This window comes from Miscanthus floridulus, chromosome 6 (genome assembly GCF_019320115.1).
Source record: "Miscanthus floridulus cultivar M001 chromosome 6, ASM1932011v1, whole genome shotgun sequence".
NCBI classification, from domain to species: Eukaryota; Viridiplantae; Streptophyta; class Magnoliopsida; order Poales; family Poaceae; genus Miscanthus; species Miscanthus floridulus.
The window spans coordinates 131637475-131708731 of record NC_089585.1 but is presented as its reverse complement, the minus strand read 5'-3'; the positions used below and the strand labels follow the sequence as shown (position 1 = coordinate 131708731).

Here is a 71257-nt window from a genome sequence, read left to right as displayed (position 1 = left end):
TCCCACCATGGCCAGGCCTTCTGGTCGGGGCTCCGACCAGGTCTCCTCAGGCTGAGGGTGCCGGTCGGGGACCGAATCATGGTCTCGGCCTATCATTATGTACCTAGGCTAGCCTAGACGCGCGCTATCGCTGCGCCGCTGGCTAGGCCAAGTATTGTAGGGAAGCGGGTCCATTGGGGACCCTGGGTTTATGAACCCAACTGGAGCCCCTGAGCCCCTTTTAGGGCTTCTGTGAAGCCTGAAGGGGCTATTGAGTTGCTGCTTTTGAGGGCGCACAGGAGTACGATGCTATAAGATCTCTCATAAGGAGAGAGCATCATACGTCTCAAACGGGCCCCTGTCCCTGGATTCTGGATCAGAGGACGGAGAGAGGGAGAGCATTGTAGCGGGAGAACAAGGATCTTGGCTCCCTTGTTCCGCTTCATGCTCCAAGGTGCGGAGCAGTCCCAGGGCTATTCACACACGCTTTGCGTGTTATTGTAAAAGCCTGGGGCTTGTGTTTTTAGCTTAATGAATGCTTGTATTTGCTTTGTAATTCTTGTGCCCATTGCGCCATGGATGTAGGTTGTTTATTGGAACTTCATTGTTTTCCCCCTTGGTTTGTTGTACCGCGTAGGGTAACCAAGTAGGATTTAGGCACCTAGCCTCCATGGGGAGGACTGGCGAACGCCGTAGAGGCACGCTGGGGGGGTGTTGGCACCTAGCCCCTAATGAGGGGACTAGCAAAGGCCACGAAGGCATGCCGAGTAGACATAGGTGCCCAGCCCCCAAAGGGGGGAACCCATTGGTAGTCTATCTTCTGTGAGCGCACCCGGTGGGTGTAGCCCCCGAGCCTGTAGCCGACTAGTGAGTCGGTCCGAGGCTGAGCACCTTAGTAGTCGTTCCTAGGGCCATAGACTCCTATGTTCCTATCGGTCGGGGTGTTCACCCGTGTTCGTCCCGCCCACGACCCAAGCCCCGTTAGGCTCGATAGGGGTCAGTCGAGTTTCATGCGTCACCCCATTCATAGTATCCACAACCAGAGGGGTTGAGCTAACATTGCTTGCCTCGATGGCTCAAGTGACGCGCTCGGTGAGCTCACTAACGGGCATGTCCGAGTGGAATCTAGGTCCTTCGTTCGTAATGGGGTCGGCATAGCCCTCATGTGGCATTCCACTGCTCCTTAACTCGCCTCCCAGCAGATGCCCGAGCTATTCCAGAGATCAGACTCAGTGGCCCACTGGCCTCCCTTCGATGAAGATTCTGTATGCATGGCTCGAGGTCAGGATCGAATGAGAAGGACGAGATGACCCTGTCCTGCTTCTGAGCGGATCAAACGAGGGCTGCTAAGGCTCATATGCGTTTTCTCCCCTGGCTCTGTTTGACGTGAGGTGGCCTCGAGCCCTTTGCTGGCTGACCTTTGAACCCCGATCGGTCGCCGCTCATATCGAATGAGACGACTACCGCTTCGTGACGTGACGCAAAGCGTTGTGATGCAACAATTGCATATGCAATGCTTGGATGTATGGGATGAATGTATGGATGAATATATGACTGAATGTATGAATGCATGCATGAGAATGGATGAATGAATGCTCATGCACTGGAAAAGTAAAACAGGGGTTGGTAAAGTTACCTCGATGGCTAGAGTGACGGGTTCAGGGAGCTCCTATCGGATATGTCCGAGTGGAATCTGGGTCCGTCGTTCATGACGGAGTCAGGACAACCCGCATAGGGGCATCCCACCGCTCCGTACCCGTTTCTCGGCAAGCCGCCCAAGTCGTCCGATCAGCTAGGGTGACTGGCTGGATTCTCCACGATGGAGATTCCATTGGTGGGCCCCTCCAAACCTTTCCTGGGAAGGTGGAGGGTCGTTTGCCTGTGGCTATGCCTCATTTCCCGTGCCTAGGTTGCGACAGTGGTGGGCCCCGCCTAGGCCACATCCCGCTAGCCAGGACGACATTTCATCAGGCAGGCGCGTCCCGTCAGCCAGGCCACGTCCCGCCACACGTCCTTTCGCATTAAATAGGGGGGAGGAGAGGGTTTTTTCTCCCATCTCTTCGTCTTTACTTCACCACCGCTGCTTCCTCTTCCTTCTTTTTGCTAAGCACCTTTGTGCACTGTGGGGGTTTCTAGGATAAAGGAGAGTAGAGTGAGGGAGAGGAAAAACTTATAGATCCGTTTGTAGATCCATGGCACGATGTCGAACTAGAGACCTTCCAACGTGGATGAGAAGGTGCTAGCCGCCTTCGCCGAGAAGGGGCTGCTCCCATCGAAGAAGTGGCATATTGGAAGGGCTCCTGCACCCAGGGGAGGTTGTTCCGCAACCCCTAGGCCGACGAGGTCATCTCCTTCCTTGCCTTCCACGAGCGTGAGATTGGGTACCCCACGCACTGGTTCCTACGTGGGCTCCTCAATGAGTGGGGCCTAGGAGTTCCAACACCTCAACCTGAATGGGGTGCTACACATCACCGGCTTCGTCACCGTCTGTGAGGCCTTCCTCGAAGATGGAGCCGCATGTGGACCTCTTCTAGCGGATCTTCAGCGGGCAGGCCCTGTCCGACAGGGAAACCGCCCAGAATCACTCCGATCGGTGGGTTCGCCCTGTAGAAGTGGCCTAAGCCGTCGGTCCCCTGCCCGGCATACTCCCCCAGTGACTCCAACCAGGGATGGCACGGCGAGTGGTTCTACATTAGGAACCAGCGGAGGCGCCATTCCCGACGTTCATCGGGGAGAGGGCGGAGAGGAGGGAAAGCTGGTCGTGGGGTTCTGATCTTGCTCTTACCAGGGCGAAGCTCAAGGAGGCTTTAGAGAGGGTTGAGCTCGTCCATCAGGCCATGACCATCGACCTGCCCCAGTGTTGTGGAGGTAAGTTTTCTATGTTTATGGTGTTGTCTTTTGATTTCATCCATCAGGCCGTGACTGGTCGTCTCAAAACGCCTGCTTCTTGTCGCACAGGACTTGGAGACGATGTCGATCTGCAACTCTTGGTTTCTCTAGGAGGAGCATGGTCGGATGGAGCAGGAAGTGGTGGCATTATGGAGGGTCGATGAGCTTAGGCGCAAGCTAGGAATCCGCTCGTCGTGAGTCCCAAGATCGATCGACAGAGGCGACGGGAGCCCGAGAAAGCGGAGCGGGGCATGGTCGAGCGAGTGACTGCAGCCGAGCAAAAGCTTCACGCGGCGTAGGCCCACTTGGCGAGGACCTGAGGCGGCGCTTTGGAGTCCTTGGAGGCTCTGGAGGTGGAGCGGAAGGCCTGGTCAGACGCTAAGCAAGGGGTGGTCGTGCTTCGGGGGACAGATGCTCAGGGCAAAGGAGTCGAATGCTCGACTACTGGAGAGGGTGACCAAGCAAGAGGAAGGGCTTACCATTGTCGAAAGCACCCGCCTCGGTACGTAGTTGTCCTGCCATCGGTTGATGTCTTGAATTTTTCTTTTCCTTGCTCCTAAATCTGTCGTCCCTTTCCAGAACTGGGTGGAAAGGTCAGCTCTCTAGAGTAGGAGCTGGAGGCGGCCAGAGTGACGGCAGGTCGGAGCGTGGAGGTGCTGGCCCGGTCCCTAGAGGAGCGAAGCGTTCTCAACGGAGAGCTCGACCAACTCCGCAACATCGCGCAGGAGGTGGTCGGCAAGGTGTTTGGGTCAGGCCCTAGCGCTGGCACGCCCGCCGTCTAGCTGGCGGAGGTCCCGAATGAGGTTCGGGCGCTCATCTCCGATGACATGTTCTACGAGACCTTAGGGGTGCTGATGTCAGTGGCGACCCACTACCCTGACCTGGACTTCACGACTACCTGCAGAGGATATGCCAGCGGGTGGAGCACGGACGAGATCTAGGAGCTGGGGGAAAGCTTGGCGCCACACGCATAGGTGGTCGCCGAGCAGGTCACCACGCGGTGGGTGATGGAGGCTCGTCACTCGACGATGGCCGTAGGTGCACGCCAGGAAGACATCGTCCAGCCTATCGTGGCGGAGGTCGGGTCGGAGGCGAGCGTCGTCCTACTTGCAACCTAACCGAATGTCGTTCCGACTGTAGCCGAAGCCGAGCGTCGTCGTCCCGACCACAGCCGAGCTGCCTTCATCTTCGCTAGCCAGCACCAGTCCACCAATATGACCGGATGTCGATAGAATATCATCGGCAGTTCTCCGAGGGGTATCCCATGAAGGTAGATTGATCAGCAGAGAAGCAGTGAGATCAAGAACAAGAAGGCAACAGAAACACACGAGTTATATAGGTTTATGCCTGTCAGTATGACGTAATACCCTACTCCTATGGTCCGTTGTTTTGTATTAGCTATCGTATGATATTGCGTGAGTTTGGAGGGGGTCCCTGCCCACCTTATATAGTCCGGGGAGTAGGGTTACAAGTCGGTTAGATCTGAGAGATAACCAAAAAGTAATAACTGATTACAGGAATCTTGGGATCATACATATCCTAATAGATCTCGTAGTATCTTCAGGATATCTTTCAGATGTCTTAGTGAGAGGCGCCAAGCAGAGTCATGTCCCGCAAGGCTTCATCTTGTGGGCTGGGCCGCCCCGGAGGGTGCAACCCATGTGGTATGTCATGGGTATCTGGGGTCGTACCGCCCAAACCGGAGGACCATAATAGAATTGTAAAAAGTAGTCAGTCTTTGTAAAAAGATAACTTCATGGGGGGAGCCCTCGTGTGAACAATTTATGTTCTTGTGTGATGAAATCAATCAGTGAGGGGAAGCTTGTCCCGCCCGCCCTTGTTTTCATCCTTGCGTAACTTTGCTTTTTTGTCCTTTGCTTTTCACACCTACCCATTGACCATGGGCTGCAACCATTAAGAACTCAGGCATGGCCCACGAGGCTCAGCTGCTCATAACCTTAGGTCATGGCGGGGTCTGATCAGGTCGGGAGGCTTAAGTGTAAGTTACATAGGGTAGTCAAAGGAACGAGATGACCTTTCATTTGAACGAAAAGTGTTGCTGAACGACAGTAAAGAGGAAGTGGTATTGCACCCCCATGGAGCCCTCGAGCGACCCAAGCCGAGGGTGCTTGGGCTGGGGTGCTATAGGAGCAAGTTTTAAATAGAAATGAGCGGTAAAGACCGAGCTTAGGAAAGAAATGATGTAACTGTTTGATATTCCATGTGTTGGTGAGAACGTTACCATTGTCATCCTTCAGCCGATAGGCGCCCGGTCGGATCACCTCAGCCACCGTGTACGGTCCTTCCCATGGTGGAGAGAGCTTGTGCTTGTCCTTGGTTGACTGGGTCCTCCGGAGTACGAGATCACCGACCTCGAGGGTCCTTCCCCTATTTTTTCTCTCATGGTACCTGTGGAGAGTTTGTAGGTAACGAGCGGAGTGGACGATGGCCATCTCATGAGCCTCCTTGAGAAGGTCGACTACGTCCTGCTGAGTCTCCATGGCTCAGTCTTGGTCGAAGGGCCTCACTCTAGGGGCGCCATGATCGAGGTCAGATGGCAACACGGCTTTAGCTCCATACACCAGGAAGAAAGGGGTGAACACCGTGGATCGGTTTGGAGTCATTCTTAGGCTCCAAAGGTCTGTCTGGACCTCTACAACCCATCACCTAGCATACGTTTTGAGTCTATAAAAATGCAGGGCTTGAGTCCATGGAGGACCATGCCATTGGCCCGTTCAACCTGATCGTTAGTACAGTAGGTGTCTGACAGAGGCCCAATCGATCCTAATGTTGTATCCATCACAAAAGTCTAGGAACTTCTTGTCGGTGAAGTTGGTTCCATGGTCGGTGATGATATAGTTAGGAACACCAAACCGATAGATGATGTCAAGGAAGAACTTGACCTCCTCTTTCGAGCGGATGTTGATGATCGCCTCGATCCACTTAGTGAACTTGTCCACCGCCACGAGTCATTGAGTGAAGCCACCTGGGGCCTTTTTGAGGGGCCCAACCATATCGAGGCCCCAAACCATGAATGGCCAGGTGGTAAGGATGGTTTGTAGCTCCTACGCTGGCAAGTTAGTTTGCCAAGCATAGAACTGGCATCCTTCACACCTACGGACAACCTCCTCTACGTCTCGAAGTGCAACGAGCTAGTAGAAACCTTGGCGAAAGGCTTTCCTGACCAATGACCTTGGGGCCACGTGATATCCACAGATTCTAGCAGTGGACTTCGAGGAGGAGCTATTTCTCCTGGTCGGTTGGGATGCACTTCATGAGTACTCTCGACAGGACTTTGTTTGTAAAGTTCATCACCGATGGCGACGAATGTCTTGGCGCGTTGAGCGACTCATCGTGCTTCAGTCTTTTCGGGTGGGAGGACTTCTTCAAGGATGTAGGCGAGCAGCGGCACTCTCCAGTCGACCGGGTTGAGCGTCATCACAGTGGTGTCGCTTGTCAACATTGCGATAGGACTGTCAGGGCCCGAGCCCCTAAGCACCTGGTCGAGGTCAGATCACTGTTGGAACGCCGGAGCACCCAAGCGCTTGGTCGAGGTTGAGCCGCAACGAAGTTGGATCCTCCAGAACGCGGGAAGATGGCTCATGGAGGTCGTTGATGAAGACTCCATCTGGAGATGGAACCCGCCTGACAGCCAATTTCACGAGGAAGTTGGCGACATTGTTGTCCTTTCAAGGGACATGATGCAACTCGATCCCTCAGAACTTGCCCTTGTGCTTGCACACCTCTTGGCAATATGCCACCATGAGAGGGCTCTTGCAGGAGGAATCCTTCATGACTTGGTCGACGACCAACTCCGAGTCACCGCGGACATATAGCCACGTTGCACTGAGCTCAATGGCGATGCGCAGCACATTGATGAGGGCCTCGTACCCTGCGGCATAGATCGAGGCTGAAAATGGAGATGGATTGTGTAGCAGAGCCTGCTCCCATCCAGGGAGATCAGAACCACTCTAGTCCCCGAGTCAGGTGCCATGACTGACCCATCGAAGTACATCGTCCAGTACTCGTGGGTGACATCTGGGGTCAAGAGCTAGACTTCTGTCCATTCGGCGATGAAGTCGACAAGAGCCTGAGACTTAATAGAGGTGTGGGGGACATACCTGATGTCATGGCCCACGAGCTCGAGTGCCCATTTGGAGATTTGTCCCATAGCGTCGCGGTTGCGGACAATGTCTCCTAGTGGGTATGAAGTAATGACAATGACCTTGTGATCGGTGAAGTAGTGCAAGAGCTTCCGAGTCACCATCAACACGGCATATAGAAGCTTCTGGACCTAGGGGTAGCGAACCTTGGTGTCGGTGAGTACCTCACCAACGAAGAACTCCGGTCGTTGGACCTTCAGGGGGTCTCCTGGCTCCTCTCTCTCATCGATAAGGACGGCGTTTACCACGTGGTTGCTTGCCGCGATGTAGAGGAGAGGTTCTCCCCATTTAGGAATGACGAGGATTGGGGCCGACATTAGTGACGCTTTGTGGCTTTCCAAAGCCTATTGTGCCTCCTTTGTCTAGATGAATGCGTCTGTCGTCTTGAGAAGTTTGTAGAGAGGCATCCCTCATTCGCCTAGTTGGGAGATAAACCGACCCAGGGTGGCCAAGCAGCAGGTGAGCCTCTGCACACCCTTGACGTTGCGTATAGAGCCCATGTTGGAGATGGCCATGATTTTTTTAGGATTGGCTACGATGCCGCGCTCGAACACGATGTATCCGAGCAGCTTCCCCTTCGGAACCCTAAAAACACATTTTTTAGGATTCAATTTGACGCTGAACCTTCGAAGGTTCGTGAATGTGGAGGCCAAGTTTGCGATCAGGTCGCTAGCTTGAGCCGTTTTCACCACTATGCCATTTACATAGACGGTGATTGTCAGTTTTGGCCGCTCAACTTGGTTAGGTTGGTCGGGTGGGTCAATTTGGTTGGCGACACATCGCTTGCATGCACCGTTGGAAGGTGACGCCCATGTTCTTCTGACCGAAAGGCATGGTTACGTAATAGTACGAACCATACGGGGTGATGAATGAGATCGTGACCTGGTCAGGACTCTTTCATCACGATCTGATGGTAGCCTGAGTAGGCATCCAGAAAGGAGAGGATTTCATATCCTAAGGTGGAGTCGACTATCTAATCTATACGTGGCAAAGGAAAATGGTCCTTTGGGCACGCCTTGTTTAGGCCAGTATAATCAAGACACATTCTTCATTTCCCATTCTTCTTTTTCACAAGAACAGGGTTGGCTAGCCAGTCGGAGTGGTATACCTCTTTGATGAATCCGACTGCCAGAAGTTTGGCGATCTCTTCGCCTATGGCGTAGTGCCTCTCATCATAAAAGCGACGTAGGCGTTGCTTGGCGGGCTTTGAGGCCGGGATGATGCATAATGCGTGCTCAGCGACCTCCCTCGGAATGCCCGGTATTTTAGAAGGCTTCCATGCAAAGACATCCCGATTTGCGCATAGGAATTCAGTGAGCACGTTTTCCTATTTGGCTGGGAGCTTGGTCCCGATCCTGCACCTGTCTTGGTCGGGTCAGTGGGGTCGATCTCCAGCGCCTTGGTCACCTCAGTCGGATGGAAGGCACTCGAGGAGGTTGGCCCATTGTAGTCAGGGACTGCTGGAGTCACCGAATTCTCGAGCTCTGGGAGCTCGGTGGAGTTGATGACGGTAGTGGCGAGCTCTTAATGCTCGTTGTCGCACATGTAGGCGTGAGAGAAGGTGCCACCCACAGTGATGACGTCGTTCGGTTCTAGAAAATTTAGCTTGAGGTAGCTATAATTGGGGATCGCCATGAACTTGGCATAGCATGGCCGTCCCTAGATGGCATGGTAGGACCCCGGAAAGTCTAGCACCTCGAAGGTCAGGACCTCCGAGCAGAAGTTGGCTCGGTCGCCAAACAGTGACGGGCAGGTCGATCTGCCCGAGTGGGTACGCCTGCGTCCCTGGGATCACACTGTGGAAGGGAAAGCTCACAAGACGGAGCTCCGACCGGGGGATGCGCATGGCGTCGAGCATGTCGACTGTACAGAATGTTGAGGCCGCTACCTACGTCCATCAGCACCTTGGTGAGGCGCTTCTTGCGGATGATGGGGTCAACGACGAGCGGGTAGCGACCCAGTCAGGCGACGTGGGAAGGATGGTCTCTCTGATCAAAAGTGATCGGAGAGTCCAACCAGCTAAGGAAAGAGGGGATGGCCGATTCGGCGGTGCATGCCTCTCGGTAGCATACCTTGTGCTGGCACTTGGAGTGGACGGCGTCGGATCCCTCAAAGATCATGAGGCATTCCTCGGGGTCGGGGAAGCTGTCTCCATCCTTACCCATTGCGCCCCCCCCTTCTTGGTCGCGTCCTCTTTGCCTTTCCCTTCCTTTGGCTTACCGGCTTGCCGCAGGAAGCGCTTAAGGAGCTCGTAGTCCTTGTAAAGGTGCTTAACAGGGTAAGCGTGGTTGGTGCACAGGTTCTCCATGAGCTTGTCGAAGTGGTCGGACTGGCCCCGCTGTGGCTGTTTGCCCACATGATCGGCAGCGGCGACCAAAGCTAGGTTGGCCGATCGACGCGATCCTTCTTGTTCTTCTTGCCCTAGTTGTGTGGAGGGGCCCTCGCCTTGGTCCTCATGCTTGGCCTTGCCCTTGTCCTGACCGCTACCGAAGACCGCCCCAACTGCCTGCCTCGCCAGAGGCGTGGTTCGTGGCAATGTCAAGCAGGTCACGGGTGGTACTGGGGCTTCACACAGCCGAGCTTGTGGACCAGGGACTGGCAAGGTTGTCCCGGAGAGGAACGCGCTGACGATGTCCGTGTCGACGACATCAGGAAGGGAGTTGCACTATTTTAAGAACTCGTAGATGTAATCCCATATAGACTCGTTGGGCTCCTATTGGCAACTCTTAAGATCCTAGGCATTCCCAGGACTGAACATATGTCCCCTGGAAGTTCCCGACGAAGACCCTCTTGAGGTCCGCCCAGTTGCGGATGCTGTTGGGCGAAAGGAATTCGAGCCATTCCTGAACATGCTCCCCCACGCAGATGGAGAGGTACTAGATGCTGAAGTAGTCATCATCCACTCCACCGGTTCGGCATGCGATCTGAAAGTCCTCGAGCCATACACCAGGGTTCGTCTCCCTAGTGTACTTGGCGATGTTGGTGGGTGGTCGAAAACTGCTGTGAGAACAGAGCTTTCTAGATACGGCGACCAAAGGCCCGTGGCCCCGAACCATCAGGGCTAGGGCTCTGGTCGTTCGGTCGGCCGCCATGCCTAGAGTGCGTGTCCTCGTACTCCTCGATGGTTTGGCCAGGGGCCGCGCCGCCCGCTCTTGCCGCCATTCGATGGACGTCATCATCATGCTGACTATGGCGCCGATTGTTGATGACGCTGTGAGCGTCACGGTTTGGCCCGAGCCGCTCGCGCATAGGTGGTCGGTGTGGAGTAGGCGCCGGGTCGGGCTACAGTGTAACCGAGGCTTCCTGCTCCACGCCCGACAACTGCTGCGATGAATGAACTGGAGCGATTCGACTGGTGCGGCCCTAGTGCCCTGGTTAGGCAAGAGGCCGCGAGCTGGTGTCGCGGCGCGGAGCTCTCCGCCTGCTGAACGACAGCGGTCTCCACCAGCGCCCGGAGGTTCTAGTGGATCGCCTGCTCCTAGGGGTTGGTAGGCTTGAGGAGGCCACGCAGAAGCATTGCCACAGCAGCGATGTTCTGGCCAGCCCGAGCAATCTGAGGGGGTCGTCGCCTCTGTCTAGTATGTTACGCTGGACCTGACGGACATGACCATGAGCGCCGCTCGCCGGGTTATGCACATATGGCGCAGCGTGATGCGCCGGGCACGTCAGCGCTAGGTGGCGGTTAGGCTCTGTCGTCTTTGTCGTAACTCCTCGCTGTGCTCCTACGCACGTGCCAGGGCTTGCGCACGAGGGTCCGGAGGGGTGTGAGTCTGCAAAGACTCCACTACCTTCGGTACCTATCCTAGGGCAGTCCGCCATAGCACACTCCTGGGACAGAGGGTGGCCAGGTGCCATGACGTCGCCGATGCTAGAGTCGTCACTTTTGACCTCGTCATCGATGAGGTCGTGGAAGGAGGCGGGGGCGTAGCCCGCCATCCCCACGAACTCGGACATGAGAGAGAGCGACGTCAGCATCCTTCGGAGCCCACGTGCGCACGCGTCCATAGGGGACGCGAAAGCCGTAGGGGAACCGGTTGCATGGCGATCGCGGTGGGGACAATAGGGTCCCTCTAGAGAGCTAGCGAAAGGTGTTCATAGTGAGTAAAGAACAATATGTACATCACTCACCATGGGGTTTGAAACCAGCATGGGCTCGAGGCGAAGCGCAGGGTGTCTCGACGTTGAGGTCGTCAAGTGGCCTAGGGCCGGTTGTGGTAGAACCACCCGAAATAACACACCTTCGGAGGCGCTTGTCTTCCACTAAATACTAAGCACCCCGAAAGTAAGCTACACCAGGCCGTTCTATCGAGCACACCCCAAGGGAGAACTCGAACAATCCATGTTTTTCATCCAGAATCTAATAATGAGAATGAGTTTACAATACTTAGTCCATTTCATACAACAAGAGTTCTCGGAAATACATTATTATAATACCAAGTTCAGAGTGCGAAATTTAAACAGCGGAATTTAAATAAACATCTAACGATAAGATACAAGGATCTATCTATGCCCACCAGAAGAATCCTCCACACAACAGTCATTCCTCAAGCTGCACCCACAACATGGGTAAATAAACCCTGAGTACACAATGTACTCGCAAGACTTACCCGGCTAGTGGGAATAATTTCCCGACTCCAAACGATATGATAAACTTTATGGTTTACTGGGTATCTTTTGCGAAAAGCATTACTAGTAGTGAATCCTTATGTATGTGTTTTATTAGCAGTCATGATTAGTTCATTAGCTAACCATTCTATGTAAGCACATGTTCTACTTTCAAGCAAGAGTTAAGCAATCAGATCCACTCATCCCCTTTCATCTTCAGTTCTTACTACGGTGCTAGACCATAGCCAAGTAGTACCGTATCACATGGTGATTCACGAACCAATGTATCCCAGTTGGGTACCCTCAAAACACACGCCCCGCTTGTACCCCAGGCATAAGCAAGACCAACCCACCACTCTCCTACCAAGAGGTCTAGGTCCTCGTCCAAACTTGGACTCCAAGCACCCACTCCTGAGTCCCGGACTTAGTGTGGTGCTCAGACCTCCACCATCCCCGCCTCCAATCAGTCGGTCCGGAAAAGACCGGAACCCACGACAAGAGAGCAATGAGCCTTTCCTGCTCCCATAAGCAAGTATGTGCTCAAGATAATAAGTCTGTGACCTGACTACCATCCACAGCAACGGACGGTCCTTAACCGACATGGACAGAGAAAACAGTGTAACCAAGCTATGCTCCGTTGGCCGTGGGACAACCTATTACACCCACCAATACCCGTACCATATCCCTGCCCGGTCTCCTTTTCCTTTCACCATTTTATCATGAGAGTAATAATAATAATCACCTATTGTGAGTAACGGCAGGTTACTCACGCTACCGATAGCCTAAGTATAGCAGCTACTCGACCTATGCTAGTAGGACTCATAGGTAGGTTTATCTATGCATGTAGTTTTAATATAAATCATGTAACGTAAATGCACATCACATATATATCCAGTGATTATTCAAAATAAGAGTTATGCACCAGGGCTTGCCTTGGGCAGACGGATTGTTAGTTATGTCAGTCGTCGGTGGCTCCGAGGCTTCCTCCTGAACGAGAACCTCCTCCTACTCCTTGATCACCTCCTCGTACTCCTGCTCTCCGATGGTCACAAACTTCACCAACTCGTTCTCTACATTCATGCAATGACGATGCAACCCTTAATACTAAGGCAACAGCAATTCTCAAAATAAGATTACATCTACTAAGCCACTAAGCTAGCTCTAATGGCTAAGAAACTAACTACCCATCATTTCCACCAAAACAGGTATGGATTCATCTAACAGGTATTAACTTAGCGACTAAAATAGAATCTTACTCTTATTAGCGACTTAACTTATATTACAACAAGGAGCACCTAACTATCCTAGTGCTTAGCCTATTCTAGGGCTACAAAAATTACAGGGAGCACATAATAATACAACGAAGCTCCTATAAAATTTTCAAAGCTAAAGCTATCACCATTTTGCCACAAAAATTCCCACAATATTTAAACTAACAATATTAAGCATCCTTAATTAATTTAATGGCTCCTAAAGTCAACATATATTTGCACAAAATAAATACACCAAAAGATAGAGAATAATTTTAGGGGTCTAACAAAATTTATTTCATAATTTTTAGACATCTACATGATTTTAGATTAATTACACAAAACTGGTTCTTAAATAAAAATACAAAACCATTTCTAATTCTTTACTAAAAAGATGAACCAAACTAGCCCAACACGGCCCACGCGCGAAGGCGGCCCACGGCGGAGAGCCCCCGCGCGCGCTGGCGTTTTAGCGAAAACACCCCCGAGCTACCTACTATTCTTGCAGTCGCTATTTGTCCTATTTACTCAGTCATCACTTATGAACGAAATACCCCGAGAGAAGTTGTCTTCGCATCGGGGAGGTCCCCGCGACCCCCTGCGCTCACCGACGTGGGGTGGACCGGTATGGCCCTATTACGCCAACCAACCGGGACCCTTACAGACCCAGCTATGGGACCGATGCTCACCTATGGGCTGACGCGTGACGATGGGCGGTGGTTGCACGAACGGAGGTGAAGCAGAGTGGGCTCTCCCCGGCGACGGCAATCGCATTCCGGTGAGCCACAGCATGCAATAGAGAATAGAAGTGATGGATAAGCATCAGTGATGCACCACGATCCCACCCGTGGCGGTGGCCTGGCTGGAGACGCCCCGAGCAAGTCTGGCCGCGTGCGCGCGACAAGCTCGATGGCGAACCACAGCAACACGACCGTGTCAGCGATGTGGACGTGGCTATTGGGCTACGACTTGGGTACGCAAGACGAAGAGGGGTTCTAAGCGGGGCTAGTGGTGCGGTCAATTTGACGTGAGATGGCGAGGTTGGAGCTAGCCACGGTGTGGTGGGCTAGTCCTTAATGGCGCGGTGGCGGGAGCAAAGCTCTAAAATTGGAGCTCGGCCTGACAGTAATCAAGGCGGGGTGGGCGGTTGATGAGAGGCTGTGAGGACGGAGCTGTGGGGGCATGGAATTGATGAGAAACGACCCATCATAGGCAGGCGTGTTGGCGCGGCTCGACAGCGATAGCAGAGAGAAGCAAAAAGAGAGAAAGACGGGGTGCGGCCGATGACTCAACGAGGCGAGCCTTGGCAGGACGCGGTTGACGCGACCAACACGGCCCGTGGCCAAACGCTAACCGATAGGCGCGCATGCTCGCGACCGGCGTGGCCTGCGCGCCGCAATGCCATAAATGGCATGACGACGATGGTCCAGCCTCGTGCGCGCGGCATCAAAGCGGGCCAGCGACGCAGCACAATGTTGCGGCAGGCGACGCAGTGCGATGCAACGGGCAGGCGTGAGTACGACGTGATGCGACAGCAGCGGCAGCGACTACGTCATGGCGTGAGGTGGGTCGGCGGCGCGGCAGCGCGCGGGGTAGGGGCAGCGCCGCTCAACTGGGCAAGCCACAGCAACGGCAGATCCTCGCGAACGGGTCATGGCGACCAGGCTGGCCAAGCGCGACGGCTTGCCCCCGCGGCCTGGTGATCGCGCCCAGCCTAGAGGGCTAGCCTGAGAACATGTTGTGCATGGATTTTAAAGCAACGACTACCACTAAGCCATTGCCTCTAAAGTGAAACCGACTTCACCACGATCAAACTGATACATGAGGATGCTCAGCCGAGCTAAAACACCGCATCACCCTCTAACCCAATTTCTCTAAATAAATTGCTAAACTTAGCAATGCCCAACTGTACACAAGCTTGAAATTTTTAAGTTTTTTGAGTTGAACTCTATTTCAAATTGCATTTCGAAGCTATTGAAAATATTACTAAGCAATATTATTTTTCAACCGCCAGCATTTCATTGTCATCTATAAAGTTTGCACTTCCAACTTTATTTAAGTATCACACACATGTTCTATAGTATTTTTGCTTAATAAAAATTAGTTTTAAACCCTACTTGATATGCATGAACTATAGAATCAACTTCTGTTTAGTATTTTTATTGATCATTTTGAGTTACAGAAATTGATCTACACACTTTATCACATGCATTAACACGTAAACATGATGCTCATGACATGTTTTAATAATTGATTTAGGGTGGGTGTTACATCGGTGGAGGGCGCTCCTCCTCAAGTGGGCGTCGGGACAAGCGCCTCCTCGTGGAGGCAGAGTACGCCGAGCTGGTCGGCGATGAAGTCTAGACTCCCAAAGAGGAAGGTCTAGAGTGGCACGAAGACAAGAGGAACCCACATCCTAGCAAGTGGGAGCGTGGAAAAACTCCAGCAAGCCGAAACGAATCGTATCGCTCAAGCCCGCCATGCCAAAGATGGTGGAAAGGTGGGCCATCCGATGACTAAAAGCAGTGAACGGACGGTGCCAACTATCGGTGCAAAATGTGGCCGACAAGTAAATATTTGTAGTTTTGCACTGCGCTGTGATCGGATGTGGCCTAGCACACGATGACACAGGATTTATACTGGTTCAGGCAATGTACCATACATCCAGTTTTAGTCGGTCGATGACTTTATTCCTGAGCCTAGGTGCATAAAGTTTACTGTGGGGTTACAAACGAGCAAGGAATGAGGAGGGGTATTAGAGGCCCTGGTCGGACTCTGATCCGAGTGGAAGAGAATGATGAATGCTTAAACGTGCGCTAAGTATTGGAGCGTATGCTCTGTGTGTCCAAGCTTATCCGCTGTTGAGAGCGAGTAGACTGTGTCCTTTTAGCAGAGAGCGTATCCCTTTTTATAGATTAAGGGGATGGCCTTACAAGTTAAAGATGGAAAGGGAGAGTGTGTACGGCTGTTACCTAGTCTTGTCGTCCATGCTGTCGGGTACGGCATGCCATCGCTCGCCATACTATTTACGCCACCAACGCCCACCTTACTGTTCATGACATGTTGTACTTAGCAGGTTGCATCGCATGGGACAGCAAACGACGATGCCCACAATACTGTTTGTGATCTGACGCATCTGGCAGGTTGTATAGTGTCCGTCTAACATGGCCTAACAGCACCTGTCCTGCAGGTGTGCGGGCCATGGCAGGGTACGGTCTCGGTATTACGGTTGACTTGAGCGCCTTACCTTATCTGCTCTCCCTGCTCCTCGGGCCCACACCGAGCAGGCGTCCTGGTCGGATCGTTCCCTAGTCGGCCCGACCGTGTCGGTCAGGGAAAGAGAGACAAGCAAAGGTCCTGGCATATCCTCGGTCGGAGGAACGAGGTCGGAGTCGGACTACGGTCCCACCACGGCTAGGCCTTCAGATCGGGCTTCGACCAGGTCCCCTGGCCGAAGGTGCCGGTCAGGGACCAGATTGTGGTCTCAGCCTGTCATTGTGTATCTGGACCGGCCCAGACGCGCGCTATCGCTGCGCTGCCTACTAGGCCAAGTATTGCAGGGAAGCGGGTCTATTAGGGACCCCGTGTTTATGAACCCGACACTTTGTTTACATGACGTAATCATGTGAATGAAGTAAGTTATAAGTGTCTCCTCGTTCACAGTTTTTCTGAATAGTTATCGAAAATATGTCAGTAAAGTTTATGCCATATTTCAAGGGAGAGGAATAGTAAGATCAATTAAGAAAGATATTCTTCATTAAGAGTGAGATCAAGATTAATTAAGATGAATGTGACCATCGGAGGAGTACAACGGTCACAATAACGATACCCCTAAGCAGAGAAACAGCTAAATTTTTGGATTTTTTAAAGTTCCGAGAAAAAGATAGCGTAGTCACCATCAAAGATATTAAAGCGGTGCTTAAAGCGTCATATAAGGTTTTAACAGATTGAACCCAAATAAGAAATTAGAAGATACACTATCTTTATAAAAGATGGGACGATTTGGGGGAGCATGGTATGTAGAGACCTGACTTGAAGAGAAGCGGGACTGAGTGCCCACTTTAGTGATTCAAAACAATAAATTTCTCAATACCAGTTGATATTGTATGACTTATACAACACCTATTGTTGGCTCTTCAAAGAAGATGAATAATGTAAACAAGAATCTTATGATACAGGAGCCTGTAGAATCAATTGTCTCTTGGCAATGAAGAGCAACAACAGACCCACATGAAAGTACCAGTAGCTGAGGCCCCAGAAGGTCTCAAAGAATTAGTAAATCAGTTTTCTGATGACTATGAAGTTTATATTAGTGAAAAATTCAAATGAAGGGTGATCCCACCTCATTTGAAGAAGCCATGAGAAGCGTTTACTCGTTTGAATGGCAAGAAGCTATGGAAGTTGAAATGAATTCGATGAATACCAACGATGTTTGGGACTTAGAAGAAATTCCTAATGGAGCTAAAACAGTAGGCTGTGAAGGGGTCTACAAGACAAAATGTGACTCCAAAGAGAACGTGGAAATATATAAAGCTTGACTTGTAGCAAAAGGCTTTACGCAAAGAGAATGAATAGATTACGATGAGAGTTTTCTCTCTAGTCTCATGCAAAAATTCTTTTAGAATCATAATGATATTATCAACACATTACGATTTAGAGTTACATCAGATGGATGTAAAGACGGCATTCCTCAACAAGGATTTGTATGAAAATGTTTACATGACACAACCTAAAGGTTTTGTCGTGAAAGAAAAAGAACGTATGGAATGCCGCCTGTAGAAATCCATTTATGGGTTAAAATAAGTCTATAGACAGTAGTATTTGAAGTTGATTGAAACGATAAGAAAATTTGGGTTTAAAGAAAATAAGAAGAACAATAGCATTTATGCGAAGTTCAAGAATGAAAATTTCTTTTTCCACATCATGTGTATAGATGACATCCTACTCACTAGTAGTAATGTTAATCTTCCATTGAAGAAGAAGTCTTTGTCCTCAAGCTTCAATGTGAATGATCTTGGTGAAGCCTCATTGGTTCTAGAATTGAAATTCACCGAGATAGATGAAAATGGATATTAGGAACTATTGCAAAGGCATACTTAGAAAAGATTCTAAAAAAATAAAGTATGCATGCGAGTAAACCTACGTCTGCTTCTATAGTCAAGGGTAATAGATTTGGGAACTATCAGTGTTCCAGGAACCGATATGAGATCGATCAAATGAACATGGTTCCATATGCTTCAGCTGTTGGAAGCTTGATAAATGTACAAGTAAGAACTTACCCTGACGTAGCTTACGTATCTGGAATATTTTGGCAAAAGTCCAATCCAGACATAGATCACTGGAATGGAGTTAAGAATGTCTTGCAATTTTTGCAAAGTATCATAGGCCTCATGCTGAGTAAGAAAGAACAAGTACTCTCAAATAGTTGTGGGTACAAATGTTAAGTTTTAGCGAGATGTATAATGAAATCCACAATAGTTGCTAACACTCGCAGTTGGAGTATTATTGTGGAAAAGCTCCAATGAAACTGTTGTGGTATCATCAATGATGCATACCATAGTATAGCTTGTCATGAGGCCTCAAGAACAGGCAAAAGAGGTTAAGGGAATATGTACCCAGATTTAACAATGGTAGTCAACAACAATAACCATTTAAAGTAGTTAACTCCTAAGACAACAAGTCAAGTGTGCTACCAAACACATTGACATTAAGTTATATATTGTAAAGGAGAAAATCCAGAATCATTTTGAAAGCATTGAGCATATAAGTACCAAGTAAGTACTTGCGGGTCCACTTACCAAAGGCTAGCCACCTAGTGCGTTCAAAGAACACACAGTCGACATGGGTTTACGTGAAAGCCTATGATTTCTGGATACTAAGGGCCTAGTTAAGAATATGTTTCAAAACAAAGAAGTGCATTATAGTTGTTTAATCTAATGACAACTGACCGTGACAATGAGGCACGCTCTATGCATTGATCTGTGATGGAATGGGAAAAAGATAAAGTAAATTAAGTTTAAGTCATAAGGTAAGATGAAGGAGAAGAATGTTAGGTTGATCTCCATCAAGTTGGCCCAACGGCCAATTGGACCCTTGATCCGTGCCCTGATCGGGGGCGCCCAGCCGTTCTCCTGGCTGATGGGCCCCCATCGCGCAGCACTATAAAGAGGAAGTTGGAGGCCGGGGCGCAAGGTACGAGGTTGACCACAGCCGCCAGCACCCCACCGACGACCTAACCCTAGACCGATCCCAAGGGTGTGTTGTGAGCGACAGGAAGCGCCATCGCAGTCGTCGCCGCCACTGACCGCGCCTCTACGTCATTGCTTCCTCTACTCCGAGCATCGCTGCGGCACCATGGCCACGACAACGGTCCGGCGAGGTACATCACCAAGTCTCCCATCTAAGTCGAGTTTTACCCAGTGATCTACGCCTAGATGATCCTAGAAATCTATCAAAGTTGAGTCCATGCCGTCGCTGGAAGGAGGCCAACCACCAGCAGGGGCGAATCTAGCGGTGGGGCGGGGGGGCTCAAGCCCCCCCTACCTAAACCGAATCAGTGCAAATTACTGTAGAGTCCCTATGAATTTTTAGGCAAAGTTCTATAGTATAGGGGGGGCTGAGACTTAAGATCGAGCAGCAGTGTTATTCAGTCCCCCCTAAAATATTTTCTGGATCCGCCGCTGACCACCAACACAGTGACCATCCGCAAGGACGCACCCGGCGGGCAGTGGGGCTAGGGCTACCAATCCAGAAATCCCGTAGTGTCGCTGAGTGCTTGATCCTCCTCTGTCAAGGCCCACGAGCAAACAGCATTTCTGTAAAGTATGGCATAACAGTAAAAATGTGGAACAAGTGTGAAGTGACACATCTATTCAGTGTAGAAAGGGATTTCCAATCGATGGTAATTATTTCCAAACACTGGTTGATGACAAATATTATGATAACATCAAGGATATCATCATCTCTAGACAAACCACTGGATATGCCTTAAGAGACTGACACAAAAACACATGAACGTCAATACAAGTTGACATGATATACCTTGTTAAAATTCATATATGAAGATAAAGATGACCATTGTCGAGTGGAGACAAGGAAATAAGATCTGTGGGCAAATGGTTGCTAATAAAATTTGTATGACAGAATTTTCTTGCAACATTAATCCCATTGAATTCTCAACTTTAAATAGACAAAAAACACCAACCTTAGACAGATCAATCCAAGAGATCTCTCAATCTAAACGGAAGCATTGCATTGCCTCCTGCAAACCTTGAGAAGTTTCTCTTCCAATGTTCACTGCATGCCAATAAATAATTTTCTTGTAGAACATTTTTCAAATATTTCACATCCTAGATCATTTCATAGTGACGGCTGCAAGACTACATTGGAAGCAGTCCCACTCCCACCGTAGCAATTCCTCTTTCTGCAATTTGGGGCAATCATATTAGCTTCATATCTACTGTCCAAATATCATAACAGTATAAGACTCCAACTCACACATTAGGTGGACTTAATATGTTCAGAGGCTGCACATAAGAAAACAATAGGAAGACAGTATCCTAACGAGGTCATCGATCTTCCACCTTACTATTACTTTTCTTGATCTAATGCATTGAAATATCCTAATATAGGGAGATCAGGCAGGCATGATATTTGGGGGGCACCGGGCATAAGAAAGATGCCGGTTAGGTACATAGTTCGGTAAAACGATGTCATTCAAGTCCTAGTGCCCTACCTTAGTTGCTATCTAGTTAGGCGAATAGAATTTGGAACACAAACAAAGTTGATTAGTTCTTAGTAGCTCCCTGAAAACATACACAGATCACTGATGGAATAAGACATTTTCTATCCATACACTTACTTCAAAAAAAAAATCTATCCATACAGACCTTGCACTGAATGGTTTGGCAAGATGACAGAAAAATGCGACACAAAAATCTGATAAATAGACCTTGCTTCCAAACAGATAGGCCTTCAAAATTCATCCATGGCAATTAAACATTTTTTTTTTCATAAATTAGTCTCAAGAACTAATGGAAATGCCATGTTGGAAGCTTGGAAATTTCCATGATAAATTGTTGTAGATATGGTGGAGCCAACACGACCAAAAGAATGAACAGGAATGCAATAAAGTAATGTTATGTGCAATAGAAGCACATAATCAAAACAATACCCCATTTCAAACTTCCATCTTTCATCCATGCAGCTATGTACACCAGTGGCTCATCAGGCATCGCCATCCAGAGAAATACTTCCAGTCTGGTGCTCTCACATGCCCATAGAAGCGCTCATGTAACCACAAAGATCTTCACTTATGCAAGCCACCAAGAAGCCTATTATAAGAGGCAATGTTTGGTATAAATCCTAAATCAAGCATTTCGTCCAACACAGCCTTCCCTTCCTTTCTTTTCCCCTGCCTCCCAAATCCCTGCACCAGCACATGATAAGTTTCACCATCAGCCTCAAAACCCTTCTCCTTAGCAAACACCCTTAGCTGGTTGGCATCAGCTGTCCTCCCAGCTTCGCAAAGCGCCTCAAAGATGCTGTTACAAGAAATTGCATCCGGAACAATCCCCTGATCAATCATTATCCACATCAACCGGCAAACCTCATCCAGCTTCCCTGCCTTCATCAGACACTCCAAAACCGTAACGCCAGCAGGCACACTGAGACAGCATTTCATATTCCTCTCTAATACCATGTCCACAGCTTCCACTGCTCTGTCCACCTTCCCACCACGGCACAGAGCGTCAACAAGTTCAAAGCAATCAAACCCTTCTGGCACCACCCCATCCCCCCAAAACTCAGCAAACACCTCAGCTGCCTTTAGAGCCTCGCTACCACGGCACAATCCACCAATCAAAATCTCCATGGACGCAACGGACAGCCCGACCCCAAGCTCAAGCATCTCACGTGCCACCTTTATTCCCTCCTTATACCTGCCTTCTCTGATGAACCCACGCATAAGTGTGTTGAAACTAACGCCGGTCGGTGCACAGCTCCGGCGCTGCATCTCACCAAACCATCGCATGGCGGCGTCTACACCTTCCGCCCGGCAGGAGCTGTTGATGAGTATGTTGAATGTGTAGGCATCCGGGTTGACGCGGTGGACGGAGGTCATTTCGCCGTAGAAGCGGATGGCATCGTCGTGGCGGCGGAGGCGGGAGAGAGCGTGGAGGATGATGTTGTAGAACTCGGCGGGGAGCGGGGAATCAGCGACGCGCCGGAGAGAGGCAAGTGCTTGGGATGCGGCGGGGATGTCGCCGGAGGCGGCGAAGGCGACGATAGCCTTTCGGAAGGTGGGGAGGAGCTCGGGGCATGCGAAGATGGAGTCGTCGGCGCAGGGGCAGGGGCGGGTGAGGACGAGCTCCAGGAGGCGCTGGAGCGAAGGGAGGCGGCGGGAAGCCGCGAGGCGGGCGGCAAGGAGGGACGTGAGGCCGTGGTCGGGTCGGAAAGCGGAGGACGCGTCGGCCGCGGCCAGGAGGATGTGGAGGTCGAGCGCAGCGAGTCGCGGGTGGTGGCGCGCTCGGCGGAGGAGACGAAAGAGAGAGGCGGGGGAGGAGGCGTGAGCGGAGGGGAGCACCGGGAGCGGGTTAGGCGGCGAGAGATGGGAGACGGCGAGCGGAAGGACGGGCAGTGAGGGGTCGAGCGGGATGGATGCGGAGGTGGTGGGGGCTTCGGTGAGTTCAGGTGCGTCAGTCTCCGGGGAGATGAGGCGCTGATGCCGGGAGATCAGCGACGGCAGCTTCCGCGCGAGGCGGCGAGAGGCGGCCATCGGCCGGCGGTGGAAGGGGAAAGGTTGGGATCGACCATTCGAAGGAGACGCCTCAAGCTTCCAGGTCAGGCGGTCCAGGAGCTGGCCCAACAAGCAGATTCCATGAGCCCAGAACTCAATAGTCAGAACCAACATGCTTCACAAAGGAATTCCCTCTTTTTTTACAGCTAGGAAATATGCGTTACAACAGGAGAAAAAAACTACTAAACATTTATGCAAAATGATAACTTGAATGGTACATATCGACTTATATTTTTTGTATTTTTAATTTATTTCGTAATGACCGTCACATCCATAATATAAATTAATGTTGACAATAAATAACAATATCCTATTAAACCTGTATCGAATTAAAATACACCTCAATATATTTTTCCTTCCGTTGCAAAGCGCATAATTATTTAGATATAAATATATCATAACTTTGTAGCTTTTTCATACTACCCATGTGTTTCTATGACTCAATATCGATCTTTATAGCTTTTTTGACGTATCATATCAACCTCCATAACTTTTTTGTCGATGTGTCAGGATTTGTCTATTCGCCAATGATTATGACGGGAGATCTCTTGATTTTTTACATGGCAGCCCTCGTCAGGAATGACATAAATACATTTATTTATAGTTCATTAGTCAATAATTTGCTCAAGATTTTGGTTCAAGAAATAATTAGTTGTACCATTGACTAATCCATATTTTAATAAAAAAAGTTTTGTTTCTTATCAAAACTACATCAGATGGTGTAAATCTTTCTCCTCAAAACATAATGTGCAAACAAACATAATAAGTGTTGAATAGGGGTTATGCACCGGGGCTTGCCTTAAGCAGGAACCAAACAATGGAAAGTTAGTGAAGGCTTTGGGAACACCGACAATGAGGACATCCTCCTCGTACTCCTCGGCCACCTCCGCGTATTCCAGGTCTGTCTCTGGCACGTTCTCGATCATTGCCGAACCTATATACATGCAACATATGCAAGGATGATTTAATACACCTAAAGACAAAGCATAATCTAACAAGATTCATAACATCTATGGATAGATCATATTTTTTATGAAGCTAACAAAACTGGTTTAGAATTTTTTTATTTTTCTATGATTTTTGGTGAATTTCACAAGATCTCTGTTTTTTATAGAAAAAGAGAAAAATAAAAGAAAGGGAAAAAAGGCTTCCATGGGCTTGGTCCAGCCCACAACAAAGCCAGCCTAACTAACTGTAAGGATTCAGCCCAAGTCAAAAAAAAAAGGAGCCCACTCGAATTTAGACATTTTGCATCATGAACCCCGATCTATTTCAAAAACTATTAAAAACCTCCACCTTTTCTTTCTCTCTTTACATCTGTGACCTATATTTCTTTCTATTCTCTTCCCTACTCCTAATCCCTCCTAATCTACATTTGATATCTTTACATTTGGAACCCTGTATTTTTTTCTATTCTCTTCCCTACTCCTAATCTCTCCTAATCTTCGTTTGCAAACCGATGCAGAAACAGATACGGGTGGACAGGGCTGGACGAAAAAAAATTGATGGCAGAAATTTTACCTCTTTAGTATTACTAGCAAATATGCCCGTGTATTGCAACGGGATGTATGTTACGTGCTGACTTCGCTAATTTGTAACTTAGATTTATCAATAATCGTATCATGTGTTTCAGTTCATCGGGGATCTAGACTCCATACCATGCCTCGACGTACGGTAATTTGCATGAGCACGAGAGGATTAGATGTCTATCTAATGATGATGTTACACGTTCATATTTGTTTTGGGATCGTACTCTGCACCGCATCATGGCTAGCTAGATACATTGCTCTAACTTATATAGACTTGGCACTCGCAAAAAAAAAACTTATAGACTTGGGAGAGAGAATGACATACTGATAAAATGATCTATGCTTTATAGATATATACATATAAATATAGATTAATTTACTTTGATCGAAAAGTTTAAAACATGGTAAGTGTTCCAAATGGATTCTAGTCAGATGAACAGGTACACCAATTGACTTGTAACTATTGATGTCGAGTTTGTTTCGAAAACATGTACACCAATTGACTTGTAACTATTGTTCACGACAGCTATATGGACTGTGTATGTCAGCACATGGCTAGGCGGAACTGTAACACTTCTGGTATTACGAGCTTGCTTAGCACCTAGGTTAAGGTCTTAAGAAAATTAGCAAAATAAGTTCTCGAGTTGAAAATTTTAAAATTACGCATGAAATGATAAACAAACCCTGTGCGACCTACCTTTAGAGGTTGAGAGAAATTAAATAAATATAAAAGTTAATCTACTTAGCGCATAAAAATGCTAATGAAAATCCTAACAATAAAAATAGGATAAGTAGTTTTAATTGTTTGGCACGAAAAACAATTTCTATAAAAAAAATATATAACTTGTATTTCATACTTAAATAAAAATTAAAGTATAAGTTTAGTAGATGGAAATGCAATTTTAACTTTTGAAAAATAAATATTGTTAACTAGTGTTCTTGGGAGCTCAAAAAAAATCAAATCTGAAATTAAAATCGAACCTTTTTGTTGAATCGGCGAGAAGTTGAACTTGTGATTAAAGTGCCATTTTTATGAATTATATTGAGCAAAATAATTAAATAGTGCTTAAATATTTTGTTCCTATGGTTTAGTATAAAGTATGAAATATTGCATGAAGTATTTGTTGGTTAAAGTTAACAAGGTTTAGACCTATTAAAAATTGCGACAAAAGAGTTAATGGCTACTTAGCCTCAACTGAAACCCTAAACTTTTCTATGTATGGAAGGGTAGTAGACAATGCAATTTTGGTATTTAAATTCTAACTAAAATGTTTAAACATTAGATCCATATTTTTGTACCGTTGGTTGCTTCTAAGCACTTGAGCATGGTGTAGGTCGAAGTTATGTTGGATGTCACGTTGCCCGCTCTAAATTTGTCCAAACCTCCTTAGAACATGTTGTGAACCATGATTTTGTGCTCGGTTCGTGAACCGACATTCAGCGTGATGAACTCATGTTGGCACCTCCCTATCTCCCTCTCTGGTTGCTCTCTGGACGTGAGGTTTGCTTCGCCAGTTGGGTGTTAGTATCGGCTTTAGGTTAGTGGAATTGATTGAACTCTAGTTGTGTTGATCAGCAGTCTTTGCTTCGCTTTAAAACGCGTAAACGTCATCGATTGATGTCGCTCGGCCTGAGTCCGCGGTCACCGTGCGCACGCGAGCGCTGCTGGCGTCGAGCTCAAGCTGTGGTCGAGCCGATAGGTTTGGAGGTAAGGCCCGTAGGGTTGATAGCAGTTCAACTGCTCATAACCCCAAACTTGCCTTCACTCCCTCTATCCAGTGCTTGTGCTATTTTGGCTAGGGCACACATCGGTGGTGTGGTGATGTGTCGGTGTCCACCTCGGGATGTCGCCGTCGTGTCTGGGCGCACGTGGCTAGACCACCTCGGCCCTCCCCTGCTTTGACCATCGCCATAGCGTGCACCACTGTGAGCTACTGATGCTTCTCCGCTATCTTTGCCCATACGTGGGGGGCGTAGGCTCGCTGAAACGCTCGCGCCACCATGGTAGTTGGTTCATCGATGCGAGTAGTGCATTAGCAGTCATTGTCTAACTTCTAATCGCTGCCTAGGGTTTTGTCTTGGCTTCGTGATGCTCGTCGACCTGCTCGTTTGACCGGTGCCTCGCTCCATTATCCGGCGTAGGTGTGCAGTGTCGGCCGGAGCCACATCATCACGCGCAGGGCATCGGGGACCGACTCAGTGAGAGGGTAAGGTTATTAAGGGTGCTTGATGCAAAACTTGTTTCTAGTGCAATAGTGCACGGAGTCGCCGCATAGTAATCTGATAAGTCGGGGACCCTTTTGCTAAATGCGCGAGTACGCTCGCGTAGCGGGCCAGTTGGGCTGGCCTGCTGGCGCGTGGCCATGCCCCGCGCAGGCCACAGCGGGCGGTTGGGCCGAATTGGTGGCCAGTCTTTCCCTTTTTCCTAAAGCATTTTCTAATTTAGTTTCTAAGGCAAACTTGTAAATTCAATATAAAATTATGTAGTGGTCCAAAAATTGTGAAACTAATTTTGTTAGGTTCTTAAAATCATGATCTATCTACTACTATATCTTGTTTGTATAGTTTTATAGTATTTTCAGGAGTTATCTAATTAAATTAATATGCTTAATATTGTTAAGATATAAATCGGTAGGAATTTTTATGATTAATCAGTGCTAGTGTTAATTCTAGAAATTTCACAGTAACTTCCTAATATTATGAGGTGCTCACTGTAATTTTTATATCTCCATAATAATTAGTCTGCTAAGATAGCTAATGAGTCCTAGTTCGAATATATATTAAATCAATGAAATTAAGTAAAAGGAACACCTTGGGATTGTAGAACCAAAACATTTTTCTAGGAAACGATGCCTTATTTGACAACGTGGATACATAGCCTAGTATGTTAGTCGTAGAGCTAGCTCGTTAGCTTGAGAGGTGTAACGTATTTTAAGAGTTGCGGTTGTCGTTGGTTAATTATGTTTCTGCGTTGCATCCATGTGTATAATAGGAACAACGATGGCTTCCGAAGTCATCTAGAGTAGCAGAAAGGATGGTGCCTTGATGATCAGGTCACCATGATGGAATGCTAATTTTTGGTTATATCTTACTCAGGCAAGCCCCGGTGCACAACCACTACTATTCTACACTTTATTTTATGCTTGTGCATTAAGTTTTAAGGAGTTGAATGAAAACCACTTGCATATATATATATATATATATCCTTATCATATGAGTCCTACTAGTATATCAGGATCATGTAGATTGCTATGCTATAGGATACGGTAGAAGTTGAGTGATTATCTGTTACTCGCGAGAGATAGGAAATATATTATTGTTGTTATTATATTACTATCACATGGAATATATATGGAGTATAATTGGAGACTGGATGGAATGGTACTTTGGATCTGGACTTGGTTAGGTAGTTGAACGAGGCTCAAATTGTACATGTTCCGCCTGTGTCGATTGAGGACCGTTCGTTGCTGTGGATGTTAGTCAGGCCACAGACTTATTATCCTGAGCACATACTTGCATATGAGAGCGAGAAGACTTGTTGCTCTCTTGTCATGTATTCCAGCTCTTTTCGGACTAACTTTTAGGGATGGGTAATAGGTGAAGGTCTAAGCACTATACTGAGATTGGGTCTTAGGTGTTGGGGGTTTGGAGTCCAAGTTTGGACGGGAACCTAGATCCCTTCATAGGAATGAAATGGGTTGGTCTTGTTTATGCCTGGAGTACAAGCGAGGCGTGTGTTTCAGGGTACCCAGCTAGGATACATTGATTCATGAATCATCATTTCTTTTGAGACAGTACAACTTGGCTATGATCTAGCACTGTAAGGTGATAAAATGGTTCTAATTACTTACCACATGCTTGAAAGTAGTATAGGTGCTTACCTAGAATGATTAGCTAATTAATTAAAAATAACTGCTAAAAACTCTGAATATAAGGATACACTATTAGTAATTCTTTCTACAAATGCAATTAACCAGCAAGCCAAAATTATCCTTGCATATTCTTGGAGTCTTTTTTGGGCTTGGTGCATTGATGTGCTAGATGACCAAGTTCACCATAATTGAAGCAATCCATTTCGGAGATTGGCTTTCTTCTAGAGCTTGTGAAGAACTTCTTCTTCTTGCCGTCGAACTTGATGCCACTCTTGTTTAGCTTCTTTAGCATTTTGGTGGCTTTCTTCACCATGAGAGCAAGATCTTCATCTTCATCTTCTTCATCACTTGAGCTCTCATACTCAAGTCTTGCTTTGCCCTTATCTTGGCTAGCTTTGAATGCTAAGTCCTTCTCTTTCTTCTTGGTAGAGGATGAGCCATCTTGTGGCATGATGTGTATGTACATCTTATGAGCATTGATCTTTCCTAAGATTTGTGTCGGTATAGCGGTGGAAAGATCACCTTAGTGTAGCACAGTCACAATATGCCTATATTTGTCAATGGGGAGGATACTCAAGATCTTTCTCACAACGTCGGATGGTGACATTTAAGTAAGTCTAAGCCCATTGACTTCCTCTACAAGAACATTCAAACGTGAATACATCTCATTAGCATATTCTTTGGGAAGCATCTCAAATGAATTTAGCTTTTTAATCACAAGATGATAGCGTTCTTCACTCTCACTCTTAGTTTCCTCATGGAGCGCACAAACGTTCGACCATAGTGCATGGGTGTCTTTATGGTTCCTTACACGGTTGAACATATCTTTGCAAAGGCCTCTAAAGATGGTGTTTCGAGCCTTTGCATTCCACTTTTCATAATTAACCTCATCGTCTTGTAAGTGTGTAGCATCCCAAGGTTTTGGGAAGCCTTGTGAGGCGGCTCTAAGTATACCAACGTCTAGAGCTTCTAAGTATGCCTCTATGTGGATTTTCTAATATGGAAAGCCATCTTCCACAAAGATAGGAGGAGGTCCATCCCCGTGAGACATCTTGCTCTAAGCGATTAAGCTTAAAAATGTAAGCATGAGGCTCCGATACCAATTGAAAGGATCAAGATACCCAAGAGCGGGGTGAATTAGGCTAATTCTAAATTTTCTTACAATAATTAAATCATACGGTTAGCCTAATTAACCCCTTATGCCTAGAAAAGTGTTTCTATTGATCTAACGCACAAAAAACTTGCAACCTATGTTCCAAACTTACTCTAGCATGGCAATTCTATGAATGAAACAACAAGTATTGAATTGCTCAAAGTAAATGCTCAAAGTAAATAGAGAGAGAGGAACGCGGCGATGTTTTGCCGAGGTATAAAAGAGTCGCCACTCCCTACTAGTCCTCGTTGGAGCACCCGCGCAAGGGTGTAGCTCCCCCTTAATCCGTACAAGGATCAAGTGCTCTCTATGGGTTGATTCTTCAACACTCCGTTGTGGTGAATCACCCACAACCGCTCACAACTTGAGTTGGGTCACCCACAAGCTCTACTAGGTGATCACCAAGCTCCTAATCACCACCAAGCCATCTAGGTGATGGCGATCACCAAGAGTAACAAGCATGAACTCTCACTTGAGCACGTGAAGCCTAATGAGAATAATGGATGCACACTTTGCTACTCTTGATTCACTAATGAGGTTACTCTTTTGGATTCTTAAATCTCAATCACCTCACTAGGACCTTGCTCTTCTTGGCACTCACAAACATGTTTCTCAGCTATTGGAATGAGCAAAAGTAACTCCACACACGAGTGGAGCTTCTATTTATAACGTGGGCTGAAAAACGAACCGTTATGTGCCTCTATGGGGTGCCCGGACGCTCTGGTCATGTTGACCGGATGCTCCGGTCACTTCAACCCGCACACCAGTGTTTTAGTGTTGACCGGATGCTGGCAGGGTCCGATCACCACTGACCGGATGCGTCCAGTCGCATTTAACCCTCACTAGAACCTTACTGTACTCGACCGGACGCTGAACCCCCAGGGTCCGGTCGATACTGACCGAATGTATCCGATCGCAGATATTCTCTTCTAGAACCTTACTAGAGTCGACCGGACGCTGGCCCTCAGCGTCTGGTCACTCGACCACTCAGCGTCCGGTCACGCTAGATGTAATCTCCTTGATCAAATGAACTAACTGGACCCTGCAGCCAGCGTCTGGTCCGACCAGAGTCAGCATCCGATCAGCATTTGACCCTCCATTCACTTCCAACTCTCGAACATATGTGAATGAAGCTCGCTCCAAAGGATCTTAGGCATATGTAGGAGCTACCTAGCGCTAGTTTTGACAAGTGTGTACCACACCTAACTCACTAGACTCATCTAGGTCAAGCTACTAGTCCATACCCCCCTTAATAGTACGGTTAAAGGAAAAACAAAGTCCTAAACTACTCTAAGTGTCTCTCCAACTCCAATCGACACTTAAAACTAGTCATCCTTAACCTTATCGTCCATCCTTTGAAAACCGAAACGATTTCCATCGTAGGGGCATGACCACCTTGATTGCCCAATTGATCTCCATTACCATGACCTAACTTAATTGCTTCTGCAAAACACACATTAGTTATAGTAATCTTGTATTGTCATTAATCACCAAAACCCAACAAGGGGCCTAGATGCTTTCAATCCTGACAAAAATGTGGATTTTTGAGTTCTCCCTTTGGGTGTGCTCAATGGAACAGCGTTGTTTACTGCACTTTATTGGGTACTTAGGGTCTAATAGAAGACAAGTACTCTATAGAGGGTATTAGACCAGGCAGTTCTACCACAGGTGGTATCAGAGCATAAATGAGGAAATAAAGCTTCAAAACCATTTCCTAAATTAAAATGTGATAACATATTTTTGCAAAACATTAGGGTGTTCTCATACGAAGTATATAAGTAGCCCTGTTGCTATGGTTAAGAATTTGGAATAGGTTTAACCAGGCTTTCTCTGATGGACTAACTCTTGCACAGTATATGATCCTTAAGTCAGATGCGCTGGTACTACCTTAGTCGTCATGCCAGTATTGCTATTAGGTGTGCCTATTCATAGGCGCCACGCATTTTGTAAAGTGCACAGACTGACCAGTCCTTGTTCGTGAGTTACTTCTATAATGTGGCTTCGTGCATCATGTTCGCCTATGGTTCACACCTGTTGTGGCTCACGTTTTCCATACTCCCTTTCTACGCTCTTGTCGAACCTCTACCCAGTAGCTGTACTAGTCCTTTATGGCCTCAGACACCGCTTGTCTCATGTGTGTAAAAATCCTGCTGCTTTCCTTTTATTGGTCTTCGCGCAAGACTCGATGGTGGATTGTGCCAGGACCAACGACTGCTCTGCCATTACAAAAAGGCCTAGCCTAGCCACTTGATACTACCACTCGGTGCATCCTAGCTCCTTAGCCTTTTAGTTTGAGCAAGCTTCTCACTCGATCCTTCCTTGTAACCACCACCCACAAAGGATGGTAGGAACCTAGGTTAGTAGCTACTGCCTGAACATTGAGGGTTTCCCAAAATTTAGTATGCCACCCTACAAAAACTCAGAGTCAAGGATCGCCCCGAGTATGAGGGTCGTGAGTATGAGAAATATGGCACTAAGCGATGTGAGGTCACCATCTACATTGGAAAGAGTGAAGAGTTCCTCGATATCACTAAAGCTTAGAATGTGACCATAACCGAGTTTTGCTTCGTCGACACCTACCAAGTTGTGGCCTGCAAAGCCTTTCAACATCTTTGCTAGATCTATGAAGAACCCATTGCTCATACCCCCATGAGATTCTTTCCACCTTTGGAAAAGAATCGACGGATATAGAGGGCTCGCATGGAGGCTTTGCAAGGGTAGGACACGTAAGAAGATAGCCCAACCATGGTACACCTAACCACGTACTTGATTGGTTTGGATGAGTAGTATGACCGATAGGCCTCAAAGCTAAGGATGTGCCTCCACCGAGCCGAGGCAGCCAAGATCTTCTCTAGGATGCTCAGTGTAGCTCATTGAAGTGCACGCCAATGTGGCAGCTGTAGAAAGTCATGAGACTGCCATGGCAGAAGCCCTAAAGGAGGCCAAAGATCGGCACACCTAGCAGCTGGAGGATGCCTATCTTGTCACAAGGCCCTAGCATAGGATGCTTGCCACAGAAAGGCAGGACCCCTTGGTCTTGGAGGGAATCCCTATCCACCCGCCAGAAAGGAGAACCGATGTTACAGTACTGCTAGCACCTCCACCCTCAGAGGTATCAGAAGTAGAGACCTTGCTTCCCCTCACTCAACCACCACCAAGAAAGGAGGCAGATCCATAGCTAGGGTAGTAGAAGGATCCACCAAGCCTAGGAATGAAGCTGTGTGGTTTGGTGAAGTAGATTAATTGTCATAGGGGAGATATACCCATTGTTAGTAGTGCTTTTCATCATTGTCCTCTAGTATTATAATCATTCCATTGTATTTCATCTGTAGTTGTTAAAAATCATCTGGTCGTAGGGCGGCAAATGATGTGTCAAGAATGGGAGAGGGCAAGTGTCTATATACCTATATTGGGCGTTTGGAACATGCATTTGCTTATTCCGTTGTGTTTGTTACATCGATTTACCCTTAGATCTCGTTAGAGTTCGTTAGGATTCTTGAGACAACATGAAGCAGGATACAAGAGAAGTAGCCATTTAGATGCAAGTAGACCAGCCTTAATTGGATAACAGAGGACACTGTATCAACTAATTATAGATGTCCTAGCAGAATGTTTGCATTTATTTAAATTAAATCCATTATGGGATTTAATTTCCTTATCCCTTGTTGTGAAAGAAACCCTTACTATCTGAATCTTCCTTTGCAATACTCCTTTGGTTCTGTGGTCTATGACCCCACTACTTTCACCACATGTAAGTTGGTAAAGTTGTTGGGTTAAATGCTTATGGTGCCATGAAGAAACCGAGGGCACCTATGGAACAGCTACCACAGGGTGATGCTGCTCGGCACACACTAGTATCGAGGTTGTTGATCAGCACCTTTGTCGAGTTACACCACCATACCGCTCTTGCAACAAAATATTCTCCTTTGGAAAAATATCCTTGTGTTCTAATGGAAATCCACAACGGGTTGATGAAGTAGTGCTCCTTTAAAGTGACCGAGAAGACGTCATTTTGGAGGAAGTACGTATGTCATGATCTCAGTCCATGTGAAAGACTGGCTCATACTGTAGTCCAGGAAGGGAAGGAAAAAGAAGAGCAACAAGGAAAAGTTAGTACTCGAGTAATCTGGAGTCAATGAAGCACCTAAGTTGATGTCATGTCCCAATCTCTATGTTTGGTTTGACCATGCTACACACATCGAGTTACTGTCGCTACGTGCCCTACAGACGCTATCGATACCAGGACCCACTTGTGTTCCGCTCTCGTTTGGTTGTGCAACACTCGCGCAGTGCACTTTCTCCCTCTTTTCTGCACCCTATTGGCTCTCGATCCTCGCCCTCATCCCCGTACTAGACCCCCTCCTTTTTCTTCTTTTGGGGACATTGCCGCTTGCACTCCTCCCCATCGAGCGAATCCCCTCCCCTCCTCCTTTTTCCTCTCTTCACTCAAGCTCGCGCAGGGAGCGCACCATGGCCGACGCTTCCCCCACCTCATGAACCACTAGTGTTTCCTTTCCACGTTGCCCCACTTCCTAGTGCGCTGCACCACCACCTCCATTCACCACAATAAGATGCTCTTGCTCTCCTCCTTCATCCCTATCCCCTCGAATCTGAAGCGGAGCTACGAAATCCAGTCATTGTTCATGGAACTAGGGTCGTCAGTCAGAGGTGATTGTGTAATCTAAGAAGAAGAAGGGATCTGGTTTTTGTCAAAGAAGTTCAAGTCCACCTCTGGTTAGTTTAAGTCTTAGCGTTCACGATGATCGATTTCTCACCCTCGTGTTTCTGGATCTATTGGACATATGCCATGTTTTGGTTGATCATTATCTTGTTGTTTCTCCATTGTCCTCATCTAGCTCAACTTCTAGATTAAGCCTTGGTTGTACTAGGTTGTTCTTAACCGTGTATCTCTAAATCCCTGTGTGGTTTAGTATCCAAAGTCGTGTAATCTTCCGTGTAATTTCAGATATGCGAAGTGTAATCGCACTTTCTCTTTTGGATTCTTGTTCGAATCTCGAGATGAGATTCTTTTAAGGGGGGAAGGTTGTAACACCTCTGGTGTTACGAGCTTGCTTAGCACCTAGGTTAAGGTCTTAGGGAAATTTGCAAAACAAGTTCTCGAGTTGAAAATTTTAAAATCACGCATGAAATGATAAACAAACCCTGTGCGACCTACCTTTAGTGGTTGAGAGAAATCAAATAAATATCTAAGTTAATTTACTTAGTGCGTAAAAATGCTAATGAAAATCCTAACAAAAAATAGGATAAATAATTTTAATTGTTTGGCACAAAAAACAATTTCTATAAAAAAATATATAACTTGTATTTCATACTTAAATAAAAATTGAAGTACAAGTTTAGTAGATAGAAATGTCTTTAACTTTTGGAAAATAAATGTTGTTAACTAGTGTTCTTGGGAGCTCAAAAAAATCAAATCTGAAATTAAAATCAGACCTTTTCATTGAATCGGCAAGAAGTTGAACTTGTGATTAAAGTGCCATTTTTGACAAATTATATTGAGCAAAATAATTAAATAGTGCTTAAATATTTTGTTCCTATGGTTGAGGATAAAGTATGGACTATTGCATGAAGTATTTGTTGGTTGAAGTTAACAAGGTTTAGACCTATTAAAAATTGCGACAAAAGAGTTAATGACTACTTAGCCCCAACTGAAACCCTTAACTTTTCTAAGTATGGAAGGGTAGTAGACAATGTTATTTTGGCATTTAAATTCTAACTAAAATGTTTAAACACTAGATCCATATTTTTGTACCGTTGGTTGCTTCTAAGTAAGCACTTGAGCATGGTGTTGGTCGAAGTTGTGTTAGATGTCACGTTGCCTGCTCTAAATTTGCCCAAACCTCCTTAGAACGTGCTATGAACCATGATTTGGTGCTCGATTCATGAACCGATGTTCAGCATAACGAGCTCATGTTGGCACCTCCTTATCTCCCTCTCTGGTTGCTCTCTGGACGTGAGGTTTGCTTCTCTAGTTGGGTGTTAGTATCGGCTTTAGGTTAGTGGAATTGGTTGAACTCCGGTCGTGTTGATCAGCGGCCTTTGCTTCGCTTTAAACACATGCATGTCATCAGTTGTTGTCACTCGGCCTAAGTCCATGGTCACCGTGCGCACGCGAGCGCTGCTGGCGCTGAGCTCAAGCCATGGCCGGGCTGTTGCCGCTGGATAGCTCACGTGCCCGGTCGGTGCCGCGCGGCGTCCCTAGCCGGTCTCAGCTGGATATGGCCTGGCTTCCACTGCTGCTTCGTGAGCACACCACGCTCGAGTGGCTGGCCACCGTGCCACGTGCAGGGTTGAACTAAGGTTGTGACTGTCGTCGCTCGACCAACATGGTGCTCGCCCCACCGCCTGATTCAACTACCGCGTTGAGCCTCTAGGCATGTGCCACTGCTGTCGCGTCTAGGTCGACTGACCCCGGTCATAGTGGCGATGGTGATGCCTCTCTGCCTCACTTTGCCTCCGCCAGCCGACGCTGGTGAGCGCCGATTGGGTCCTGCCACTACATTTCAAGCGCTTTGCGCCAAGCCTCCATGTCTCGTCATCTGGGTGCACGTGCTGGTGCTACCACCATCGATCGGAACTGCCCCGTCTTAACCTGCTCAGGCTCACTTGTGTGCCCTCTCCACGACCGCACCATGTGCAGGGCCACCGCTCCTTCTTCCCTCCTAGCGTCAGCGGGCTTCACCACATAAATCCTCACTCCAGTGGGTAGCTTAGGAAGTTAGCTAGCCATCTCTTTCCCCTTAAGCCTGGTCGAGCACTACTGACTGACAATTTGGCATTTTGCTCATCGCCGATCATGTGCGCCATTAAGCCGGTAGGCTTGGGGGTAAGGCCCATAGGGTTGATAGCAGTTCAATTGCTCATAACCTCGAACTCACCTTGACTACCTCTATCCGGTGCTCGTGCTATTTTGGCCAGGGCACTCATCTGTGGTATGGTGACACGTCGGTGTCCACCTCAGGACGTTGCTGTCGTGCCTAGGCGCACATGGCCAGACCACCTCGGCCCTCCCCTGCTTCGACCATCGCCATAGCGTGCACCACGGTGAGCTACTAATGCTTCTCCGCTATCTCTGCCCGTCTGAGGGGGCGTAGGCTCGCTGGAACGCTTGTGCCGCCATGGTAGTTGGTCCACTAATGTGAGCAATGCATTAGCAGTCACCGTCTAACTTCTAATCGCCGCCCTGGGTTTCGTCTTGGCTTCAAGATGCTCGTTGGCCTGCTTGTTTGACCAGTGCCTCGCTCCATTATCCGGCGTAGGTGTGCAGTATCGGTCGGAGCCGTGCTGTCGTACGCAGGGTGTCGAGGACTGACTCAGTGAGCTGGTAAGGTTATTGAGAGTGCTCGATGCAAAACTTGTCTCTAGTGCAATAGTGCGCGGAGTCACCGTATAGTAATCTGATAAGCCGGGGATGTTTTTGCTAAATGCGCGAGTACGCTCGCATAGCGGGCCAGTTGGGCTAGCCTGCTGGCCACGCCCCGCGCGGGCCATAGCGGGTGGCTAGGCTGAATTGGTGGCCAGTCTTTCCCTTTTTCCTAAAGCATTTTCTAATTTAGTTTCTAAGGCAAACTTGTAAATTCAATATAAATTTGTGTAGTGGTCCAAAAATTGTAAAACTAATTTTGTTAGGTTCCTAAAATCATGATCTATCTGCTACTATATCTTGTTCACATAGTTTTATAGTATTTTTAGGAGTTATCTAATTAAATTGAGATGCTTAATATTATTAAAATATAAACTTATAGGAATTTTTATGATTAATCAGTGCTAGTGCTAATTCTAGAAATTTCACATTAACTTCCTAATATTTATGAGGTGCTCACTGTAATTTTTGTATCTCCATAATAATTAGTTTGCTAAGATAGCTAATGAGTCCTAGTTCGAATATATATTAAATCAATGAAATGAAGTAAAAGAAACACCTTGAGGTTGTAGAACTAAAACATTTTTCCAGGAAACGACACCTTATTCGACAACGTGGATATGTAGCCTAGTACGTTAGTCATAAAGCTAGCTTGTTAGCTTGAGAGGCGTTAACGTATTTTAAGAGTTGTGGTTGCCATTGGTTAATTACGTTTCTGCGTTGCATCCACATGTATAATAGGAACAATGACGGCTTTCGGAGTCATCTGGAGTAGTAGAAAGGATGGTGCCTTAATGATCGGGTCACCACGATGGAATGCTATTTTTTTGTTATATCGTACCTAGGCAAGCCTCGGTGCATAACCCCTATTGTTCTGCACTTTATTTTTATGCTTGTGCATTAAGTTTTAAGGAGTTGAATGAAAACCACTTGCATATATATCCTTATCCTATGAGTCCTACTAGTATGTCAGGATCGTATAGATTACTATGTTATAGGATCCGATAGAAGTCGAGTGATTAACTATCACTCGCGAGAGATGGGAAATATATTATTGTTGTTATTATATTACTCTCACATGGAACATACATGGAGTATAATTGAAGACCGATGAAAGGTCCTAATGGCTAGAGGGGGGGTGAATAGCCTAATAAAATTTCTACAACAACACTTAATAAAGTGGTTAGACAATTATGAGGCGAAGCGAGTGTTGCGCTAGCCTACTTAAAATGCAAGCCACCTACCACAATTCTAGTTTAGATAGTGTCAATTCACACAATAGCAAAGACACTATTCTATGTTAGTGTGCTCTCAAAGACTAACTAAAGAGCCACACCAACCAACCAAGCAAGCTCACACAACTAGCTACACTAAAGAGCTTGTCAACTAGTTTGCGATAAAGTAAAGAGAGTAATTAGGATAGTTATACCGCCGTGTAGATGAAGTACCAATCAATTACAAAGATGAATAACAATGATGACCAATCACCTCGGAATCAATGATGAACACAATGATTTTTACCGAGGTTCACTTGCTTACCGGCAAGCTAGTCCTCGTTGTGGCGATTCACTCACTTGGAGGTTCACGCGCTAATTGGCTTCACACGCCAAACCCTCAATAGGGTGCCGCACAACCAACACAAGATGAGGATCACACAAGCCACGAGCAATCCACTAGAGTACCTTTTGGTGCTTCGCCGGGGAAAGGTCAAGAACCCCTCACAATCACCACGATCAGAGCCGGAGACAATCACCACCTCCGCTCGACGATCCTCGCTGCTTCAAGCCGTCTAGGTGGCGGCAACTACCAAGAGTAACAAGCGAAACCCACAGCGAAACACGATCACTAAGTGCCTCTAGATGCAATCACTCAAGCAATGCACTTGGATCACTCCCAATCTCACTATGATGATGAATCAATGATGTAGATGAGTGGAAGGGCTTTGGCTTAGCTCACAAGGTTGCTATGTCAATGAAAATGGCCAAAGATGTGTGAGCCACAGCCGGCCATGGGGCTATAAATAGAGCCCCAATCAAATAGAGCCGTTATACCCCTTCACTGGGCAAAACACGCTCTGACCGGACGCTCCGGTCATACTGACCGGACGCTGGCCCTCAGTGTCCAGTCGCCCGATGGACGCCACGCATCACCAGCTTCAAACGTTGTTCGTCAGATTCCAACGGCTACGAAGCTGACCGGACGCTCCGGTCAAAACTGACCGGACGCTGAAGCCCCAGCGTCCGGTCGTTTCCAGTAAGCTCCCCAAGGCATGTTTTTCCGACCGGACGCGTCCGGTCCACCTTGACCGGACGCGGCCAGCATCCGGTGCTCAACCCTAGCCTACTGTGCCGTCTGACAGCTCGACCGGACGCAGCCTCTCAGCGTCCGGTCGCTGAGTGACCCAGCGTCCGGTCAGTAGACCAACGCCAGCATCATTTTGACCACTGTTCGCCTAAACGGTCGTTTAGCCCGTTTAAACACCGTGTAAACGCTACACGGTGGTGCGCTGTTTCCGTTTAATCACCCGTTTACCCCGTTTAATTGGTCGTTTAGCCCGTTTAATGGGACGTTTTGCCCGAATAATGGCTAAACGGTAGATGACCGACTGTTTACCGTTTAGCGTTTAGGAAAACACTGATTTTGACCAACTCTATTTCAATTCTAACTTCTTCACCCTTGCTCAAATATGCCAACCACCAAGAATTTTGCATCCGGCGCAATAGAAAATAGACATTTCATTTTTCTAAAAGCGCTGAATCCCGCCTCGCAAGCTCGGCGGGAGGGAGAGAGGGACCCAAACCCATCTCAACCCTGCAAACACCTTGTGCACATGAGTTAGCATATTTTCACAAATGTTATCAAGGGTGTTAGCACTTCACTAGATCCTAAATGCATATGCAATGAGTTAGAGCATCTAGTGGTACTTTGATAACCGCATTCCTATACGAGTTTCACCCCTCTTAATAGTACGGCTATCAAACCTAAATGTGATCACACTCTCTAAGTGTCTTGATCACCAAAACAAAATAGCTCCTATGGTTTATACCTTTGCCTTGAGCTTTTTGTTTTTCTCTTTCTTCATTTCAAGTTTAAGCCCTTGATCATCGCCATTGCCATCACCATTGTCATGCTATGATCTTCATTAGCTTCTCTACTTGAAGTGTGCTACCTATGTCATGATCACTTGATAAACTAGGTTAGCACTTAGGGTTTCATTAATTCACCAAAACCAAACTAGAGCTTTCAACCGAGCGGAATAGAACTTTGGATTTGGACTTGGTTAGGCATTCAAGCGAGGCTCGGATTGCACATGTTCCGCCTGTGTCGATTGAGGATCGTCCATTGCTTTGGATGGTAGTCAGGCCACAGACTTATTATCCTGAGCACATACTTGCTTATGGGAGCGGGGAGACTTATTGTTCTATTGTCATGGGTTTCGACTCTTTCCGGACAGACTTTTAGGGGTGGGTATTAGGTGGAGGTCTAAACACCATACTGAGACCGGGTCTCAGGTGTTGGAGGCTTAGAGTCCAAGTTTGGATGGGAACATGGACCCCTTGACAGGAGTGGAACGGGTTGGTCTTGTTTGTGCCTGGGGTATAAGCGAGGCGTGTGTTTCGGGGTACCCAACTGGGATACATTGATTCGCGGATCATCGTTTCTTTTGAGACAGTACGACTTGGCTATGGTCTAGCACCGTAGTAAGAACTAGAACATGGAAGGTGATAAAATGGTTCTGATTGCTTACCACATGCTTGAAAGTAGCATAGGTGCTTACCTAGAATGAATAGCTAATTAACTAAAAAAACTGGTAAAAACTCTGAATATAAGGATGCACTATTAGTAACGCTTCATGCAAATGTAATTAACTAGCAAGTCAAAATAAGCTTTGCATATCCTTGAAGTCTTTTATTTTTCTCCTGTCGGGTAAGTATTGCTTAGTACAATCGAGTACTCAGGGTTTTATCCCCCTGTTGTAGGTGACAGGTGGATGTTGGTAGAGCTGACCTTGTGTGTGGAAACCTCCTGGTGGGCTCAGCGGGAGTTTTCTTATGTTGCGGGCATCGAGTTTTAATTACGACCTTCACGAATAAAGTTTTGGAAAGAAAAGCTTATGATTTGCTATCCTCACATGTATATAATTATGACTCATGCTTAACGTTTAATAGCTTACAAGTAAACTTAATTTTCGCTGAAACTCTGATCACGTGTTTTATTCCACTGTCGTAATTATCTTGTTTATCATTCTAATGATGTAATAAAGTGATGTAAAGAAATGACTAAGAATATTATAAGTTTTATCCTCTCATTTATGATCCTAACGAAAAATGTGGATTTTCGAGTTCTCCCTTTGGGTGTGCTCGACAGAACAACGTGGTTTAATGTACTCTCTTAGATACTTAGAGTCTAATGGAAGACAAGTACTTTGTAGAGGGTATTAGATCAAGCGGTTCTGCCATAGGAACCCATACGTCTTATAATTGAACTTCATACTAATACTATACTCAATTTGTTCTAACTTATATGAGCATATAGATATAGATTATGGGATGATAAATTATGTAAGTCATGGATTATTTGTTAGAATATAGAAGGATAAAGAGTTCAAAGATTTATAGTATTATATTTGTTATTTATTATTTTTATTTGAAAGAAAAATGGGAGAAAAAAGAGAAAGAAAAAGTCACGTACATACCTTAGGGAGAAGTGGAGACGGAAAAAAGGAAAAAGAATCGGAAAAGGCCGACGGCAACGTCTTTCGTTAATAAAAAGCAGACAGGGAATTTTTTTTAATTTTTTTTAGCTGATGGCTGAGATCAGAGTCACTATGATTATAGGTTGGATGACAATCTAAAATGGCCAGAAATTTTATCTCTTTATTATTAGGTATAGAGGTAGTATAGATAAAAAACTGAACCCTTTTTCAATCACTATACTACTACTACCTTATGGCAATTCACAATTTCACACACGCAAAATTTCATGACGAACAATTACAAATGTAGTATTATGCAGTCAGATCCCTTTACAAACACTGCCAAGTGAATCGTAAATTTGATTGGATGTTCTCTCATTGTCGCAGTATATAACAGTCCTATCAGATGTTATCTTCACCAAAGCATCTCCAGGACTAGTAATCAGAACAGAACATTCACTAGCAGTGGAGCTATCATCTGCAGCAAATGAACATACCATCCCCTTCTCTTGCAATGCTGACAGCAAGCGACCTGGGTCAATAGTGCCACAGTGTAGCAAGTGACGCTTTGATTGATCTGATTGCTTTTCTGCAGAAGCAAGCTGGTACCGTCCACTGCTTACAAGCAGCTTTGTTCTCAATCTTGCCACTGCAGTGGTTTCGTTCAGTTGCCTAGGCTGCAATCTGAAGGCAACATCAGTTGCAAGATGCACCTCAAAATCTTCGCGTAAATTTGGGAGCTCGATGGTCTTGCCCTTGGAGTAATAGAGGAATGACCATGGCACCTCCTTTATTGAACACAGTGACTTAAGACTTTCAGGAAGCTGCATAATAAAGTGGGCCATAAGGAAAGGATTGACAACTTAAGGTAGCTGGAAACAAGGACTGTCATACCATTACAAACTTCGGTTTGAGCACTCCCAGTAATGGATCAATATTTCCCACCCTGTTATCAAGAAAGTTGTCTTTTTTTCAACGTATAATCTACGATATCAGAAACACAACCTTTTGAAGTTATAACGTACCTTACGCCAGAAAGGAAAGAACATTCAAGGACTTGAATTGCCAAGGGCATGAAAGGCTTAAGACTCAACTCAGCATCATTTCCTTGCTGCAAGCAAAGATTTATGCAGTTTAGCAACAGAGCAACAGCAATCAGTAATAGGTAGATGTTAGACTCAGCAAAGGGCGGACATTTTTTTACCTCCACAACAAGAAGGCACCGTTTGTCTGCATGCCAGCGACGAAGCAAATGGACAGCTGGGCCAAGCCTAAGGCTCCAGTGTGGACAGAGCACAATACAAGGCTCCTTCCATGCTGCCCTGTCAATAGTATAGTGTTGTCACACAGCAGAACCAAAATATGACAGAAAACAGCAACCCAAGTACAAGTGAGTTCAAATGGATACAGGATACATAAGATGCATGCCCCATAAATTGTGCTAAATTAAAATTATAAGAAAAAAGCCTTTAGTGATCATTTATAAGAAGAGTAGCAAAGATGAGAAAAGAATTCCAAGCATGTCCTTAGTCTTTCTATGTATTAGCTGTAAATCATATGTTATCAAATTCTTACAGTAAGCCCTTTGAGTGTAAATGCGGGAACACAAATAATTTGCCCTCCTTCAAAAGCTCGACATGGCCAAACAATGCCTCACCAGCAAATAGCTGCAACATAACCAGCAATGAAGTGAGGCCATTTAACTCTAAAATTTCAAGACAAAGAGTCAAGGTTAGTCAAAGTGAACAACCTTTTCTTGACGTGACTTGCATAGCCATTCAGGCAAGGCATTGGTAAAAGCAAATATTTCTTCTGCTGTTTCAGAAATCACAAATATGGGTACCTGACTCAGACAAAAAAAAAAATGAGCCAAAAACAGGGGGGAATAATCTAAGAAAAGGTGCTGTTACTAGTTAGCTACAGAACCTTAGCACTATATTCACATTTCATGGGATAGAAAGAATATAAGGGGTAGGCAAGCTGTACTATGTCAGATACTCAAATAGTCCATTCCTTATCAGTTAATAACTTAAGATACCTGAACCATATGCATAGTTAAACATCCCTAAATGCTAACAATTTTTCAGGCAGTTGATGGCAAATTAGGCATTGACATCTTGCATGACCACGTTAGGAAAAAAAAAATCATACCATAAGCATTGCCTCGAGAGCAGAGGTTCACATGTTAAATTAATTAAGCGCGACAATAATATTATTGCAATCTCAAAATCCACTATATTATTCCAAGGCCACAATTACCTTCATGCTGGAAGAATGTAGCATTTCTGATATAAGCTCCAAAAGTAAAAGAATAACACCAAGGCGGCCAATTGGTATTAGAACAGAGCCTCCAGATTTTACTGCATCAAAAATACATGAGCATATAAAGCTGATTCTCTCAATCTCCTCTGTGATATCATCCTTGTTGCACATGAATGGCATCTTTTCATCTGCATCAGCACCGTCATCCCTGCAAGGTTTCGAGTTTAACACTTCATCCCAAAGAAGCATTGAAATTTATAATTACACACGTATTTCATGTACAGCCTACCTCAACACTGAGTAGCGACATAGTGAAGAGTCTGTTTCATCCATTGGATGCTCATTCAGTTTCTCATTATCCTCATCCATGTCATTCAAGGATGAGAAATCCGAAAACAAAATCACATCATTTTCCTTCAGAGAGCTGTAATCAAAATCTAATGCATGAGCTGACACAAATACTGAACTTGGTAGGTAGGTAACGCTAGCTCTTGGACCTTTTATTGCCCAGGTAGAATTGCCAAGTTCAAGGCCCGAACTAGAAGCTTTCAGCATAAATATGCCATTGAAGCAAACCTCCTCTCCATATTTAACAGGCTGTACTTTGTGCATGCATTCTTCTATGTTTCCTGGACTGCCAAGTAAATGTAATTCAATTAAATCAAGAGAAACCATGACGACAAAGCAGTGATATAGAATTAGTGATGGCATCATTACAGTGAATCTCCATACAGTCATTCTTTTCTAATCCAATATAAATTCTTTGTGGAAGTAAACAGCTACATTACAACAAAAATAGTAGCAACATGCGTATCACTAAGTTGAGAAAACCAGAACCAAGATTAAGATATTTGAGTATTTGATAAGCCACAGATCCAATGATGAATATTTAAGTAAAAATAAGTTCACTTTTTAAAGGCCAATATTGAAAGTTAGAACAGGTATGCACTATATCTTAAGCTTTCAGACATATAGATTGCCCTGCGGGAAGACTGGAAGAGAATCCACAGATGTGCAAGCCAGAAGGCTCGTGATTCTGTAACGGACCTGTATAGAGGCACCAGAGAATTCGAATCATATTCCCTGCCTTCAATCACTGCCTTCTGCAACATTGACATGAGTTCATTGAGTTCCTCCCCTTCCATCCACTTGGGTGATGCATCCGTATCTGGCCCATAGTACCTCACAAACTCACGGTGCATCTCCACCAGCTCCTCCATCATTAGCTTTCCGATCCTTGCTGCTACCTCTGTCACATATACCTACCCATACAGAACAAGCAAAGACTCCAAAATGGTTAGGTCTCATCTCATAAAACATTTTACAGTGAGCAAAATGGTTAGGTCTCATCTCCAAAATGGTTCATCTCATAAAACATTTTTCAGTGAGCAAAATGGTTAGGTTTCTATCCCTTTCATTCATAAAGGAGAAACATGTTCCCATTGTTATTTTATGAAAAACATAAGTTCAAATGTTCCCAGTAATATATTTCACTTTTTGCCTTGCTGCCTACTGCCAATGAAAGTTATATGTCTGCAAAGTGGAGTAAAGGCAAATGATTATGCACATTGTATTCCTGCAGGATTAAGTTCTTTTTTAGTTATATTGTTACACAACTCAATAGCTAATAGCTTATACTAACACTGCGCTTTAAACATACAGCATCTCTTACAAAACTGTAAAAACCAGAAAATTGAAGAATACTACCCAAACAATCAAGCTGAAACCTACTACTAGTATGCTACAGAGAAAGAAGCAGAAGCAGGGGAAGCACCTTGGTGTCGGCGAATCCAGGGAGCCCGGTGAGGAAGGGGAGTCCAAGCATCCCCGTAGCGGAAGACACGAGCACGGCATCCACGCCGCCTGCTTTCGCGGCCGCTGGCAACCAGTAGCGCGGCACCGCGCGGATGAGGCATGCCGCGTCACCGGCGAGGGGCACCGGGGCGAAGGCCGCGAGGGCGGAGAGGTCGATGGGGCAGTCGAGGAGGAAGCGGAACCCCTCCAGCTCCAGGAGATGGCTCGCCGGCGAGTGGTAGCTGCCGCCGCCGCTGGCGGACAAGCAGGTCTGCGAGGAGGCGCGCGTTAGGGTCAGAGTCCGAAGGTTTCACCTGGGACTGAGAGGAGTGTGCTTGGTGCTTACCAGCTTCATGGCGGCTTCTGCGCTCGGTGCGCCTGACTGGGCCCCTCAGCGGCTCAGGGCGGCAGCGTAGCCGGTGGGCGGTGGCGGTGGCGGTGGCGGTGGCGGCGAGCGGCAACGCATTGGTCGTGGCCAGTGGTGTGGGGGTGAACTGGCGAAGGGCCGAAGGCGGCGCGCTGCGCGTGGACGAGGCGAGGCGAACGGGTTCCTCCGTTTGAAGGCACGTGACTTCCGGGTGGATTGGGCCGGAATCCCGGCACTAGCATAGCCTTGTGATATTATTTTTGAGCCCAAGAGTAGGCGCGGTGAAGGCCCATGATAGTTCATGGTTGCGCTTCAGAAGAGGTCGGAGCCTGGCAGCACTACCGCCGCCGCCGCCATGCTCCGCCTCCAAAAACACATCTCCCTTCGTCTGCACATCTCCTTCCCCTCTATCGCTCCGCCTCCCTCATACAGCTCTCCCTCCAGCGCGCTCTCTTCTCCACCGCCGCCGCGACCTACTCCTCTCCGGGCCACTTCGCCGCCGATGACTACCTCGTCTCGACCTGCGGCCTCACCCGGGAGCAAGCCGCGAACGCCGCCAAGTGTATCTCCCACTGGAAATCGTCCTCCAACGCCGACGCCGTGCTGTCCTTCCTCACCGGCCCGGCGCTCGGCCTCTCCAAGGCCGAGATCCAGCTGCTCGTGGCCAAAGACCCGCGCATCCTCAGCTGCAGCGTCGACAACACCCTGCGGGTCCGCGTGGACCGCTTCCGCAGCTACGGCTTCTCCGCCGCGCAGATCAGCAACTTCGTCCGCGTGGCCCCCTGCTCCTTCCGCACCTTCAACATCGACGAAAAGCTCGGCTTCTGGATGCCCTTCCTCGGCTCGCCCGACAGGTTCCTCCGCATTGTCAGGCATAACTTCTACCTCGTCACCTCCGACCTCGACAAGGTGGTGAAGACCAACATCCGGCTGCTCCAGGAGTGCGGTCTATCTGTCCAGGAGATTGGCAACCTGTGCGTGGCCAACCCGAGGCTGCTCACCGGCAACCTGGACAGAACCAGGGCCATCCTTGTGCGTGCCGATGAGATGGCGTGCCCCTCAACACGCTTTTGTTCAGGCAGGCTGTGACCGCCGTGTCGGGCGTCGGCCCGGAGACCATGGCCTCTAAGCTCAAGATGATGGCCAAGATTCTCGGGTGCTCAGACGCTGAGGTTGCCAGAATGGTGCAGAGGAACCCGTTGGTGCTGAGGCGCTCCAGGGAGAGAATTCAGCGCACCTGTGAGTTCCTGACCAATGTGGTCGGCGTCGATACCAAGTACATTCAGGGCAGGCCAACAATCCTGATGTACAGTCTGGAACGCCGGCTGGTGCCCCGGCATTACGTGATGAAGGTGCTCCAGGACAAAGGATTGATCCGGAAAGATCAGAGCTTCTACACGATGGTCACGGTTGGTGATAACGTGTTCTGCTCCAGGTATGTACATCCTCAGAAGGATGTTCTTCATAGCCTTGCCGATGCATATGCGTCTGCTTGCAATGGTAAAATAGCCATCTGAGGCGCGCTATGAAATGATTCCAGCAAAATGGCTATATGGGCAGCAACTGCAGTTGCATCCTGCATGTCATTCTTAACACATTCAGATACCCTGATGTGTACTCTGCAAGACTGTAGCTCTGTACTTGGCTCATAGCTTCAGAATTGCAGAAACTCAGTAGAACTTATGAATGACCAAAGCACGATCTGTTAAATTCATATACCTTGCTTTGGATTCTGATGTTGAATTCAACTCATGCTACTGGTACGCAGAATGATATGGTTCGGTTCATAAATTTATCTCAGTTTCTGTCATGGTTCTGTTTTTGTGGTGAGCATCAATGAACTATGGATCCGTGAGCATTTTCTCAGCCAGTTATCGGATTTTTAAGTTATAGATGTAATCACAAATGACTGCCTCAAGTGTTGCCTTTCCTCTTGCTATATGTTGCATGCATTTGATCGCTTTCTTAAAGCAAAACAGCTCATGATGGTTTCTGTTAGTAATTAGTGTACCTCTTAAATATAGATCAGGGGTAAACATCTTACTTAGATGTAGAAATTGGTTTCTCTACTTCGTCTTGGCGCAGTTGCGCCGCAGCCGCATGGACGCCGGTGTCGTGGGAGCTCGGCGCGGTGGAGTCCAGCGTAGTGGTGGCGATGCAAAGGCGACGGTGATGCGAGGTGCCTATGTCTGGTGGTGACGGCGAAGTCAGTGGGTCTTCCCATCGCTGACAGCACTCTCTTTAGATCGGATTAGGTTTAGCTGTTGGTGGGTCACGGCGGCTCCGGTCAACCTCGTAGTTAGAGCCCTGATCCCCACCTCTCTTTATAGTGCTGTGTGATAGGGGCCCACCAACCATATTAGGGTTGGGCGCCCCCGATCAAGGCGTAGATCCAAGGGTCCAATGTTGGGCTTATTGGTAGAGATCAACTAACATTCTCCCCCTTGATCTTACTACCATATTTCAATTTCATATCATTTATTTTTCTTCATTCCATTACAGATTAGCGCATAGAGCATGTTTCATCATTATGGTCAATTGCCGATAGATTTAACAGCTATAACACATCACTCTGTTCTGAAATCGATACTTAACTTTGGGTCTTCTTTTGTTCAGGAATTTTAGGCTTTCCCTTAAACTCATGCTAGCTACATTTCTCTGAACACGTTGGGTGGTAAGCCTTTTGTAAGCGGATCCGTGAGCATCTTTTCGGTACTTATATGCTTAAGACTTATGACATGATCCCGGATTTTATCTTTCACAACATAATACTTTATGTCAATGTGTTTAACAGCACCACTTGACTTATTGTTGTGAGCATACTGTATTGATGGATTATTATCGCAGTATAACTTAAGTGGTCTATAGATGTCGTCAACCACCTTTCAAACCAGGTATGAACTTCTTTAGCCAGTTCACTTGTCTCGTTGCCTCATAACATGCTACAAATTCGACATACATTGTGAACGATGTAGTGACGGTTTGCTTTGAGCTTTTCCATGAAATAGCTCCCTCTGCGAGAGTGAATACATATCCAGACGTGGATTTTCTATCATCTCTCACATAATCAGAATCAGAATATCCCACTATATGGAGTGAATCTGATCTTCTATACGTCGTTATGAGGCTTTTCGTTCCTTACAAATAGCACAAGACTTTTTTTACCATTTTTAGTGTTCTGTTCTAGGATTGCTCTAGAATCTGTCAAGTAACTCGGTAACAAATGCCAAGTCAGGGCGCGTACATACTTGAGCATATTGTAAGTTTCCGACAGCTAAAGCATATGGAACCGTTTTTATTTGATCGATCTCATACTGGTTCCTAGGGCATTGAAAATCCCCATATCTATCGCCCTTGACTATAGGAGCAGGTGAGGGACTACATTTGGTAGTAGACTGACATCACTGCTAGCAAGTAAGATATCATCCACATATAGGACAAGGAAGATAAACTTCCCATTCTTAAACTTTGTATAGACACAATTGTCTTCTACATTCTTTTTAAACCCAAAATTTCTTATTGTCTGATCAAACTTCAAGTACCACTGTTTTGAAGCTTGTTTTAATCCATAAATGGATTTTTTAGTCGGCATCACATTCGTTCTTTTCCTTCCATGACAAAATCTTTTGGTTGTGCCATGCAAACATTTTTCTCCAAGTCTCTGTTGAGAAATGTCGTCTTTACATCCATCTGATGTAATTCTAAATCGTAATGTGCCACTAATGCCATTATGATTCTAAAGGAATCCTTACATGAGACTGAAGAAAAGGTCTCATTGTAATTCATTTCTTCTCTTTGCGTAAAGCCTTTTGCCACAAGTTGCGTTTTATATCTCTCTATATTTCCTTGAGAGTCAAGTTTTGATTTGTAGATCCATTTACAGCATATTATTTTGGCTCCTTTAGGAATTATTTCTGAGTCTCAAACTTTATTGGCATTCATAGATTTCATTTCATCTTCTATGGCCTCAAGCCACTTTGATGAATGAGCACTTCTCATGGCTTCTTCAAATGAGGTGGGATCATCATCCATTTAGAATTTTACAGTGTTGTATACTTCATAGTCAGCAGAAATAGCTGATTTTCTAACTCTTTGAGATCTTCTTGGGGCCTCTACATTTGGCACATCTTCTGTTTGAGGCTGTTGTTGCTCTCCTCATGTGTGGCAATAGGTTTTATAGGATCCTAAAGAAAAGGTTTCTCATCGTCATTCATTGTTGCCATAGCCGGAATAACAACAGGTGCTGACACCACAGTATCTTGCACTATCGGTGCAGCGACAGTAGGTAGTGAGAAAAATAGCTCATAAATCATCGGAGTGAGCGCATACACTCGCTTCTTTTTAAGGTCAATTTCTCGAGCTACCATGTTCCTCCTCATCATTTCATCCTCTAGAAAGACAGCGTGTCTTATTTCCACAAACTTTGTATGTCTGTCTGGACAGTAGAAACGAAAACATTTTGACTTTTCTGGGTAGCCAATAAAATGGCAACTTACTATTTTAGGATCTAGCTTTCCAATATTTAGGTTAAATACTTTAGCCTCAGCAGGGCTTCTCCACACACGTAAGTGGTTTAGTTAGGGTACTCTTACTGTTCACAACTCATACGATGTTTTGGGCAACGACTTACCTGGTACTCTATTGAGAATATGAATGGCGGTTTTTAACGCCTCCATCCACATGCTCAACGGTAAGGTGGAGTAACTTATCATACTGCGCACCATATCCATCAGGGTACGATTGCGTCTTTCAGCTACTCCATTATGCTGAGGTTCGTCCGGTGTAGAATACTGGGCTACTATGTCATTCTCCTGTAAGAACCTTGCAAAAGGTCCAGGAACTTGGCCATATGGGGTATGCTAACCGTAGTACTTTCCCCCACGGTCGGACCTGAATATCTTAATCTTTAAATTGTGTTGGTTTTCAACTTCTACCTTAAATATCTTAAATTTATTCAATGCTTCTGTTAGTTCTTTGATTGGATAAATGTAGCCATAACGAGAGTAATCATATGTGAATGTTATGAACGAATCATAGCCATCTACACTCTTTACAGGAAACAGACCACAGATGTCTGTGTGAATAATCTGTAAAATTCTTGTGCTTCGTTTGGCACCTTTCTTAATTTTCTTTATATACTTTTCTTTTATGCATTCTCTGCATTGTTCTAAATTTGAGAGCTCTAATGGAGAAAGAATATTATTCTTAACTAGTCTTTCTATTCTTTCCCTTGAAATATAGCCTAAACGACAGTGTCATAATTTCGACGACGCATCGTGAGCTCTCTTTCATTTTCTGTTTACATCCGCAGACGAGGATATATTCTCATTGTCGCACGCAACGTTCCCATCATCGCATACAACATTCACATTATCACGTACTGATAACAAATAGTATGTGCTCTCTTATGCCACTATTTTCAGAGTACCTCTCTGTCACCAGCTGCTTTATCAGCTGGGTAGCATATGTCTTTGAAGAGCCAGTGAACTGACTCTTTATTCTATCGTGTTCTTTATCATAGCCAAATATTTCTTATTGGCAGTGACCCACTTCTTATGCTCAAGGTCATAGGATATCTTTTGGGATTTAAAATTCCTCTTTAGTTGCTCAAACGGCATCAGCCTTGTTTGTCTCCCTCACCGATGCCACAGGCTCAGTGGGACACGGTGAGGTGACTACCTAGTCCACCTCAGCCAAGATGAAGGCCAGGTCAATCTTTTTCTTACACTCCGTGTAGTTGTCACCTTTGAGAGTGGGGATCTCTTTGATACAACACATCAAGTTATATCCGTCTGGCAACATAATTCATATAGAGTGAGAACATAAATAATAACAACAATTGCATGCCTTAATTCCAACGTTGGTTAAAATTAAAACATACAACTGTTCTTATACACTAATTCTACATTACCGTTGGACAGAAATAGAATTAATGCATAAAATCATTAAAATTAATATATTGTTATTAACAACGTTGGTTAGAAAATAACAACATCATAATTATGTCAAAATCTCTTTTTCTCCAATTAAATATCATGTTGGTCCAAAATAACTCGAGAATAAACTATTTCTTTAGTAGCGGAAACATGAAAAAAAATTCATTATCTATTTTTTCAGAAGCATTAAACTTTTTTCAAATATTCTCTGAAAAATTATCCCATTGGTTCAAATTTTAACAGAGACATTAAACTAGACAAAATTCATCGAAATCTGCTTCTGAAAATAATAAAAACAAAACTCTGTGTTTACTATTCATTCAGCCTGGCAGCAGAAAAATTTTCCCGCGGCCCAGCTGGCAACAACAGCGCACGCGGCCCAGCAACGCGCGCAGCCCGCGAAGTCGGCCTGGCCTGGTCTGCTGACGAGCGCGCTGTGCCTCCCAGGCCGCAACTTGGGCCTAGGCTGGCAAAGCCGCCCGCCCGCGCGCTCCCGCCTAGGCTGGACCCCAGTTCGATCAGCGCTGTCCGTTCATCTGAGATCGACGGTCATCCGCGTGTCTCGGGAGATCAAAAGCGTGCCGTGGCCGGTGCCCCAAAACCCTAATTCCATTTTGACTCCCTCCATCTCCTCTCTCAGCGCAGCGACGGAAGAGAGAAGGAGCAGCGCAGCAACCATGGTGGTCGGAGGAAGTGGCGGCGCCGCCGCACGCCCCTTCGTCGGTGCGTGCCTCCACCCTAGGGTGAGCGCACCACCGTCGAAGGGTTGCGCTGCTGTGCCCTTGACACCCAAGCCCGAGGTGGAGCCACGCGGTGGCGTGACCTGCTCGGTCGGCGCCACTGGTTCTTCCCGCGCGCCGACCATGGAGATGACCGGCGGCGAAGACGGGACGATCGGGCCCTAGGTAGGAAGCCTCTTCTCTACCGTCCTCTTTCTCTTTCTAGGGTTAGGGTTTCTTTTCCCGATTCGTTCGATTCGGTTTTGATTCAAGATCGACGAGCTAAGCCCCTTCCCCTCTTCTCCTTCTCTTTTGGATTTTGAACCGATTTGGGGTTGGGGTTAGGGTCAGGGTTACTGTTCTTCTTCCCCGACGGGTTAGGGTTCGGTTGAACTCTCTGCATCTCGATTTCTTTCCCGATTAGGGTTAGGGTTTGACTCATTGGAGTCACTATTCATCTTCCCCAGCGAGTGCTTCATGGGTTAGGGTTCGGCTTCACGTGCTGAGGTCCCTTTCTCTTCTCTTCTCAGATCCGAACGGGCTCTGTTCTTTTCTTGCCGCGCGCGGCGAAGACGGCGGTGTGGCACCTTTCCTCGCGCGGTGGCGATGGTGACCGACAGTCAGTGACGCCCACCACCCTCCCGGTCTCTTTTCTATTTTCTTTTACCCAGTTAGGGTTTCAATCCGAAACGGATCGAACCCTTGTTCTTTCTTCGATTTCTTTTCAATTCTCTACCCCATACTAGATCTACACACTGTTAACCTGGCTCTGGTACCATTGTTAGGAAATAGTGTACCTCTTAAATATAGATCAGGGGGTAAACATCTTACTTAGATGTAGAAATTGGTTCCTCTACTTCACCCTGACGTAGTCACGCCGCAGTCGCAGTTGCGCCGTAGCCGCATGGACGCCGGTGTCATGGGAGCTCAGTGCGGTGGAGTCCAGCGTAGCGGTGGCGATGTAGAGGCGACAATGACGTGAGGTGGCGCTGTCCGTTGGTGACGGCGAAGTCAGTGGGTCTTCTCGTCGCTGGCAGCACTCTCTTTAGATCGGATTAGGTTTAGCTGTTGGCGGGTCACGGCGGGTCCGGTCAACCTCGTAGTTAGAGCCCTGATCCCCACCTCTTTTTATAGTGCTGTGCGACAGGGGCCCACCAACCATATTAGGGTTGGGCGTCCCTGATCAGGACGTAGATCAAAGACCCAATAGGTCGTTGGGCCTATTGGTGAAGATCAACTAACAGTTTCCACCGTATATTATGATAAGATTATCCAAGAAAAAAGTCGTTTTGTGTCATGCTAATCGAATTTTATCCAAAGTGTTTGGCATTTTGTACTAGATACAAATAGAACGCCAACGTGCAATTATGAGACGGGCTGTAAAACTCTCGTACTTTATCAATTACTCGTAAATTGGAATAATCTCGTACCCTTTCGTAAAAAAAAATGCGCCTTTTGTTTTCCTGAAATGGCCGCACACAGGATAGACAATGTAGTGCGACTAGACGCGTAGTTGAAATGTTCTCCTGATGACGTTGCCTATGTGCAAGATAAGATGACGCATGCACGTCCACTTGTGTTAGCCCTTCATTTCTTTTTGACCCACAGCAAGTAATGTGGACGCGACTTGTCGGGGTTTTTTTTTTGACGTACTGATATTGATTCAAACACGAGTGGCCACGTTTATTTTGTGTGTCTAGAATACGGACTTGTCACTTGTAAGTTATGATCGACTGATCGAGGCGTACGCCCGTGCTGTATACATAGACGTGTACGTAGACCCATCAATGCCCCAAATGTATCAGTCTCAACTCATTAGAAAAAATTAGTAGTTTTGTAGCTATATTGCATACTACATTACCTCCTTTAATTTTGTTCTTCTAACTTAAAAGAAGCTTACATAAAATATGAAAAACAGACATACATCAAATTAATTTCATTAAATTGACTATGAAATGCATCTTAATAGTGTATTTATTTAGTATTGTAGATGTCACAATATTAAATTGCCCAGACTTTGAGAAATCTATTATTATGAAAAAACTAAAATAACTTATAATTCAAGATGTGTGTGTGTGTGTCGTATCATCGTATGTGGTTAGGGGCGAGTACCTTTTTTAATAAATAAAAAGATCCGGCTTCATCTCTTGAAACCAAGATAATCAGACCAGTTTTTACTTAAGTTGAGGCACACCACTAGTAGAGAACAGACCTTTCATTCGAGGCTAAAATGGACTCTAGTCCCGACATTTTTTGCGCCCGGGACTAGAGAGACCTTTAGTCCCGGTTGGTGTCTCCAACCGGGACTAAAAGTCCCTGGCTACTGCGCTCGGCACAGTGGCAGGGGACTTTTAGTCCCGGTTGGAGACACCAACCGGGACTAAAGGTGGACCTTTACTCCCGGTTGGAGCCACCAACCGGGACTAAAAGTCCTCAACCTTTAGTCCCGGTTGGTAACACCAACCGGGACTAAAGGTAGACCCTTTAGTCCCGGTTGGTAACACCAACCCGGACTAAAGGACCCTTTAGTCCCGGTTGGAGCCACCGACCGGGACTAAAGGTCCCCCGGTGGGTTAGTTCAAAAGGGAAGCATCCCATCTATTGTTAGATGTGTTGTGTAGGTGGGGTGGTAAGCTACGCGCGAGGCAATGCATGAGGTCTTAGGTTCGAATCTCATGGGACGCAGCGGTGGGAGGTATTATTTTTTTTTAAAGCTGGGAGGACCTTTAGTCCCGGTTGGTGTTACCCACCGGGACTAAAGGTCCCCCTTTATTCCCGGTTCCTGACCCGGGACTAAAGGACCCCCTTTAGTCCCGGATGCTTACTCCCGGGTGGGGAACCGGGACTAAAGAGGGTTCCCCACCGGGAGTAAAGCCCGTCTCTGTATTAGTGCACATAAAACTAAATCCACTCAAAAACCAATCCTAACATTATTTTGCCATCTAAAAGAAGCAAATAACTGCATAACCGATGTTTCTAGTGCCTGACAAACTTGAGAGAAGCGATCCTTGATTTCATCACACCTTTGCAACATTGACCAATGTCGTAGACAGTGTGTTCCTTTGAATAAAACCTACAAAAGAGATTTGAGTCAGCATTTATCGGAAACCATATCATTTCTTACTAGCTATAAGGTCCAACAAATGGCTGCGCCACCTGTCAATAACAACGTCTTATTTGATCTATCCCTTTGTTTGTGTCAATTATGAAAGATATCCATTACATTTAAAAGGGGTTTGAGACCCAAAACGAGATGTATCGTCTACCACAAAGAACTTAGCATACCTATTCAGAAAATACGAATTAGGTCTTGTTTGGATCCTATGGTCTAACTTTAGACTACTTGAGCTCTTCAGGTTCTAAACAAGAAGTCAAAAAATGTTGTCAAAAGTTTAGCAAACCATCACAAAAAAATTTAGACTATCCAAACAGGACATTAGAGACCAAGGTATTTATAGCCGAGGGCACCATGTGAACAAACCGTGAAAGATATGAAAGACTAGAATAAGAACCAGTAGAAGGGATAGAAGCCTTTGAAGTAACATCATCCTCGAGAAAGTTGGTATATACACGTAAAATCGTGGAAGCAGCCGCATAAAAATCCGGCCTTGTGAAGCTTTGGGTCTAGGATCAGCAGCCTGTTCGCTTGATCGTATTTGGCTTATAAGCCATGACTTATCAGCCAACGAACAGTATTTTTCTCTCACACCAAATCAGCCAACGGTACTTTCAACCATGGCTTATAAGCCAAACAAGCCCGAACGAACATGGAGCAAGCCCAGACATCTTCCATCATGGAGCAAGCCCAGACATCTTCCATCCGGCCATCCCTGTTGGGACGTAACAAACGCGTCAACGCATTCTTTCTTTTGGATGACCATCATCTACACAAGCAGACAATCGCAAGTTGCTGAGATATGATGCTGATGAAATGGCAATTTCACTGCTCAGAGCTTCAGAAGCTTCGTCGGAAGATAAGGCACACCACGTGGAGACAGGACCGGACCTGTATTGTCTACCTCAGGCAGTCAAACATTCTCTCTCTAGAAACAAAAGAGTTAAAGCCAGCCGCCTCAGATATCCAGAGAACCCAGCCCGCGGGTAGGAAGTCAGCCTGAGGCTTCCTGAGCGATTTTTTTTTTTAATTTTAACACTTTTTAAAACTAATTTTAAATCTAACACTGTCTGGTTTTTAAAACAACTAATATTTTTGGCCGCGCCTATTGCCCTGACGTGGCCAAATACTTATGTCGCGCCATGCATGATGGCGCGACAGCGGGCTGACGTGGTGACGACCGGAATCACGATCGTTGACGTGGCAGGGCTCTGCCGCGCCACCGATCTTAGCACGGCAGTGCTGCGCCACGGAGCATGGCGCGGCTGGGCCAAATAAACATCGCGAGCGAGCCCGCCCGTCCGCACGCACCCCTGCCCGCCCGTCCGCCACCGCGCATTGCCCGCCGCCAACTGCACATGCCCCGCCACCGCGCAGCGCCCGCCGCCAGCACCCGCACGCGCCCGCGCCCGCCCGCCCACACCGCGCCGGGCCACTCCCGCCGCGCAGCGCCCGCACCGGCCGCGCCACGACCGCCGACGCATCAAGGCCGTCCGCTCCTAAGGTACCTCCCTCTTGATTTCATGTTATTTTGATAATTATTGTTTTAGAATAATTAGTGATTTAGGATAATTAGTGATTTAGGATAGTTTGGGTTTTATGATTGTTGTTGATTTATGATAGTTTGTTAAATTTAGGATAGTTAGTGATTTAGGATAGTTAGGTTAGTGAATTTGTTTGTGATTTACGTAGGTAGTTTTTAGGTTTGAGGTTGTGTGTTTTAGTATAGTTATGATTTTGGGTTTATGGATTGATTATGTATTTATTATTTAGTTTATAGTTAGTTATTTAGTTAGGGATTTTGGGTATAGATACTAGTTTATAAATGTCGATACTTACTCATGCGTGATACGTCGATTTTGATGACTTCATCAAGTTTTGTCAAATGCTTATATTCCTTACTAGTGCGTGATATGTCTGTTAATGTTACTTTGAATATATACATGTGCTTTCATATTGTGTTCGTATTGCATAACAAGTAGTTCAAATTTTATAATGCTGCATAATGTTAATTTGAATTTTGTTAATTTGAATACTCTAACGCTTTGTTTATCAATTTATAACAGGATGGCCCCTCCCACGCAGCACCGGTTGTACCCCATTCTTGAGGTGGAGTACGACGACCAGCACCGAGCACACATCTTGAGTGGCAACGACGCAGAGGTGGCCTTGCCTATTTTGAGGTCCCGCACGCACACCAGGACGCATCAGTGGGACGAGCGTTATGCGCCATACATACGGCGTGCCGGCTTCCTCAGGCTTGTCCGTGTTGTCAACCATGGTCTTCCGCCCCTTGATCTAGCACTACTTACTGCAGCTGTAGACAGGTGCGAGTGTATTCTTTGTACGTAAACTTTCTTATAACAAATTTGAGGCAACTAATAGTCGTTCTATTCTTATAACAGGTGAAGGCCTAAGACCCACATGTTCCACCTACCTTGTGGCGAGATGACCTTGACCATTCAGGACGTAAAGGCTATTTTTGGCCTTCGGTTGGGAGGACTTCTAGTGACCGGGATAGTTGACAATGATCACTGGAGGGAGCTGGTGGCTCAGTTTACTGGCTTTCTTCCACCGGACGACGGGACTTTCAAGAAAAATAAGTGAGAAATTCAAGCCTATTTAATACTTGCATTGCTTTCCTGCAGCCATCGGATCTCATTTTCTTTGGTCAATTTCAAGAAAAGTTCTGGTGTTTCGTCGTTCTGAATCATAGAGCGCTTTGATTACTTGGACCCACAGGTTGAGGAGGCTCTGATCGACAGATTCGCTCGAGTGTGGCTCTAGCACTTTCTTGGTGCTTTACTCCACCAACCAAAGATTGCACGGTTGCGTTATCGATTAATAACAAAGTTACAATTTAGAGGTATGTGTGGTACAACTAACATCGTTTTATTACAGGTATGATCGCAGAAAGAGGTACAAGACCAAGGATTGATGCGTGACACACAATGCGCACATCCACTTATGGGAGACCAGGGAATGGCAGCCGGTCCATGTGGGTCCTCCACTCGACCGGCACACCTTCGATGAGTACCTGCGCTGGCTTCACAGGTCTATGAGGACACATATCAAGCCCCCGTACACTGAGGAGGTGATTGACGAGGACTCGGAGAAAGATATAATCGAAGATGTGTACGACGTTGCCACTAGAGAGGACACACAGCTATAGAGAGCCCCACTACAAAGATACATGGTTAGATACTTAAATGGTACAATTTGTTATCCATTTGATATTAAGTATGTATACTAAAACTGTTCAACCGCGTTTCTGTACCTAGACGACACAATTGTCAAGGCTGTCCAACGAAGCAGCGTTTTGGCTTCACGAGTCTAGAGGCAGGGGCCAGGCGTTCTCGAGGCTTTTGTGGAAGTAAACATAAACTAGTCCATTCCAAAATTATTTCTTTAGTGTATATGCGCTTGGGAAATGCACTAACTTTAACGTCTATTTATGCAGAAGGTGAAGAAGAGTTGCAGGAAGCTAGCTCAAAAGTTGAGCTGCATGGACACTCCTTATGAGGAACCGCCACTCCCAGCGCGGTCGGGTGGCACGTCTTCAGCCTCTTTGAGACACCAGCCGGCTCTTCTCAGCCGGTGACAAGTGCCGCTTCCGCGGTGCGTACACCACCACATCATAGCGTTGGGAAGGACCTTGCACCCGAGGACGACGACGACCCCCCGGGCTTCCGCAGATAGCACGACCAGTGGGACGATTGGCCGCAGGGCGAGATCGGCATGTGTCAGCTAAGTGGTGCCCCGCTTGATACCCAAAGAACCTCACATATACTAACAAATGTAGTTTCTTTAAATACGTAGGCTACATGAACTAACGGTCATAAAGAATTCTAAGTAATCGTGCATATCATATACTTGCAGGGTACGAGCTGTATGCATCGGCGACACGATCACACCGACGTTGGCTACACTCCTAATGTGTTGCCAATAAATCCGAAGAGATAGAGGCGTCCAAGAGATCCTTACACTCCTAAGTTTTAGTTTGTTAGGTCGAACTATTATTGACGTCCGAAATTTACAGGCTTAGTTGGTTATGTTATGTCGAACTTATGTCAAACCAATAAAAATGTTATGTGGCAGCTTGTCAACTTGCGCACGGACTTCATTTATTTGCTTCATATTTGTTTTAATGTGTCGCGGCATCACTGCATGCGAGATTAAGTAGCAACTAGTTCGGAAACCGGCAGTTCCGGGATATCTCGACGTCGGTGGCCGGCGTCTTGCGCGAGGGGTCGAGAAAGCCAGGGTCCATGGTCGCGTCGCCGCCGATCCTACAATATGGGGCCAAAAAGCCAAATAAATAAGTTCCCTTAAAAAATATTCGTTTCAATCCGATCCAATTTTTCGTAATCGATTAGTTAACATGGTGGTTAACCGTATTATGAAAGACGGAAAAATATCATTGGCTTATCAAGTTCTCTATTCGACCGTGAAAAAAAATTCAACAAAAGACAGAAATAAATCCACTATTGATTTTACATCAAGCAATACTTATAATAACTCCCACCATCGGCGCGACGTGTTCTGATTAAACTGTCTAGGTACCGCCGGGCAGGTGACGGGTGCGGCGGCCAGGCGGGCTTGTTGCTCGGGCAGGCGGGACTGGCCATGGGGTTTCACTCGGCTCTGCCGCGCAACGGATCAGAGCGCGACACTGCCGCGCCAAGATCGATGGCGCGACAGACCCTGCCACGTCATCGGTCAGCGATTCTGGTCGCCGCCACGTCAGCCCTCTGCCGCGCCACCATGTATGACGTGGCACAGACATTTGACCGCGCCAGGACAATAGACGTAGTGTTAGTTAGTTTTTTTAAAAACACACTGTGTTAGATTTAAAATTAGTTTTTAAAAAGTATTAAAATTAAAAAAAATTCTCTAGAGCCCGAGGATCCAAGTTGAGACAATGAGGCAAGCGTGTGCGCCGCCTCGCGACGTGCCGAGACTCCACCTCTCTCTCTGTGGTGCGCGTGATCGTGTTGCATCCTCACCCGGCAACACACATCGTCAGCCGTCACCCCTCGCGCGCGTCGTGGCCTCGTGCCGTGCGTCGTGGGGGTTGCGCGCGACCGCGACGGCACGTAACCCGGCCGGTGAGGCGGCGACTACCACGTGCCGTCTGCGCCGCGCCAGACTGGTGGGTTGCCCGCCGCCCCGCCCGGCGCGGCGGCGCCCACCCGTGTGAGTGTGATCCCAAAGGCGCAGCACTTTTCAGGTTCCTTCCACGGACGTGTGGTGCGTATATCCCGCGGCCGCAAGCCAAGCAACTGCTGCCGATAGCGTGGTAGCTAACTAGGGGCAACCAGAGCAGCTAGTAGACAGAACTGACCGATCAGCTGTGGATTATTCAGCTTGCGGATCGGAGTTTCCGGGTCATTTTCCTTCTCCAACTAGTCGTTTGACGCTTGTCCTGCAAAACTGGCCAGCCTAATGCAGCATTAAATACCTGTTTTTTTCTTCAGATGACCATCAATTAGTCGTTGAAGGTAGGTTGGGTATAAGACGAAAGAGCATGTAGCCACTTGATTACAAGTGATTTTTTTTTTTCTTGGGGGGAATAGATTACAAGTGATTTAATAGCACATCGGCTCGACTGAGTGAATTCAAACTGGTCGAAAAAAAATCCTCCCTTCGTCGGTTAGAACTGAAGTTTGAGGATTTTGCCAGCAAAATTAAGTTTTTATTAGCATAATATCAATACGTGGTATTGACCTAGTAGTGTGACCTCATAAATGAGAGGTTCACTCCACCACGTTATCTAGTTTCTTACGAGCTAAGTATACGCGCGTAGCGAACGTTGCAGTTTCTCTCTTTCTGGTGGTGGTATTGCTGTATCTTCGAACGTACGTAGTGCCGTATCGGACACCCCCTGACTGATTCGTCTATCTATATCAGCACTTCAGCAGTAGGACAATAAAACAAAAATGTGTCCACCGTACCATCACAGTCATTCGCTTGGACAATTTATCTACAACGCGCTAGCTGTTGATGAAGTAGTATAATAATACTCCAATACGTGCGCCCTTAACGACCATTGCTTTGGTACTCAAGATGACGTCAAACGGCCAAATGCAACTGCAAGTAGGGGGGTTAGTTTCCTGATCAACCAAAAGAACAATGCTCCTACTTGCCATACCTTATTTTATAAAGATTGTACATTGACCTAAATTAAATAGGTCGACAGACTTTAAGACTAATATAATACTGCTGACACAAAGATTTGCCTCAATACCGGGCCAAGCTGTCTCTGATTGATTATACATAAACCAATCACCTTATCGGGTTGCATTATTTCTAGTTCATATAAAGTGTCATTCAAATTATTTTAGACAGTAAAATTTGACCTGCGGTTAGGAAGGTTTTGCTGTCCAAAGGGTCATCTAATTACAACCATACTTAATACTATATTAGCAAATATATCCGTACGTTACAACGGAATGTACAACTTCTCATGTGTCACCTAGATGACTTATGGCTGAGATTTATGCAATAACCACGTCTCTGTTTTGGTACCTCTTCGAATCGGACTTTGGTTAGACATGTGTTGTTCGCGGGTCTCATATTGAATTTGGATCGTTGCTGCCTTTAGATTGGAGACATGATTTCATGTTGGATTTAGATTATTGAAAACATGTGGATGATAATAGTAAGGTGTGGACAAGGGAGAGTGATGTGTGATCTGCCGGCTCAGTCATTCGGAGATGCTCATAGGGGTAGGATTTATGTACGTGTGTCCATAGGGTGAAAGTGCGTGCGTGTTGTGGGCATCTACATTGTACCGTGTGATTTAAAAAAACATATAAAAAGGTAAAGAAGACTAATTATTTTAACATTAGATATATAAACATAGATACTTCTCTACGAATCCACAAAGACATGGCAACCGGCTAGTGAATGAAATATTACTACGAAAAATGGTCGCAGATTGAGTGAGCACCAATAAGACATGTAGCACATGGATGATGGATCAACGGGATACTTAAAAGGATCCGATGCCATGCAAATACGCAATCATTGAATCATGTGAAAGATCAACATGGGACAGGATGAGTACACTTTGCGAGGGAATCACGACAAATAATTCCCAAGGATCATGTCTCTCAATGGACGCTAGTTACTAATCCAACTCTCCGTGACCAGAAAATACACAAGAATTTCCTGAAGACGACGCTAGCCGTGATGCATTAAGATTAGTACTATCCACGCAACCGTTGTCCTACTACATACAGGATGGAAAAAGTTTCCTTTCTTTGCACGTGTTATACGCAGCGGAGCGGGCCAAAGCTTTTCCACGCAGGGCTGCAGCTGCAGCTGCAGGTCCACGAGAGCTTCGTCCTTCTCTTTCTCCAACCGGTGTGGCCCCGCCCAGAGGCCAGACCGTCATATATTAACCCCGATTTTGTCCAGCCCGTGATCTCCCCGGTGAAAACAACTTCTCAGCGCGGCTTCGCCTCCTGCCTCAGCCAAATCGAAACGTGACGGTCGCCGGACTCCGGAGGAAGGAGACCCGAAGCTCACCTCCCGGTCCCCTCGCCTCTCCTTACAATCTCGCGAGGCGGCGGCCGACGTCGCGTAGCCGCTTTCTCACATCTAGTCTCCTTCGCCGCCGCCTATACTCCTGCAGAAATAGTCCCAGGGAGGGCGGTTGCTGCTTCTTGTTCGTGTTGCTTCGCCCGCCGCACGCGGGATCCATTTGACCGAGCGACCTACCCACACACCGAGAGCCAGCCATGGGGCAAAACCACAGCTCGCGAGACGGGAGCAGCCACGGGCGGTGCCAGCCCTCCTTCCAGCAGCAGCCGTCGTCGCAGTGGGGCGCCGGAGGAGGGTATTACGCCCAGGACCCGCGCGCCGGCTACTACGGCGCGCCGCCGCCACAACAGGGAGGAGGGTACGCCGCGCCGTACCCGGCCCCGGCGTACCAGCCCACCGCCGCCGCTGCTCCGGCGCCGCAGGCCGCGAAGCCGCGGCAGCTGGACCGGCGGTACTCGCGGATTGCCGACGACTACCACTCGGTGGACCAGGTACGCGTGCGATTGCTATGTCATTGGTAATTCGTAGCGAGGTCTTGGATCTTAGTTACAGTGGAAGCAGTGAATCGGCTCGATTTGAACTCCCCGTTCGCTTGCTTACGCCTTGTGTGGATCTATGGGGTCCCTAGTTTTCCTTACTTGCTACGAAGTTTAGGGAACATGACCGATCTGTGCTTCGTAGTTTCTCAATCTGCAGTCGATTAAAATTTCAAAGGATATCTAAGATGACGATGGGGGGCTCTACAAATTCTGATATAGAACATGGTGGTTCTATTTGTTAGTCAACCATCAATTACTGTTCATGAATCATGAAGGATTCATGGACACTAAAGTAGATGTTAGTGCAGGGTCAGTGCTCACAGCTCATTGGAAGAATAGACAATATTTTTTGTAAGGTTGGCAACTTGGCAATATTGAAGGCATTTGTGTAGTTGTGTTAGGTTAGAGTTGCTCGGTTGGCCACATTTCAGTTACGCTTCCCCTGGACTATCTTTCTGAAGACCAAATCTTTCCCTTTTGCAGGTTACTGATGCTCTAGCTCAAGCAGGACTTGAATCATCAAATCTTATTGTTGGCATTGATTTCACAAAGAGCAATGAGTGGACAGGTTAGCACTTATTAACTGTTTGTTTGTTTCATTGCCTTACAGTTTGATGAAATGCCTCGCTTCCTGATGCTAATGATTTTCTTTCCTTCTACCAGGCAAATTCTCTTTCCATGGATGTAGTCTACATCACATTAGCAACACACCAAATCCGTATGAACAAGCCCTCTCGATTATTGGGCGAACACTATCGAAATTTGATGAAGATAATTTGATTCCATGTTTTGGATTTGGAGATGGTAATGGTTTCATTCACGGTTGACTGTTTCTTACACTATTTGATAATGTCTCTAAATCCTAATTCACCATGCACTTTTTTCTTTCAGCATCAACACATGATCAAGACGTCTTCTGTTTCTCTCCTGACGAGAGACCTTGCAATGGATTCGAAGAAGCTCTCGATCGTTATCGGGAACTTGTACCACGTTTGCGCTTAGCTGGTAAGCTGCTATACCTTGTTCATCCATTTAATTGGATTGTTCATATGTTCCATCTTCTGTTTACACTAATTCTTAACAGGGCCAACATCCTTTGCACCAATTATTGAGATGGCTATGACCATTGTGGAGCAAAGTGGCGGGCAATACCACGTCCTATTGATAATTGCAGATGGGCAGGTACCATGTTAACTCTTCTTGTTGGGATGTTATGCAACTAATTTGATGGCTGTGAATACTCTATCCTGTTTAAGTCATTTTTTTCTTACCTGTATATTGCCATTACCCAAATCTAGCATGTCGATACATGCATCAATGAAATAGAATTTTGTTGTTATATAAAATAAAGCATTTATAGTATCATAATATCTGTTTGAAATGTGTTCTATCTGATTCCTCACTTGTGGTCTCCCTTTTCCCCTTAGTCTGCAACTATGAATCCTTTAGACAGTAGCGAGTAGTGACAATAGCAACCTTTGGCTGAATAATTCACATTTGCTGTTATTGTATAATTCGTTGGTGTATTGCTTGGCTGAATAGTTCTCTCTTGTTAATCTGTATATTGCTCAGGTTACGAGGAGTGTAGATACTGCATCTGGACAGCTGAGTTCGCAAGAGCAAAAGACTGTTGATGCCATTGTGAAGGCCAGGTAACACCCACATAAATGTGCTTCATTACCTTGTTTCAAAATACTACTGAAATGGTGTCTTGACATTTACTTACAACTATGACATCATCATGTTTCATAATTTTCCTGGCCTCCTGTGTCAGAAACACTTCTGATTGTTTCAGCTTGTCTTTTGTCTGCAGTGAATTGCCTTTGTCCATTGTGTTAGTAGGAGTTGGTGATGGCCCCTGGGACATGATGAAGGAATTTGATGACAACATTCCTGCTCGAGCTTTTGACAATTTCCAAGTAAGTCGACATGGAACCTATACCTAATAGCTCATGTCTGCGATGATTGATGTGATTAAATATGTTTGCGTTTTTTGTATGATGAATACTTTTTCCCTAACATTGAGAATTTATTGCTTGTCTAGTTTGTAAATTTCTCGGAGATAATGTCCAAGAACATGGCACAATCAAGGAAAGAGGCTGCATTTGCTCTTTCAGCATTGATGGAGATACCACAACAGTATAAAGCAACCGTGGAATTAGGAATTTTAGGGTATGTTGTCTTTTCCTGAATCATATCCTCATTCTTGCTTTGATTATTTGTTCATTCTAATTGCCTACTGACTTGTCTCAATGTGCCGCAAGCAGTCGCCGCTCTTTCAAGAATCCTGACAGAGTTCCTCTGCCTCCCCCTACTGGAAGTTATGATGCTTATTCCTATTCATCTAAAAGCTTTAGTAAACCAAACACCTACCCGCAGAGCTCTTCATCCACATCACCCTATCCTCACTATGAAACTCCACATACAGCCACCCCAGCCGCACCTTCGTCCACTTATGACAACCAGGTACAACTTCATGTGCCCTGACAAAATAATTTAATCTGCTTGATCTCTGAGTTATGTGTCTCCTAGAGGTATCTGTGCATCATTTGTCTCTGACCATCAACATTTATCTGCCTTCTAGGTCTGTCCTATCTGCCTTGTGAACCCCAAAGACATGGCGTTTGGCTGTGGACACCAGGTGAATCTCCTACCTCTCTCTCTTTCTTGTGTTACAGTTGATCTACACCTTTTTTTATGAGGACTAGTATGCCTGTGCTGTTTTTCTTAAGATGCCAAGATAGATTAGTGCCTTGTTGGACGAGTCATTTTCAGTTGTGGAAGTGTGTTGAAACGTCAGCTTCATATACTTATCTAATTTAACAAAAGGATATTCTTTGCAGACTTGCTGTGACTGCGGACAGAGTCTCGAGTCGTGCCCAATCTGTCGCACTCCCATCACTACAAGGATAAAGCTATACTAGCAAGTAGTGGTTTGGATCATTGCCAATGGGTGGTATACTGGAGCCACCCTGCGTCACACTGGAGGATCGGGACAGCATGTACCATTTGCAATCGGAACGCTGGAACGGCACTCCATAGATCGATTGGATCTAAGGATCGCAGGGAAAGCATGGATCGATTGGAGCCTAGGATTGCAGGGCTGTTGATCCATCGCTCAGGGTTGTCCCAGTATTCATATCCACCAGGAATGATCCGAATCGCAGCTTGCCAAAAAGAAAAAAAAACGAGAAGAAAAAGAGAGGAAAACACAAAAGTGGTGGTGTGGTGGATCAGACAATTGCGTGTAGGGCACTGACACGCAACGCCAGCTTGGTGCCTTGGTTACTAACCTGCAACTCTATAGTTGTATTGTACATACCGAAATTCTCCCCTGTCTGGACTTCTGACGTCAGGTCTAGAGGATTCTTTATTTGTGCCCGTGCTTTTAGTTTCGTCCGAGATATGTTGATTTGTTCTTTGCTTGCAATTGTGTAAAAAAATAAAACCGCATTTTTTGGTGAATTAAAAAAAATGATGCTTGGTAGGTGTGTCCCGAGTCTTGCTCGGGCAGCCTCACCTATGTTTGAGCGCGCGGTTATCATGGGTGCTAATTTGAGTTCTTACTTGATATGTTAGTGTTTCTGACCGTGTTTGAAAAAAAAGATTGAGAGTTTGATCTCGATACGCCTGTCAGCTGGCGTGAATTTATTGCACGACTACGGCCTGCTGGGTTAACTTCCAAAATTTATCGTACTAAAATTTAGCAAACCAAAAATTACTGTAGATTTGGCAAACCAAATATGAGAGTTTAGTAAGGTTTGGTAACAAACTAAATGCTAACTAAAATTACGACTTGTCAAATCTTTAGGATGGTAAATTTTGGAAACGAACCAATCGGGCCATACGACTACGAGTTGGCAATGGCATGGGGGTACTGCGTGGTTTTCTGAGGCGAGGGCAATACACTTCCACCTGGGAAACACCGGTCTCAACCCGTTTCGTTGCAGACTTGCAGTGCGTTCCTTTCCCAGGAGACCAAGCCATCCCACAAGGCCCATTAAGGCATCGTTTAAATTCATGATGTAAAATTTTGAGATGTCATATCGAGTATCACATAGATAAGGTATATGGGATGTTCAGATATTAATAGAAAACAAATTACAGAATCCGTTAGTAAAACCGTGAGACGAATTTATTAAGCCTAATTAATCCGTTATTAGTACATGTGTGTATTGTAGCACCATATTATCAAATCATGGACTAATTAGACTTAAAGATTTATTTCATAAATTAGTCATAAACTGTGTAATTAGTTATTTTTTTAGTCTATATTTAATACTCTATATATGTGTCCAAACATTGATAGGATAAGTTGTAAACTTTCAGGAAGTAACTAAACAATGCCTAAGCCTCGTGCACATTCTCTCCTTCGACAATCAATCATCGGGTTGTTCAGGCCCTGGTGGGGCTTTTGAACCTGCTTTACTTTTGTAAAAGACAAAAGCTAATCATAGAGCTTAAAAGCTACCTATACTAAAAAACTGTTTTTACTTTAGTACAAAATTGAAAGCGGTTATACTCTGCTTTCAGTTGCTTTTGGGCCGAAGTATTTCCCACCTACCTTGTGAAACCGAATCGTTATTTTCCTTTCTTCCTTCTGTTCGCATCTCCGTACCCACGGCCCGGCGGCGAGCAGCACCGGCTCCGGTCGCGCCGCTCCGTCCTCATCGGCTCCGGAGGCGGGCGAGCGTCACCAGCCCCAGCGGCATGGCCCCTCTCCCCACTCCACCCTCCGGCAGCCTCCCCACATCCGGTGGCAAGGCCTCCCACATCCGGCGACCGAGATCTCCGGCGGACGGCCTCCACACATCCGGCGAGCCCCTCTTCCTCCTGGACGCGAGCAGCAACAGAGGAAGCCGGCAAGTGCGCGAACGCGGGATCCACGCTCAACTCCGGCAAGCAGGCAGCAGAGGATGGACGCCGTGCTTCACTCCGGTCGCGGGCTTCCTCTCCGCCGCGCATGTCAGCTTGCCGTTTTTCCATAGAAAAATAAAAGAAGAAATACACCTGAAATACACTTATACCTATCCTATACAGTCAATAAGCGTGAACTATCCATCTCTGGATGTGCGGCCATGATCATCTAGCAAGCTACCCCTTCACCATGCACTCCCCACCGACAAGATGGATGCAAAACTTGGAAAAAATATTTTTTCTTTTATAAAATATAAATTCACATGAGAATAAGGAAATAGATTAGTTTTTTTAGTACAATCTGCGTATAAACAGTCTTCAAGGCCTTCAGGGTATTACATGTATTTATTCCACGTACTATAGTTTCACAGCTGCTCTAACCAAACTATCGGGTACCATAAAACGGGGTACCCCGAACGTTTACCGAAAGAATCACTTAAGCCCTATCAAAGACAAAGCCAAAAGGTGAACCATCGGTTGACATCCGGCATTGTCCGAGCCCACCGACTCTCCGCCTCGCACGAGGCCTCGCACGGGAGGCCTCGAAGGCCTGCCAAATCTCCGCCTCGCGCGAGGCGTCGCACGGGAGGCCTCGACGAGGAACCAATTCTCCGTCTCGCCCGAGACCCTGCGCGTAAAGCTTCGAACGAGACAATGATTCTCCGTATCGCTCGAGGCCGGCTCGGCAATAACCCGTCGCTTCTGCCTCGACCGGGCTCCCCGACAGAGCGTCACGTCCCATTAATGCGCCAACCACTCCCGCAATCTCAGCTAAACGACGGCTCGACACTGCAGAGTGGCCGACGAGACAAGAAGTCGCATCAACGCCATACCGACCAGGACAGGGTGCGGCGGGGATTATTGGCCACTGTGCTCTGGTGCTGTGCCCACGATCAGCGCCTGTACTACACTGTGCCACCTAACCCCCCCTAGAGACAACGCGGCATGGGGAGTCAAGTCCGGGTCACCATAGCCTCGGAATCAGCGTATGAGATCAACTGCTCCCTCCAAGCCTCAGCAATCTACTTCAGGGTCTCGGCAACCTCGGGATTCGCGTCTACCGAGCCTCCCACGATGGCTCGGCCTCGGCACCAACTGAGCCTCGGCTTCTCACGCAGTCAACGCACAGTGACCAGCACGCCGACCGCCACGCCCGCTTTGAGATAACACTGGAGCTCCCACGACGCACATGATCGGATATGACCGGCGCGTCGCCCTAGTACTTCAAGGACGAGACCACTCCGTCGCCCATGCCACCACCATAACAGGCTACAGGGCTCGAACATGCCGCCTCCGTTCGCACGACGCCGTGTAGCTAGCGCATGTATCACCCTTGTCCCCCCTTCAACTATAAAAGGGAGGGACCAGGGCCGTTTCTAGGATCGGACACTGACGATTAGGCCTACGCCCACACGGACAAACACACGAGCTCCCCCATGGCTTGAGATCAATATCTCAAGCAGTCCACGCCGCTCCACCTAGAGACCTAGAACTAGCTCCCTCTCTCACCCTACTTGTAACCCCCTACTACGAGCATTTCGGTGCAAGAAATACAAGATCGATCTCTCAAACTGGACGTAGGGTACCCATTACCCGAATCAGTATAAACCTTGTGTCTCTTTGCATCACCATCCAAGATTAGGAACATGCAGTACAAATTTACTAGTTGGTTGAGGGCTCGCCGGTCCAAAACGCCGACAGTTGGCGCGCTAGGTAGGGGCCTCTACGTGTTAGCTTCGTCGTCCCAACAAGTTCCAAATGGCAAACCCCGTACGACCGCTACATCTCGGCACGGTGATCTGGTTCAGGAGCCTAGAGTTCATATCTTTAGGATGTGAGTATGATATGGTACTTCTCACACCCCGAGCCCCGCCGACCGATGATGACGTCACGCACCCACAGCCCAGGCGCAGGCGGCGCCCGGGCGGCCGCTCTCGTCGCGCTTGCTAGGCACGACACAAGCAGGGCCATGCCGACACCACGCAAACCTAGGACGACACGCCGCACTCCACCGGTATCCCATGCCCAGCTGTTGGCACAAGGTCCCTGGTTGGAGACCTGTCTAGCCTGAGCCTAGACAAGGGAAAGACGCCGGTGGTGTGCGGCAACGTCTCGTCATCAAGCTCAGCCCCGCCACCTCCTGAGGAGCCAGCTTCGGCAAAGCAGAACCCAGCGATGGCACCATCTCCGTACCCCTTCGGGTTGAGAAATGTCGCCGCCTCCTACGCTTCTACTCACACGGAGCCCTCGGGACACCACCAACGTTTTGCCCTCGACTTTGATACCGCAACTTCGACTCACCCCCACGCCGACTCCTCAGAGGAGGACGAGGCATGGGCCGGAGCAGATTTCTCTGGGCTTCGTGACCCTAAAGCCATGCGCCGCTTCCTAGCCACGAGTGACTATTGCTTCGGCTACTCTGACTCTAACGACGAAGGTACTTACGATCCCACTCGTGAGTGCTTCCACGTGAACTCGGGATGCCAAGCATGGGCGATGAGGACAAGGGGGCGGGCAACCATACTCCGCTTCGCCAGGGAACGGGCGATGCCACACCCTCACGCATTGTCCCACCAGCAATGCAGAACGAGAACCTTGCCCTCAGACAACTTCGATGCCCAGACCTAGAGCAGCTCTGTGAGCTTTAGGCCAAGGTCAAGCAAGATCGACTCCTTCTGCAATAGCTCCGAGACACTCTCGAGCAGGAGCAGCAGGGTCACAGTGATGGCGGAGGAGCCCGACGG

At 46.7% G+C, this 71257-nt stretch overlaps 3 protein-coding genes and 1 pseudogene across 7 annotated transcripts; 2 read left to right on the top strand and 2 right to left on the bottom strand.

The window, feature by feature from the left end:
* Positions 1-12564: 12564 nt before the first annotated feature.
* LOC136459653 (pentatricopeptide repeat-containing protein At2g36240-like) lies at positions 12565-22764 on the bottom strand. 5 transcript variants are annotated; one of them, XR_010760244.1, is made up of 4 exons: positions 21060-22764; positions 20091-20309; positions 19604-19701; positions 12570-12706 (listed from the first exon to the last, which is right to left on the bottom strand). XR_010760244.1 is itself a non-coding variant. In XM_066459495.1 (1 exon), exon 1 carries the CDS (start codon positions 22659-22661, stop codon positions 21195-21197), a length of 1467 nt encoding a protein of 488 aa, XP_066315592.1. In that variant the 5' UTR covers positions 22662-22764; the 3' UTR covers positions 20949-21194. The 5 variants fall into 5 exon arrangements, 1 of the variants encoding a protein (XP_066315592.1); XR_010760246.1 differs by lacking the exon at positions 12570-12706 and adding an exon at positions 19928-19991 and having other exon boundaries at positions 18152-19701; XR_010760245.1 differs by lacking the exon at positions 19604-19701 and having other exon boundaries at positions 12565-12706.
* Positions 22765-41496: 18732 nt separating this feature from the next.
* Positions 41497-45882, bottom strand: LOC136459652 (uncharacterized). Its single transcript, XM_066459494.1, has 11 exons — positions 45719-45882; positions 45353-45643; positions 44626-44840; positions 43868-44212; positions 43576-43786; positions 43067-43159; positions 42892-42983; positions 42521-42638; positions 42342-42427; positions 42211-42262; positions 41497-42140 (listed from the first exon to the last, which is right to left on the bottom strand). Exons 1-11 carry the CDS (start codon positions 45725-45727, stop codon positions 41637-41639), a joined length of 2016 nt encoding a protein of 671 aa, XP_066315591.1. The 5' UTR covers positions 45728-45882; the 3' UTR covers positions 41497-41636.
* A 212-nt stretch (positions 45883-46094) lies between these two features.
* On the top strand, positions 46095-48033 carry LOC136459651 (transcription termination factor MTERF2, chloroplastic-like; annotated as a pseudogene).
* Positions 48034-62922: 14889 nt separating this feature from the next.
* On the top strand, positions 62923-67119 carry LOC136459650 (E3 ubiquitin-protein ligase RGLG2-like). Its single transcript, XM_066459492.1, has 11 exons — positions 62923-63548; positions 64080-64164; positions 64260-64400; positions 64488-64601; positions 64681-64778; positions 65169-65248; positions 65410-65515; positions 65641-65768; positions 65864-66062; positions 66181-66237; positions 66440-67119. The coding sequence occupies exons 1-11, from the start codon at positions 63255-63257 to the stop codon at positions 66518-66520; spliced, it is 1383 nt and encodes a 460-aa protein (XP_066315589.1). The 5' UTR covers positions 62923-63254; the 3' UTR covers positions 66521-67119.
* The last annotated feature ends 4138 nt before the right edge of the window (positions 67120-71257 follow it).

Coding starts and splice junctions, on each gene's coding strand:
- LOC136459653 (XM_066459495.1), bottom strand. CDS start 22,661: ATGGCCGCCTCTCGCCGCCTCGCGCGGAAGCTGCCGTCGCTGATCTCC.
- LOC136459652 (XM_066459494.1), bottom strand. Junction 43,160..43,575: donor TACATTCTTCCAGCATGAAG/GTAATTGTGGCC, acceptor TGTCTGAGTCAG/GTACCCATATTTGTGATTTC. Junction 42,984..43,066: donor GCAAGTCACGTCAAGAAAAG/GTTGTTCACTTT, acceptor GTTATGTTGCAG/CTATTTGCTGGTGAGGCATT.
- LOC136459650 (XM_066459492.1), top strand. CDS start 63,255: ATGGGGCAAAACCACAGCTCGCGAGACGGGAGCAGCCACGGGCGGTGC. Junction 64,165..64,259: donor AAAGAGCAATGAGTGGACAG/GTTAGCACTTAT, acceptor TCCTTCTACCAG/GCAAATTCTCTTTCCATGGA. Junction 65,249..65,409: donor GATGCCATTGTGAAGGCCAG/GTAACACCCACA, acceptor TTTTGTCTGCAG/TGAATTGCCTTTGTCCATTG.